The sequence below is a fragment of the Oncorhynchus gorbuscha genome, linkage group LG04, assembly GCF_021184085.1.
Source record: "Oncorhynchus gorbuscha isolate QuinsamMale2020 ecotype Even-year linkage group LG04, OgorEven_v1.0, whole genome shotgun sequence".
NCBI classification, from domain to species: domain Eukaryota; kingdom Metazoa; phylum Chordata; class Actinopteri; order Salmoniformes; family Salmonidae; genus Oncorhynchus; species Oncorhynchus gorbuscha.
This window is the reverse complement of record NC_060176.1, coordinates 45,419,807-45,483,381: the sequence shown is the minus strand read 5'-3', so window position 1 is coordinate 45,483,381 and position 63,575 is coordinate 45,419,807. Positions and strand designations below refer to the sequence as shown.

Here is a 63,575-nt window from a genome sequence, read left to right as displayed (position 1 = left end):
ATGTTTCCACTTGACAATTACAGCAGCTCTAGCATGAGAGAAATTTTACAAACTGACTTGTTAGAAAGGTGGAATCATAAGGCGGTGTCACGTTAAAAGTCACTGAGCTCTCCAGTTAGTCCATTCTACTGCCAATGTTTGTCAATGGAAATTGCATGGCTGTGTGCTCGATTTTATAAACCTGTCAGCAGTTTGAAGGGGTGTCCACATAAAAAAATAGAGGACTATATATGGAATAGGGTACCATTTGAGGAACCATGATCTGTTGTCAGCATGTTCATTTAGACTTGATTGTCTCAAGGTGATGGTCCCCTCACCCTTTAGAAGGTTCAAAGAACAATGGCAAACCTCCGGGAGGGTGAACAAAGCAGAGGAAATGTTGACATGTAAAGGTAACATGGCCCATGTATGGTAATTGTTTATAAATATCTCAGGGCACTGCTGCTGAGGCCACGGATGATTACTCTGCCCGAAGAGTGGTCACACTGTAACAATAGTCATTATATGAGCCTTTGACCATCGGCTCCTTGGGCCTCTTTTATTGTTTGGTAATCATTGCGAGAAATCAGATGGAATGGAACACTTGGAACCACAGAGAACACAACATTCCAATGGTTCCAACAGCGCTGTATGGTAATGAAAGCCAGAGGAGGAAAGAGTGGATATTTCAATTTTAGACTATATAATCTCAAGTGGTTTCGGAGGGGTAAACACAATCACTATTCCACCCCTTTTGGTTTGCGCAAGCCATTCATTTTCATTATTGTCTATCATGTTTCTTATGAACCACAAATGTATGACAATTGTTGAGAGAAAACAGAGTGAATACCGTGGTTTGCTTTGATCCATCTAAATCACACCGAGAAAGAGTAAGTGGACAGCTTAATTGAAAACGATGTCGCTAAGAGCTAGGTTAAAAAAACAAAGCAATTGAACAATTACACAACTTGTGCAATATATAAGTATTAGTTCAATTTAATTTAAAACCATGTCCTCAATCTCATGCTTCTGGTTGGCAATTAAAAAATAATTAAGGTCAATGATACATGTGTGCAATCATACGCTAGGATTACATAAACCAGGAGTATACTGTAAAGCAGTGGTTCCCAAACTTTTTATAGTTTCCGTACCCCTTCAAACATTCAACCTCCAGCTGCATACACCAGGGTCAGTGCACTCTCAAATGTTGTTTTTTTTGCCATCATTGTAAGCCTGCCACAAACACACTATACAATGCATTTATTAAACATAAGAATGAGTGTCACAACCCGGCTCGTGGGAAGTGGCAAAGAGCTCTTATAGGACAAGGGAACATATAATATTTAGCCATCTTACTTATAAAACCTTATTGGTTCATCAAAAATAGTGAATAACTCACCACAGGTTAATGAGAATGGTATGCTTGAAAGGATGCCCATAACCCTTCAATGTTGGGTTGTATTGGAGAGAGTCTCAGTCTTAAGTCATTTTCCACACACCGTCTGTCCCTGTATTTAGTTTTCATGCTATTGAGAGCCGATAATCCACTCTCACATAGGTACGTGGTTGCAAAGGGCATCAGTGTCTTAACAGTGCTAGGACCAGCCGGGGGAGTGGGTGGCATTCGTTCCCTGGGCCGAAATGGCACAGAACTCGCTCCGCCACTCCTCTACTAACCTCTCTCCCTTCCAGTGCATACTGGGGTACCAGCCGGTTCTGGCGCCTTGGCATCAGGGTCAGACCGAGATTCCTGCGGTGGACGACTGGTTCAGGAGCACGGAGGAGATATGGGAAGCCATCTGTGTCCACCTTCAGCAGGTCGTGACGCACCAAAATAGGAATGCAGATCGCCACCGCAGTGAGACCCCGGTGTTTGCACCAGGGGACCGGGTCTGGCTCTTGCCCCTCCGTCTGCCCTGCCGGAAGCTGGGTCCGCGGTTTGTGGGGCCATTTAAAGTCCTGAGGAGAGTGAACAAGGTTTGTTATAGGTTACAGCTTCCACCTGATTACCATATTAACCCCTTGTTCCATGTGTCTCTCCTCAGGCCGGTGATGGCTGGCCCACTCCAGGGGTCTGAGGTGCGGGAGGTTCCTCCGCCCCTTCTGGACATCGGGGGGGGGGGCCCTGGCGTACTCCGTTCGCTCCATACTGGATTCGAGGCGCTGCTGGATGTATCTCGTGGAGTGGGAGGGGTATGGCCCGGAGGAGAGGTGCTGGGTTCCGGTCGAGGACATGTTGGACCCATCGTCTTTGTCCGGATCGCCCTGCGCCTCGCCCTCCGGGTCGTCCCCGAGGTACTGTTAAGACTCCCACCGAAGTTGGTCCCTCTCCTTGTTCGGGCGGTGTTCGGCGGTCGAAGTCATCGACCTTCTAGCCATCGCTGATCCTCTTTTCATTTTCCTTTGGTTTTGTCTTGTCTTCCATCACTCCTGGTTCCAATCCCATCAATTACATGTTGTGTATTTAACCCTCTGTTCCCCCTCATGTCCTTGTCGGTGATTGTTTATTGTAAGTGCTTGTGCACATCTGTTCTGGTGTGCGTCGGGTTATGTACCCATTATTTGATTGTTCTGTTTTCCGGTGTTTTTTTTTGTTATTAACCTCTTGCGACGAGCAAACCTGTATCCGGGAGCGTAATCATAGCCTCAAACGCATTAGCATAACGCAGCGGACATAATTACCTCTAGAAACTTTCCTATTCATGAAAATCGCAAATGAAATTAAATAAATATATTCAAACACAAGCTTAGCCTTTTGTTATCAACACTGTCATCTCAGATTTTCAAAATATGCGTTACAGCCAAGGCTAGACAAGCATTTGTGTAAGTTTATCATGGCATAATGCTATGCTAGCTCTGCTGGCAGCAGGCAACATTTTCACGAAAATAAGAAAAGCAACCAAATTAAATAATTTACCTTTGAAGAACTTTGGATGCTTTCACTCAGGAGACTCCAAGTTAGATAGCAAATGTTCCTTTTTTCCAAAAAGATTATTTTTGTAGGTGAAATAGCTCCCGTTTCTTCATCATGCTTGGCTGAGAAATCGACCGGAAAATGCTGCAACTATAACGCCAAACGTTTTTCAAAATTTGCTCCATAATATCCACAGAAACACGGCAAACGTTGTTTAGGATCCATCCTCAAGGTGTTTTTAACATATATATATATATATTCGATAATATATCCGTCGAGGCAATATATGGTCCCTTACAGCCATTCTTCAATGGAAAGGGCCCCAAAAGACGTCACAATGCTGTAGAAACCTTGGGGAATACGTGGAAAACGTAAGCTCATTCGTAGCTCATTCACAGCCATATAAGGAGTCATTGGCATGAGGCGGTTTCAAAAAATGCGGCACTTCCTGGTTGGATTTGTATCTGGGTTTCGCCTGTAACATCAGTTCTGTGGCACTCACAGACAATATCTTTGCAGTTTTGGAAATGTCAGAGTGTTTTCTTTCAAAAGCTGTCAATTATATGCATAGTCGAGCATCTTTCCATGACAAAATATCTTGTTTAAATCGGGAACGTTTTTCATCCAACATTTTTAATAGCGCCCCCTAATGCATAACTAGTTAAACTGCGCCGTTTGGAAACACAGTTTTTGCTCTCCTGCGTCTGAACTCTCTTCTCTTCTGCGTCTGAATTCTCTTCTCTGCCGCCAGTACGCACCCCTTACAGAACCGCTTGTTGCAATTTCGATGAGGCTCACTTGTTCAGATATCGGTAAGTGGATAGAGAGAAAACATCACCCAGATAGGCCAGTCGTGTGAGACACTCGTCATCATGCAAGCGGTCAGACAAGTGAAAATTATGGTCAGTAAAGAAAACTTTAACCTCTCAATTAATCTCTCAATTAAAAACAAATTGCCCCTTGATAACCAGCGCACACCTGTATGTTGTAAAAGTGTTACATGGTCGCTGTCCACATCATTGCATAATGTAGAAAATACACAAGAGTTTAGGGGCCTTGCTTTAACAAAGTTAACCAGGTCTTGTGCTCTCCCTAGATGCTGAGAAAGCATTTGATCGTGTGGAGTGGTCTTACCTATTCTTTGCTCTAAATAAATTTGGTCTCGGGGACAACTTTATCAAATGGATGAAAGTTGTATATGATGATACTCAGGCTGTTTTCCTTACTAATGGGCTAAGGTCGAATAGCTTCTCTATACACAGAGGTACCAGACAGGGCTGTCCTTTGTCCCCTCTCCTATTTGCACTCGTTAGGGAACCGCTGGCCGAGGCTGCTATACAGGGGCTGCTCATTGGTGATGTTCACCATAAAATAAGCTTGTATGCTGATGATGTCCTGATATTCATCTCTAGTCCCGAGATTACATCTCTTATTAATGTTATTGAATTATTCAGCAAATTCTCAGGCTACAAGATTAACTTAACTAAATCAGAGGCTTTGCCACCTGGTAAAATACACTCTGTACCTAATACTTCTCCCCCTTCCCTTTTAAATGGTTTCCCTCAGGTTTCATGTATCTGGGTATATTTGTAACTCCTAAATTCCAGTAAATGTACAAAGCCAATTTTGTTCCCTTGTTTGATACAATAAGACAGGAGCACTGGAACTCTCTCCCGATTTCTTGGTTGGATAGAATATCCCTCTTGAAAATGAACATTTTACCTAGACCACTTTACCCAATCCAAATGATCCCAGTATTACTCTCCAATAAGGTAATAAAGGATGTAAATGGATGGCTAAGTTCCTTTATATGGAGTAAACGCAAGCCAAGACTTAAGATGTCAATATTGCAGCTGCCAAGTTCTATGGGCAGCTTGGACTTGCCCAATATCAGGTTCTGTCATGCAGGTGAAAGAGGACCCAAAAGCGACTTAACAGAAACAGAGTTTATTTAAGTCCAAACAGGGAATAACAGAAATCCTCTAGTCTGTAGAGGGGAATAACTGGAGAAGCGGCCACAGACTGCAGGTCGCTTCGGGTAGGCGCAGGCCGTAGTTGACAGAGACACCTGCTCACACGCAGCATCTGATGAAGGCAAAAAACACGACAGGACAGGGCGATACACAATCACAGCAAAAACACGACAGGACAGGGCGAAACGCAATCACAGCATGGTGAATACTAAACAAGGAACCGACGGGACAGGAACGGAACACAAAGGAATAAATAGGGACTCTAATCAGGGGAAAGGATCGGGAACAGGTGTGGGAAGACTAAATGATGATTAGGGGAATAGGAACAGCTGGGAGCAGGAACGGAACGATAGAGAGAAGAGAGAGCGAGAGAGTGAGAGGGGGGGGGGAGAGAGAGGGATAGAAAGAGGGAAAGAACCCAATAAGACCAGCAGAGGGAAACGAACAGAATGGGGAGCACAGGGACAAGACATGATAATAAATGACAAACATGACAGTACCCCCCACTCACCGAGCGCCTCCTGGCGCACTCGAGGAGGAATCCTGGCGGCAACGGAGGAAATCATCGATGAGTGAACGGTCCAGCACGTCCCGAGACGGAACCCAACTCCTCTCCTCAGGACCGTAACCCTCCCAATCCACTAAGTATTGGTGACCCCGTCCCGAGAACGCATGTCCATGATCTTATGTACCTTGTAAATAGGTGCGCTCTCGACAAGGACGGGAGGGGGAGGGAAGACGAACGGGGTGCGAAGAAAGGGCTTAACACAGGAGACATGGAAGACAGGATGGACGCGACGAAGATGTCGCGGAAGAAGCAGTCGCACAGCGACAGGATTGACGACCTGGGAGACACGGAACGGACCAATGAACCGCGGAGTCAACTTACGAGAAGCTGTCGTAAGAGGAAGGTTGCGAGTGGAAAGCCACACTCTCTGGCCGCAACAATACCTTGGACTCTTAATCCTGCGTTTATTGGCGGCTCTCACAGTCTTCCCCGCAGACAAAGGCAGACCGGTAGTGAAGCCTAAGGCGATGTGAGACCATGGTCGAGAAGGAATGGGGAGCGGTCTGAGACGACCGGCAGGAGGAGAGTTACCCGACTTAGTCTGCGCGCAGTCCGAACAAGCAGCCACGAAACGGCGCGTGTCACGCTCCTGAGTCGGCCACCAAAAGCGCTGGCGAATAGACGCAAGAGTGCCTCGAACACCGGGATGACCAGCTAACTTGGCAGAGTGAGCCCACTGAAGAACAGCCAGACGAGTGGAAACAGGAACGAAAAGGAGGTTACTAGGACAAGCGCGCGGCGACGCAGTGTGCGTGAGTGCTTGCTTAACCTGTCTTTCAATTCCCCAGACTGTTAACCCGACAACACGCCCATAAGGAAGAATCCCCTCGGGATCAGTAGAAGCCACAGAAGAACTAAACAGACGGGATAAGGCATCAGGCTTGGTGTTCTTGCTACCCGGACGGTAAGAAATCACAAACTCGAAACGAGCGAAAAACAACGCCCAACGAGCTTGACGGGCATTAAGTCGTTTGGCAGAACGGATGTACTCAAGGTTCTTATGGTCTGTCCAAACGACAAAAGGAACGGTCGCCCCTCCAACCACTGTCGCCATTCGCCTAGGGCTAAGCGGATGGCGAGCAGTTCACGGTTACCCACATCATAGTTGCGCTCAGATGGCGACAGGCGATGAGAAAAATAAGCGCAAGGATGAACCTTATCGTCAGACTGGAAGCGCTGGGATAGAATGGCTCCCACGCCTACCTCTGAAGCGTCAACCTCGACAATGAATTGTCTAGTGACGTCAGGAGTAACGAGGATAGGAGCGGACGTAAAACGTTCTTTTAGAAGATCAAAAGCTCCCTGGGCGGAACCGGACCACTTAAAACACGTCTTGACAGAAGTAAGAGCTGTGAGAGGAGCAGCACCTTGACCGAAATTACGAATGAAACGCCGATAGAAATTAGCGAAACCTAAAAAGCGCTGCAACTCGACACGTGACCTTGGAACGGGCCAATCACTGACAGCTTGGACCTTAGCGGAATCCATCTGAATGCCTTCAGCGGAAATAACGGAACCGAGAAAAGTAACGGAGGAGACATGAAAAGAGCACTTCTCAGCCTTTACGTAGAGACAATTCTCTAAAAGGCGCTGTAGAACACGTCGAACGTGCTGAACATGAATCTCGAGTGACGGAGAAAAAATCAGGATATCGTCAAGATAGACAAAAACAAAGATGTTCAGCATGTCTCTCAGAACATCATTAACTAATGCCTGAAAAACAGCTGGCGCATTGGCGAGACCGAACGGCAGAACCCGGTACTCAAAATGCCCTAACGGAGTGTTAAACGCCGTTTTCCACTCGTCCCCCTCTCTGATGCGCACAAGATGGTAAGCGTTACGAAGGTCCAACTTAGTAAAGCACCTGGCTCCCTGCAGAATCTCGAAGGCTGATGACATAAGGGGAAGCGGATAACGATTCTTAACCGTTATGTCATTCAGCCCTCGATAATCCACGCAGGGGCGCAGAGTACCGTCCTTCTTCTTAACAAAAAGAACCCCGCCCCGGCCGGAGAAGAAGAAGGCACTATGGTACCGGCGTCAAGAGACACAGACAAATAATCCTCGAGAGCCTTACGTTCGGGAGCCGACAGAGAGTATAGTCTACCTCGAGGAGGAGTGGTCCCCGGAAGGAGATCAATACTACAATCATACGACCGGTGAGGAGGAAGGGAGTTGGCTCGGGACCGACTGAAGACCGTGCGCAGATCATGATATTCCTCCGGCACTCCTGTCAAATCGCCAGGTTCCTCCTGAGAAGTAGGGACAGAAGAAACGGGAGGGATGGCAGACATTAAACACTTCACATGACAAGAAACGTTCCAGGATAGGATAGAATTACTAGACCAATTAATAGAAGGATTATGACATACTAGCCAGGGATGACCCAAAACAACAGGTGTAAACGGTGAACGGAAAATCAAAAAAGAAATAGTCTCACTGTGGTTACCAGATACTGTGAGAGTTAAAGGTAGTGTCTCAAATTTGATACTGGGAAGATGACTACCATCTAAGGCAAACATGGGCGTAGGCTTGTCTAACGGTCTGAAAGGAATGTTATGTTTCCGAACCCATGCTTCGTCCATGAAACAACCCTCAGCCCCAGAGTCAATCAAGGCACTGCATGTAGCACCCGAACCGGTCCAGCGTAGATGGACCGACATAGTAGTACAAGATCTAGATGAAGAGACCTGAGTAGTAGCGCTCACCAGTAGCCCTCCGCTTACTGATGGGCTCTGGCCTCTTACTGGACATGAATTAACAAAATGTCCAGCAACTCCGCAATAGAGGCACAGGCGGTTGGTGATCCTCCGTTCCCTCTCCTTAGTCGAGATGCGAATCCCTCCCAGCTGCATGGGCTCAGTCTCAAAGCCAGAGGAGGGAGATGGTTGCGATGCGGAGCAGGGAAACACCGTTGATGCGAGCTCTCTTCCACGAGCCCGGTGACGAAGATCTACCCGTCGTTCTATGCGGATGGCGAGAGCAATCAAAGAGTCCACATCTGAAGGAACCTCCCGGGAGAGAATCTCATCCTTAACCACTGCGTGGAGTCCCTCCAGAAAACGAGCGAGCAGCGCCGGCTCGTTCCACTCACTAGAGGCAGCAAGAGTGCGAAACTCAATAGAATAATCCGTTATGGACCGTTCACCTTGGCATAAGGAAGCCAGGGCCCTAGAAGCCTCCCTACCAAAAACTGAACGGTCAAAAACCCGAATCATCTCCTCTTTAAAGTTCTGGAACTTGTTAGAGCAATCAGCCCTTGCCTCCCAGATAGCTGTGCCCCATTCTCGAGCCCGGCCAGTAAGGAGTGAAATGACGTAAGCAACCCGAGCTCTCTCTCTAGAGTATGTGTTGGGTTGGAGAGAGAACACAATCTCACACTGCGTGAGAAAGGAGCGGCACTCAGTGGGCTGCCCGGAGTAGCAAGGTGGGTTATTAACCCTAGGTTCTGGAGGCTCGGCAGGCCAGGAAGTAACAGGTGGCACGAGACGTAGACTCTGGAACTGTCCAGAGAGGTCGGAAACCTGAGCGGCCAGGTTCTCCACGGCATGGCGAGCAGCAGACAATTCCTGCTCGTGTCTGCCGAGCATGGCTCCTTGGATCTTGACGGCAGTGTAACGAGCGTCTGAAGTCGCTGGGTCCATTCCTTGGTCGGTTCCTTCTGTCATGCAGGTGAAAGAGGACCCAAAAGCGACTTAACAGAAACAGAGTTTATTTAAGTCCAAACAGGGAATAACAGAAATCCTCTAGTCTGTAGAGGGGAATAACTGGAGAAGCGGCCACAGACTGCAGGTCGCCGGGTAGGCGCAGGCCGTAGTTGACAGAGACACCTGCTCACACGCAGCATCTGATGAAGGCAAAAAACACGACAGGACAGAGCGATACACAATCACAGCAAAAACACGACAGGACAGGGCGAAACGCAATCACAGCATGGTGAATACTAAACAAGGAACCGACGGGACAGGAACGGAACACAAAGGAATAAATAGGGACTCTAATCAGGGGAAAGGATCGGGAACAGGTGTGGGAAGACTAAATGATGATTAGGGGAATAGGAACAGCTGGGAGCAGGAACGGAACGATAGAGAGAAGAGAGAGCGAGAGAGTGAGAGGGGGAGGGGGAGAGAGAGGGATAGAAAGAGGGAAAGAACCCAATAAGACCAGCAGAGGGAAACGAACAGAATGGGGAGCACAGGGACAAGACATGATAATAAATGACAAACATGACAGGTTCAGTGGTGTGCCCACCTATGTTATATTTCTGACTGGATCACAAATGATGACTCCTATATTTGGTTAGACATTGAGACTTCACTTTCAAAATACCCCTTACAGGATCTTTTATTTTTCAGAAGTTTCAAGTCTGTAGAAGATCACTGCAATAATCCCATTACACGTAACAAACTTCCTGGGAAGCTCCAATCTAACCTCTGCTCTTACCCCAATTTTTAACAACCCAGATTTTAGTCCAGGATTGCTGGATGCTGGCTTTAACTTTTGGCTTAATAAGGGCATACGCAGACTAAATGACTTATTTGCTGATAAGATTTTATTGTCATTTGAGCAGATGGTCGAGAAATATCGACTCCCAAAGCAGGACTTTTTCCGCTTCCTACAAGTAGGACATTATATTCTGAAGAGCACCACCTGAATTGGTAACCCTGATATGTCTGTCATTGAAATAATGCTTTTTTTCCCACAAAGGAAAATGTCTGTAAATCTGTTTTATGATGCTTTAAGGTCCTTTTCTGCTGTCAACACACAGAGGGTGAAACAAGTGTGGGAGAAAGAATTGTCGGTTACTATTGACGAAGAGATGTGGGAGGACATTTGGAGATATGCAAAAACAATATCTATATGTAATCATACTAGAGCAATCCAATTAAGAATAATACACAAATTGCATATATCCCCAAATCGCAGACATGTTTTCAGCCCCACTTCCTCTTCTCCTCAGTGTCTTAAATGCAAAACTGATACAGGCACCCTAACACATTGTTTATGGTCATGTACCAAAATACAAAGATACTGGTCTGGTGTTCTGCAAGGAATTGAAAATATCCTAGGGGTTGATCTAGAATTGGACCCAGTTTCTTTACTGTTGGGTCTCCCTAGTAGGCATGTTACTTCTGTGGGTAAGAGGAGGCTTTACAACATCCTTACCTTCGCAGCGAGGAAAAACATCCTTTTACAGTGGATTAGTGATAAGGTTCCTTCTATATAAGATACTATTTGAATGGGTGCTTCTGGGTGCTTCTGGAATATCTGACATGTACATTGCATTCTAAAACAGACCAGTTCTACAAAGTATGTTAACCTTATCTAAATTACCTAGAACCTGAGGTATCAGCTATTATGCTGCAAGGATTCTCTTAGAATGGTGGGGATCTATTTATTTCAGAACTACACTGTACGTTCCATGTGTGGAACCTAACCTTTTGGTTTAAACTGAGATTGTGTGTTTAATTTCTGTTTGTAAGTTTGTTAAAAAATGTATGTATTGAGAGATGCAATGATGGGGATGGAGTGAGAGAAGCACCGAGCGGGAAGAGGAAAACGATGTACGTATGTATGGGTGTGTATATGTGTGTATGTATATATATATATATATATATATATATACAGTGCCTTGCGAAAGTATTCAGCCTCCTTGTACTTTGTGACCTTTTGCCACATTTCAGGCTTCAAACTTTAAAGATATAAAACTGTATTTTTTTGTGAAGAATCAACAACAAGTGGAACACAATCATGAAGTGGAACGACATTTATTGGATATTTCTAACTTTTTTAACAAATCAAAAACTGAAAAATTGGGCGTGCAAAATGATTCAGCCCCCTTAACTTAATACTTTGTAGCGCCACCTTTTGCTGCGATTACAGCTGTAAGTCGCTTGGGGTATGTCTCTATCAGTTTTGCACATCGAGAGACTGAATTTTTTTCCCATTCCTCCTTGCAAAACAGATCGAGCTCAGTGAGGTTGGATGGAGAGCATTTGTGAACTGCAGTTTTCAGTTCTTTCCACAGATTCTCGATTGGATTCAGGTCTGGACTTTCACTTGGCCATTCTAACACCTGGATATGTTTATTTTTGAACCATTCCATTGTAGATTTTGCTTTATGTTTTGGATCATTGTCTTGTTGGAAGACAAATCTCCGTCCCAGTCTCAGGTCTTTTGCAGACTCCATCAGGTTTTCTTCCAGAATGGTCCTGTATTTGGCTCCATCCATCTTCCCATCAATTTTAACCATCTTCCCTGTCCCTGCTGAAGAAAAGCAGGCCTGAAACATGATGCTGCCACCACCATGTTTGACAGTGGGGAGGGTGTGTTCAGGGTGTTGCTTTTACGCCAAACATAACGTTTTGCATTGTTGCCAAAAAGTTCAATTTTGGTTTCATCTGACCAGAGCACCTTCTTCCACATGTTTGGTGTGTCTCCCAGGTGGCTTGTGGCAAACTTTAAACGACACTTTTTATGGATATCTTTAAGAAATGGCTTTCTTCTTGCCACTCTTCCATAAAGGCCAGATTTGTGCAATATACGACTGATTGTTGTCCTATGGACAGAGTCTCCCACCTCAGCTGTAGATCTCTGCAGTTCATCCAGAGTGATCATGGGCCTCTTAGCTGCATCTCTGATCAGTCTTCTCCTTGTATGAGCTGAAAGTTTAGAGGGACGGCCAGGTCTTGGTAGATTTGCAGTGGTCTGATACTCCTTCCATTTCAATATTATCGCTTGCACAGTGCTCCTTGGGATGTTTAAAGCTTGGGAAATCTTTTTGTATCCAAATCCGGCTTTAAACTTCTTCGCAACAGTATCTCGGACCTGCCTGGTGTGTTCCTTGTTCTTCCTGATGCTCTCTGCGCTTTTAACGGAACTCTGAGACTATCACAGTGCAGGTGCATTTATACAGAGACTTGATTACACACAGGTGGATTGTATTTATCATCATTAGTCATTTAGGTCAACATTGGATCATTCAGAGATCCTCACTGAACTTCTGGAGAGAGTTTGCTGCACTGAAAGTAAAGGGGCTGAATAATTTTGCACGCCCAATTTTTCAGTTTTTGATTTGTTAAAAAAGTTTGAAATATCCAATAAATGTCGTTCCACTTCATGATTGTGTCCCACTTGTTGTTGATTCTTCACAAAAACATGCAGTTTTATATCTTTTTGTTTGAAGCTTGAAATGTGGCAAAAGGTTGCAAAGTTCAAGGGGGCCGAATACTTTCGCAAGGCACTGTATATACGCAGGTATGTGTAAGTGAGTGCTGTTTTTTCTTTTCTTTTTTCTTTGTCTCTGTTGTTGTATCTCTTAATATGGGTGAAAATTGTGAAATTCCAATAAAAAAATACTGTTACAAAAAAACAAAGTTATCCATTTTCACTTTGGTGTCCAAAACGTCTTTCAAGCTGTCAGGCATTCCCTTGGCAGCAATAGCCTCCCAGTGGATGCTGCAGTGTACCCAAGTGGTGTCTGGAGCAACAGCTTGCACGAGCGTTACCACGCCACTATGTCTCCCTGTCACGGCTTTTGCGCCATCAGTACAGATACCAACACATCTTGACCACCAAAGTCCATTTGATGTCACAAAGCTGTCCAGTACTTTTAAAATATCCTCTCATGTTGTCCTGGTTTCCAGTGGTTTGCAGAAGAGGATGTCTTCCTTAATTGACCCCCCACTAACGTAACGGACATATACCAGGAGCTGTGCCAGGCCCTTCACGTCTGTTGACTCATCCAGCTGTAATGCGTATAATTCACTGGTTTGTATGCGAAGCAGTAATTGTTTCAAAACATCTTCTGCCATGTCACTGAAAACATGTCACTGTGAGACTTGATGAAGTCATTGTCTGTATATATTTTTTTGCCTTTCCCCCAGCATTGTTTCACCATATCCCAGCTATTTCAAGCATACTAGTGGCTGCATTATGGTATGGGTACACTTGACATCGGCAAAGAGTGGGTCGTTTTTCAGGATAAAAAGAAACAGGATGGAGCTAAGCACAGGCAAAATCCTAGAGGAAAACCTGCTTCAGTCTGCTTTACACCAGACACTGGGAGAGGAATTCACCTTCCAGCAGGACAATAACTTACAACACAAGGCCAAATCTACAATGATGTTGCTTATCAAGAAGACGGTGAAAGTTTTTGAGTGGCCAAGTTAGTTTTGACTTAAAACTGCTTTAAAATCTATTGCAAGATTAGACAATTGGTGGCTAGTCATGATCCCCAACACCTTGTCCCAAGAAGACTCACAGCTCTAATTGCTGCCAAAGGTGTGTCTAGCATGTACTGACTCAGGAGGTGAATACTTATCAAGCTATTAGTGTTTTATTTTTCATTCATCTCTGAAATATTTCAGATTTTTTTTTACAGAACAGTATTTTATGTAGAAATCCAAGGGGGTGAATGCTTTTGAAAGGCACTGTAGGTCATAGGCACTCACACATGGTGCAATTAAACTCTCGATATAACGGGATGTTTAACACCTCTCAGACTGCTGAGCAAAATGAGAAGTAATCTGATTCCCCAATCCCAGACAAAACATGCAATCTATGAGGGCAACACATATTAACTTCAATAATTAATGGTAAGCATTTGTGACAATGCAGGCTAGGTGTCACGCCCTGACCATAGAGATCTTTTTTATTCTCTGTTTGGTTGGTCAGGGTGTGACTTGGGTGGGAAACTCTATGTTCTGTGTTTCTATGTTTTGGCCGGGTATGGTTCTCAATCAGGGACAGCTGTCTATCGTTGTCTCGGATTGGGAATCATACTTAGGCAGCCTTTTTTCCTTTTGTATTTGGTGGGTAGTTGTCTTTGTTAGTGGCCTGTATAGCCCTAGTAAGCTTCACATTCGTTCTTGTTTCTTGTTTTTTTTGGCGACATTCATAAAGAAAAATGTACGTTCACCACGATGCACCTTGGTCCGGTCATTTCCACAAAGACGGCGGTCGTGACACTAGGGCTATATATACACATTTCAATATTTGTACCAAAAACACTCCAATAATCAATATTGGTGTTAGGGTATTGTTAAAAAAAACATAGCTAATTATTTTCTCTTGCGAACCCTAAAACAATGTTGTCAATTGTTTTAGGGTTCGTAAGATAAACAGTATAATGCCTGACTGTTCATTAAGATCTAGCCTATGTAATCAATCAATTATGCCAGACCAAAACTAGGGTAGAGATATTTTGTATTGATGCAACCCACTAGGCACACCACGTCATTTCAACGTGGATAATTGGGTAGTATTTGGTTGAGATGTTGATCAATAAGATTACAACCTATATTCACCCACTCAAAAAGAAAGCAAAAGTTAGGAAATTCAACTGTGTTATCACAATGCTTTGAACCATCTTAAAGCACAACCAAACTCCAATGGAAAAATAAGATGTTTTTGTTTAATTGTCATCCAAATGTAATATATCACTGCACTTTCAACCACTTAAAAGCGCAGCAAAGTTAAAACGGGAATACAATGTCAGATATTTTGTTTATTTATGCAAGAGATGTGTAATCACTGTGCGTCATCTTATAGCAAAACCAAGCGACCTGGATTACATTATTAAAAGTACATGGAGCAAGGGATCAATGCCTTTCAAGATTCTGCACAGATTATTACCGACCCGCAATGACCTATGCATGCCATCTTAAACATGCACACTTTATAGGATTATATAAGAATAAATGTATAGTTACAGTAACCTCAAAATGCAGCCATGGAGGTGTTACTAGTTTTAAGGTTGATGCTACATTATTTTGTAAGATATCCTTAATTTTAGGCTATTTACTGTGTTACAAAAGTCATTTTGAATAGTGTTTGACAACACAACCAAATATCAACATTTCAAAGGGGATGCATCTACTGCTTGGATAGATCCATCTGAGCCATAAGCAAAAATCTAATTATTTTTTGGCTGAGTTGGAGACATAAATCAAACATCTAATTTGTTAATTAACGTGTGGATCAAATATCAACATTTCAGGTCTCCATCTAGAACAAAAAAATCTAAGTTAAAGAATAGGACTAAATCAAATCAAAATGCATGGGACGGTCGTCATAGTGAGGAGACCAAGGCGCAGCGTGATGAGAATACAGTCTTTTACTAAAACGAAGAACACTAAACTAACGTGACACTATGAACAACGTGTGCTGACACAGACAACTATACATAGACAATAACCCACAAAATACCCAAGGAATATGGCTACCTAAATATGGTCCCCAATCAGAGACAATGATAAACAGCTACCTCTGATTGGGAACCAATCTAGGCAACCATAGACATATAAACACCTAGATATACAACAACCCATAGACATACAAAACCCCTAGACAATAAAAACTACACAAACCACCGTCGTCACACCCTGACCTAACCAAAATAATATAGAAAACATAGATAACTAAGGTCAGGGGAGTGACAATACACTTTAAATGAAGTTTGATTTGATTTAGTCCTATTCTTTAAATTCGATTTTTGGTTCAGATGGAGACCAACATATAATTTATTAATTTGTAGACAAACTGGAGTTAAAAGCCAGACTAAGTCACTGGCACAGATGGAACTATCCAAGCAGAAAATACATCTTCTTTAAATGTTGATATTTGGTTGCATTGACAACCAAACACAATTCAATATCACTGCATATCATTACATTTTAAATCAACCAGTGTTTGAAACCCTAGGCCTATTGTATTGTCTATTTTTAGTTGAATTATGGTTTGAATTGAAACAATAGCTGTTGACGACGTTGCAAATGCTTTATAGGCCTAAATACACTATATATACAAAAGTATGTGGACGCCCCTTCAAATGAGTGGATTCAGATATTTCAGCCACACCTGTTGCTGACAGGTGTATTAAATCGAGCAAGCAGCCATGTAATCTCCATAGACAAACATGGGCAGTTAAATGGCCTTAAGAAGAGCTCAGTGACTTTCAATGTGGCACCATCATAAGATGCCACCTTTCCAAAAAAATCAGTTTGTCAAATTTCTGTTCTGCTAGATCTGCCTTAGTCAACTGTATGTCTTGTTATTGTGAAGTTTAAATGTCTAGGAGCAACATTGGCTCAGCTGAGAAGTGGTAGGCCATTACAAGCTCACAGAATGGGACCACCGAGTGCTGAAGCTTGTAGAGCATAAAAATCGCCTGTCCTTGGTTGCAACACTCACTGCCGAGTTCCAAACTGCCTCTGGAAGCAACATCAGCACAATAACTATTCGTCAGGAGCTTCATAAAATGGGTTTACATGGCAGATTAGCTGCACACAAGCCTAAGATCACCATGCGCAATGCTAGGCATCGGCTGGGGTGGTGTAAAGCTCGCTGCCATTGGACTCAATGGAAACACGTTCTCTAGAGCGATGAATCACGCTTCACCATCTGGCAGTCCCATGGACAAATCTGGGTTTGGCGGTTGCCAGGAGGGCGCTACCTGCCCCAATGCAAAGTGCCAACTATAAAGTTTGGTGGAGGAATAATGGTCTGGGGCTGTTTTTCATGATTTGGGCTAGGCCCCTTAGTTTCAGTAAAGGGAAATCTTAACGCTACAGCATACAATTACATTATAGACGATTCTGTGCTTCCAACTTTGTGGCAACAGTTTGGGGAAGACCTTTCCTGTTTCAGCATGACAATGTCCCCATACACAAAGCGAGGTCTATACAGAAATGGTTTGTCGAGATCGGTGTCGAAGAACTTGACTGGCCTACACAGAGCCCTGACTTCAACCCCATTGAACACCTTTGGGATGAATTGGAACGCCGACTGCGGACCAGGCCTAATCGCCCAACATCAGTGCCCGACCTCACTAATGCTCTTGTGGCTGAATGGAAGCAAGTCCCCATAGCAATGTTCCAACATCTAATGGAAAGCCTTCCCAGAAGAGTGGAGGATGTTATATCAGCAAAGAGGGGAGCAACTCCATATTAATGTCCATGATTTTGGAATGAGATGTTAGACAAGTAGGTGTCCACATCCTTTTGGTAATGTAGTGTAGCATGATTAATGATATTTGAGTAAAGTATCATTTCATTTGCTCTGCTAAACCTACCCTTTGAAATGACTTCGATAGCAACAGTAAATCTATTTCGTTTTTAAGTGGAGATCTCTTAACAATCACTCTCATGATAGCACATTGGTAATACTCAGTGACAAATATCATAGCTAAGTTGGGCTTGGTTAAAACCTTTAATGGGAGACGAAAGGTTAGCTGTAGATAGATCAATTCTCCAGGTGCTGGCCAGCCTATTCTTTTTTTTGGAAAGTGGATATAACTTTGAAGATTTGACTTTGTTTTAAAAGTACAAATAAAACATAGTTCATATAAGTTTTGTCTATGTAGAAATGTGGTTGCCACGATGACATAATCCTGTGGTTGAAATGATACCCTCAGTTGATGACTTAAAAAAAGAAAATACAGTGTATTTTCCACGTAGATTCCACGTCATAATACGTTGACAAATAACGTTGAAATAATGTCGATTCAACCAGTTTGTGCCCAGTGGGATTGGTCATCTTTGTCTCTGTAAAAGGTCTGCCGTTAGAGGCACAGTTTAGACACAGCAATATCTGAGTGTGTCTAAAAAGGAGGGGAGAGAGCGGGATGGGGGAAGGAATTAGTACTTACGAGAAAATGTGACTTAACCAAGGGACTGAAATGCACCAAACTGATAAAAGACACTCTAAACAGGATATTAAACAGCTAATAAACATTTGGAGCCATATAATGTTTCCCCTTAAATGCCTGCGAGGCAGGTTGAAGAGAGTGATGGTTTAAATTTTCATAGGGTGTTGAATGAAAACTGCTGACCACATATGATGTAGTAAATCATGAGGAGTCGAGATAATAATTACACCACGTCATTATGTCGGTAATTTGGGGTAGGCCAGGGGATTCCTGGGGTGGCACGCTTCACTTTCAATTAAACCTCCGGCGTCTGTGATTACGTGAGTGGGAAATAATGATTTGAAGTTCAAAGGTCTCAAAAATACAAAGAATTCATTCATAAATTCCAGAAGGCTTAAGGATGCTGTTGAATTTCATGGAGTTTTCCAACACGAATACCAGTAGAAACTCTTCTCATTATAAAAGCCCCTTGTTTTATAATGGTTGTCCACTTTGCCTCAAACAAACGAATGAAATAAGAATACTAAAGCAAACAAAGAAACGCTATTGCCACGTGCTCCAATTTGGCACGAAATGCACTATGCTATTCCATCTTGGCTTTCACAGGAAGTGCACAGGAAAGCTGTTGGTGGCAGAGAGGACATTAAGGGACATTAGCTAAGCACAAGGATCTCAGATTAGCAGCGTATATTAGAGGTTCTACATTTACTCTAGGAAAAAAATGGAAATCTGTTCCAGTTGTGTGTCTTCACTTATTAGTCTCATGGCTGTAAATCTGAGTTTAAAAGGAACCAGCTTGCATCCCTCCTCATGGGTTGCAGGATCTCAAGTCAAAGCCAAAGGGTGGCCTCTGCCTTACGAAATGATAATAACTCCAAGCAGTCCAAGTGGGCCCATTTCACGCTTGTCTCCTAGAGAATCATGCTGGTAGAGTGCACACAAAATGACTGGCAGTGTGCACAGACTGAATATGCGCCCCCAAATGGCACCCTATTTCCTATTTAGGGCACTACTTTGGACCAGAGCCTATTTATATAGGGAATAGGGTTCCATTTGACTAAGTGGATGGATAACTGGGGCCCTCAAGACAACCTCCATTTATACTCCATTCAGCATCAGTCTTGTTTCGTCATGGATTATATCAATCTATACTGTTTTTGATTTTTTTGTTCATTTGAGCATGTAATGATGGAATAGTTCTGTGGATGGTGAAGGCATTCAAGGGGATCTGCTTTTTCTTGTTCTACTGTATGCTGAAGTGATGATCTCTGTTTCCCTAACATCCCTTTCTTACAGTACTTAGGCCCTTTGCTCCTTTGGGGGCATCGGCCTTCGATGACTACCCTCCATCTCACTCTGTTCTGGGATGCCTTCTCCAGCTTGTTCCACCCCATGCCAGATTTCCGTATATCTGTTTTTCTTGAGGGATGTCATCTGAGTTCAGACATGATATGTGTTTACAATAGCTGACACATAGACCTACTCCAAAATGAGTAATATACACAACCCTTTGTTATAGCCTCATGCTATCTATCATACATAGGCCCCTTCAGTTGTAAATGAATGTAATTAATATATTTCCTACATCATTAGATTTAGGGAACCCTTAACTGTCAAAGACAGTTAACATGCAATATAGTATGTTATGGGTAAACTATAATTGTGTAACCTAACCGTTGCAATTACTGTCCCGCTTGAGGGCATTTCTCCCTGATGAACCGTGACATATTTACATGGCAGTTACTGCCATCCTTGGCTCCTGAAAGGAACTGCATCTCATTTCCAGTTACATACACTCAGCTGATCAAAGAGGCATAACCTATAGCTCAGGCAGAACACAGACAAAACAAGGAGTTATTACTTTTGAATCATTTGCTTTCCCATGCAATGACAAAAATCAGGAACAAATGTCCTATAATTAACTTTCATCAGCTTTCAAACATCTTACTAGGTACAGGCCCAACAACCCTTAATACTATTTTAACACATTACTACCTTAATTATTGCTAAACCAGTGGCTATAAGTATTAGAAGTTAATATAATATCAGAATAATCACTTGGGATCACTAGGATCCCAAGAATAGTCCAGAACTCTTGATTATGGCTGATGATACACAGTGGTAAAGGGTATTAGCACTAGGCTACAGTAAGTAAAAGTTTTGGCCAAGTTCAGAGCGTTTCACAGCCCAGGATAATATGGTGTTCACTTGGCTGATCTGTGTGACTCGCCAGGGAGGAATGTGTTTTCACAGCCATCCCTCCCATGCATCACAAGGGCTGGGATTTAGCCCATAGGGTCAAAAGTAGTGCACTATAAAGGGAATGGGTGGAATTTGGGACAGAAATAGAGTGGCTTTCAGTCCAGGGGTAATTAGAGTGGATCTGTATAAATGTAAAAATCCCTCTATTGCTCCTCTGCAGGGTTTGTTTGTCTGGCAATGGGGCAGGCAGCAGGCCTTTAAAGCCCTAGCTCTCTACCCTCTGTGATGGCCAGAGTCTGAGAGAGGAGGAGAGCCCACTAATGAGCACCATTTGTGCCCTTCGTTTACAACGCATGCTGGTTAATAGCCCACTACCAGGGTTTTACTGCTGCTCAGTCCGCTCATGCTGAAGTGGGGGTCTAATGGAAACACTATTCATCCTTTTCACACACAGGCTGACCATTGCAGGGCAGGGATTTGGGAATTATATGGGTTAACTGCAGCTGGATTGCTCAGTAAAAGTCACTTCTAGAATTACTATTTACTTGGACATGGGCTTTTGTGTTAATTTTAGTGATGGATAGTGAACATAGATTTTAAAAAAAAGATAGTCCTAGAAAGAAACTCACAGCCTGGTAAAGGGTGCAATAAAATGTGTAATGGTGGGGTTAGGTAATGTTAAGGCAATATTTTTCACACCTTCACATGGTTGTATTGGCACAAAAAGCTGTAACACTAATCCACCATGAAAATTCTTCATGCCTATCAGATAAAATGTTTTACTTGCTAATGACTAGAATGAGTCCTCAATTTTCTCATCATAGACTAAAAACCCCATGCTCCTAATCTCTCAAATTAGATTGTGTCTATTAGATTAGAGTTGAGAGACATCTCTATTTGGTTATACAGACAAATAGCACAGCGTTTTTTTACTGTCTACATTCGTTTTTTAACATTTTTTGTTTTACAGACGTCTACTGGGCAGTGCCAATATGGGCGACCGATGGCTTCAAACCCTCTCAATGACCAAGAATGAGCATCAAGATCAGGGTTTAGGCCTATATACAACGTTGGTTTGAGAGTAGCTCTGGTGTAGGGCGTAGTTCGCGATGCCATGGACCAGAGCTAGTTGGAAAAGTAGTTGTACCCCCTAGCTCGATTGTCCATTGTTTGTAATCTATGTATGCTTGTGTTCCCTCATGTGCTTTATGTATTGATTTGTTGTTAATAAAAATAAAAATAAAAAAAATTACAAAAAAATTGTTGGAAAAGTAGAAAATTAACTCAACATCTGTTTCATTTATCCAATAATGGGCACTGTATATATAAGATTAATAAACTCTATCTATAAGTGTGATAGCAAATTATATATTTTTTGTTCGTTATTCCTACAGAGTGCATTGCAGTTTGCTGCTACGGAACCTCGTGAATTGGACAACTTGTATCCGGACACATTAGTTGCTGTACTCAGTTTAGAGCTAGCGGAAGGTAAACAGAGAGCTGTCAACATGGCTGAGGTAAGGGATTTTGTGATCAGTTTTAATCGTAAATACCCCCTAGCAGTTTGTAACAATACACTTTCGTCATATAGTTACACATTTGCTAATTCAAATGGATATCGTCTTTACCCCTGACTAACTGTTAACTAGCTTGTTAGCTAACTCGGCTAAGTTAGTAGTTAACGTTAGCTAGCAAGCCTGTCGATAATAGCTAACATTATACAGCTAAAGAATGGTGGCTTGTTTGTCTTTGATATGATTAAACTTAGCATTGTAATTGTATTAAATTATATTAGCCAACTCGTGTTTGGTGTTATTTTTCTAACGAATGTGTGAAGCAGATTGAGAAACGTCGTTTTGCTTCTGAGTTAACGTTAGCTAGATAATGCCATTGCTAGTGCTTCTTTACAGTGGAACTGACAGCGTTTAACTACTTTGTACAAACCAATTGTATAAGATGTTTAAAAAATAGGTTATATTTGACAAAATTTCATGACGTACAGTAAGGCATTGTTGGCAGAATAGCAGAATAGATTGATGCAATTCAATGGATGATTCACGTAATTCACCAATTCATTTCTTGGTAGTCCAAAAAATATTGCTATCAGGTTTTAAATCACAGCTGGCCTGTTACATTGTTTGCTGCCTACACCCATTCGGGATGCACTGTTTCAATAAAAAATGTACTCAATATTTTTAGTAACAAAAACGGTCCAATGTCACTAAGGCTAGTAATGGCAATACAATCAAACTAGCAAGAGCAATGATCACAAGTCAGTCATAACGTGGCTAATAGTCTAGCACATGTGTCAAACACAAGGCCAACCGGCCGAATAGGACCCTTAAGCGACACACAACCTGCTACAAATCACCGTGTAAAGGAGAAACGTGTAGACCTATCACATTTACATTTAAGTCATTTAGCAGACGCTCTTATCCAGAGCGATTTGAGCGGTAGCCTAGGCTGGCTATTTAACTACAATACATTTTGAGTGCACAATACAGCAAAGATGCATTCAACCGCACAGGTGAACATATTTTAAGTGTAAGTGTTACAATAACCTATAGCTCGTTTTTTATTTTTGTATTTAAAGTTATTAAATCCTTTTTGATTAGGGTCGCAGCATAGTATGCACATTGCAAGCAAAGCAGCAAGCGAAGGCTGGACAAATATTTTGTTTTAATATGTTAAGGACTTGCAGTCCTTCTGTAGCTCAGTTGGTAGAGCATGGCGCTTGTAACGCCAGGGTAGTGGGTTCGATTCCCGGGACCACCCATACGTAGAATGTATGCACACATGACTGTAAGTCGCTTTGGATAAAAGCGTCTGCTAAATGGCATTTATTATTATTATATTATTATAAAATGCTATACACAGCTTCTTATGTACATAAGTGGACATTATAAATGGACATATTTTTTCTACTAAAACAATGGCCAGTTTAGGTTGCATGTTTAAAAAACAACAAGTAGGCTATATATGGCCAGTGTGCTGATTGAGTTTGACACTTCTGAGCTAGCGTGTCTACTCATGTGGCTAGTTATTTATTTAGCAAGTTAGAAACACGTTAGCTAGCTATCAGCTGGGAGCATGTCATTGGAGGAGTGGGTGAGTGACTGACCCTTTCCCCTCGTCGTTTTTTGGTGGCTACAGCTAGAGATGCAGGTGTCGTTTGGTTAGCTAGCAAGACATGTGAATTTAATTGCTTTGCTAGCTAGCTATGCTGAACTTGAACAACTGTTATCCACAGTTAGCATGTCTCTTAGTTGTAAAGCAAATGTATTTGTCATTTATCAAATGAGCGGACAGGCAGGCAATTTCCTATTCAGTTGTGAAAACGTGCGTTGGAGCAGGCTACTATTCGTTTATCATTGCAATTTTGACGGCCAACTGAAAAAGTTTGAAAGGGTTTATCTAATGTTCCCTTGTTCGATTTTTAGCTCATCTTGCTCTTGCTAGAATGAGTTGTTGATCTTGTTGTTGATGTGCGTAGGCAACTGAGGGGTAGAGAGCCTTGTTCACGGTTGTTTGATCAATAGGACTGTGAAGTTCCCAAATCCAAGAGGACTCTCGTGGTATATACATATTTGCAGAAATCCATTCAGGTGTATTTTGTGGCTTTTGACGAATGAGTTCTAGTTATTTAAAGTCACACTATTGCTACTGCCTGTGAACACACAGTCCAGTTCAATGTGAATGATGGCAGGGCCGTGTGGCAAATGGTATACTTGCATATAAACCTACTTTAGCTCTGATTGGGTATGGCTCACCGGTCTGCATAGACTTCAACCCTTGACAAGACGGATGGTTTTTATTACGTTTTATTTACTGCAGTGTCTATTAATTGTCCAAATGCACTGCCGCTTTCCCACTGTGTATTGCTATAGAATTTTCACAAATGCCTTACTATACGTTATTCTGAAACATTCTATGAAAATGTGAAAATGACCATATCTAAGTACTCGCTTGTCAGATAATGTAACAAAAATACCAAATAATTAATATTCTTCCTGGGGGTATATATGAACAGATTTAATAAAAATGTATTGTTGCTAAAACATTGTCAGTTCCACTTTTAAATCAGATCCAACAATAACACATTCCCTCATTCCAGTCTTTTTTATCTGGAAGTTGAATAAGTTTCCCCCTCATAACTATTATAACTAATGGCTAATATTATAACTCTTAATGTAATATAACTAACGCTATTCACTTATTACAATGCAATGGCAGTAATTTATTGGCCCACGTGTAGATGGTTGTAGGGTAGACAAGTCAGCATATGAGAGTAAAAATGTAATTGTGGATTTGATTGTGTTCACTTACGTTAGCTTAGCTATCAAAACTCTAAGAAGGAGTTATTAAATGTCCCTTATCTGTCTGTGTACTTCACAATAACACTATTCAGATAGCTATGCTAGCTAATTAGTTACGTATTTCATGAGAGTGAGACTGTTTTCAGAATGCAATGTTGAAAAAAACAAAAAAGAAACATCTAAGCTATTGGTGTTGGTCATTTAAAATGTTAGGAGAGAGAGAGAGCACGAGAGAGAGAGGGATGGACCGACCGACCGACCGACCATGGGACTATTAGCCAATAGGTGTAACTATTTACATTTTTAGTCATTTAGCAGACGATCTTATCCAGAGCGACTTGCAGTAGTGAGTGCATACATTCTTTTACTCTTCTCTGGCATGTTATGTGAATAGATTTTTCCTTCAGACAAAAATAACCCTGAAATGGCTATAGCTCCTATACTCTCCCACCAATTAGAACATCATTGCTTAGATAAATTCCGATAACCTAGCTAGATAAACATGTCAGATTAGAGTTGATGATATCTTTTAGTGTTGTCTGGGAAGCAGCCAGAGACCACTGTTAAAACAGCTTGGCGTAATGATGGATTATGCATCTAATAGCTGTAAAATATTAAACATGGTGACCAAGTTTTTTAAAATTAGTTTAGTCATTTTTTGTTGGAGTGTGACAGGTACAACATTCATACCAATTCATATATTCAGTTCATATAACATGCTCCTGTGTGCTGCCACTCAAAAGAAAAATAAAAGTAAAAAAGAATACAGAGAAATTATCATATTGATCACAGGATTTGTGATAATAAACTTGGTGTGTAAAGAAAAATAAACAAAAAGGGCCTCCACCCCCAGCTCCCCCCAGAAACCATGTTTTTCACCCCTTCCCCCCCACCTAGCAAAACAGGTTGGTTGTCTTGTCACTCCCTACTCCCCCATATATATCTGCCCCCCCCACTTAGATTCCACATCCAAGGTTGCTTGCCAACCCCCCCAGTGACTGCAGAAAACCCAACCCATACCACCCCTTCCCCGTGGGCCTGAATGCAAAGAAAGTACAAAATATATAAATGGATATGCATACTTTTTCTTTCCACTGTTTATATGTATGTATGTGAACCCTTTGGAATGACCTGGTTTTCTTCATAAATTTGTCATCAAATTTGATCTGATCTTCATCTAAGTCACAACAATAGACAAACATAGTGTGCTTAAACTAATAACACACAAATTGTTGTATTTTTCTAGTCTATATTGAATAAATCAATTAAACATCCACAGTGAAGGTTGGAAAAAGTATGTGAACCCCTAGGCTAATGACTTTTACAAAAGCTAATTGGAGTCGAATCAATGAGACGAGATTGGAAATGTTGGCTAGAGCTGCTTTGCCCTATAAAAAACACTCACAAAATGTGAGTTTGCTATTCACAAGAAGCATTGCCTGATGTGAACCATGCCTTGAACAAAACATATGTCAGAATGTATGACCTAAGATTAAGAATTGTTGACTTGCATAAAGCTGTAAAAGTTTACAAAAGTATCTCTAAAAGCCTTGATGTTCATCAGTCCACGGTAAGACAAATTGTCTATAAATGGACAAAGTTCAGCACTGTTGCTACTCTCCCTAGGAGTGGCCATCTTGCAAAGAGTACTGCAAGAGCACAGAGCAGAATGCTCAATGAGGTTAAGAATCCTAGAGTGTCAGCTAAAGATTTACAGAAATCTCTGGAACATGCTAACATCTCTGTTGACGAGTCTACGATACGTGAAACAATAAACAAGAATGGTGTTCATGGGAGAACACCACGGAAGAAGCCCCTGCTGTCCAAGAAAAACATTGCAGCACGTCTGAAGTGCAAAAGTGCACCTGGATGTTCCGCAGCGCTACTGGCAAAATATCCCGTGGACAGATTAAACTACAGTTGAGTTGTTTGGAAATAACACACAACACTATGTGTGGAGAGAAAGGCATAGCACACCAACATCAAAACCTCATCCCAACTGTAAAGTATGGTGGAGGGAGCATCATGGTTTGGAGCTGCCTCAGGGCCTGGACAGCTTTCTATCATCGTCGGAAAAATGAATTCCAAAGTTCATCAAGACATTTTTCAGGGGAATATTAGGCTATCTGACCTCCAATTGAAGCTCAACAGAAGTTTGGTGATGCAACAGGACAACGACACAAAACACAGAAGTAAATCAACAACAGAATGGCTTCAACAAAAGAATATACGCCTTCTGGAGTGGCCCAGTCAGTCCTGACCTCAACCCAATTTGAGATGCTGTGGAATGACCTTGAGAGAGCAGTTCACACCAGACATCTCAAAAATATTGCTGAACTGAAACGGTTTTGTAAATATGAATGGTCCAAAATTCAGTCAGCCAGTTATTAAATCCAAGGGTTCACATACTTTTCCCACCCTGCACTGTGACTGTTTACACAGGGTGTTCAATAAAAACATGAAAACGTATAATTGTTTGTGTTATTAGTTTAAGCAGACTGTGTTTGTCTATTGTTGTGACCTAGATGAAGATCAGATAACATTTTATGATCAATTTATGCAGAAATCCAGGTAATTCCAAAGGGTTCACAAACTTTTTCTTGCCACTGTACATACATACATGCATGCATGTATACAGTTCCAGTCAAATGTTTGGACACACCTACACATTACAGGGGTTTTATTTTATTTTTACTAGACATCATCAAAACTATGAAATAACACATATGGAATCATATCGTAACAAAAAAAGTGTTAAACAAATTAAAATATTTTACTTTTGAGATCATTCAAAGTAGCCACCCTTTGGCTTGTTAAAGTTAATTTGTGGAATTTCTTTACTTTGAGCCAATTCATTTGAGCCAATCAGTTGTGTTGTGATGACATGGTAAGGGTGGTATACAGAAGATAGCCCTAAGGCACAACTGTTAATTGACATGCATTCCAGGTGACTACCTCATGAAGCTGGCTGAGAGAATGCCAAGAGTGTACAAAGCTGTCAAGGCAAAGGGTGGCTATTGGAATAATCTCAAATATAAAGTATATTTAGATTTGTTTAACACTTGTTTTGGTTACTACATGAGTCCATATGTTATTTCATAGTTTTGACGTCTTCACTATTATTCTACAATGTAGAAAATAGTAAAAATTAAGAAAAACCCTTGAATGAGTAGGTGTTCTAAAAGTTTTGACCAGCAGTCTGATATATACAGTGGGGCAAAAAAGTATTAAGTCAGCCACCAAATGTGCAAGTTCTCCCACTTAAAAAGATGAGAGAGGCCTGTAATTTTCATCATAGGTACACTTCAACCATGACTGACAAAATGAGAGAAAAAAAATCCAGAAAATCACATTGTAGGATTTTTAATGAATTTATTTGCAAATTATGGTGGAAAATAAGTATTTGTTCACCTACAAACAAGCAAGATTTCTGGCTCTCACAGACCTCTAAGAGACTTACAGACTTACTTCTTCTTTAAGAGGCTCCTCTGTCCTCCACTCGTTAACTGTATTAATGGCACCTGTTTGAACTTGTTATCAGTATAAAAGACACCTGTCCACAACCTCAAACAGTCACACTCAACTCCACTATGGCCAAGACCAAAGAGCTGTCAAAGGACACCAGAAACAAAATTGTAGACCTGCACCAGGCTGGGAAGACTGAACCTGCAATAGGTAAGCAGCTTGGTTTGAAGAAATCAACTGTGGGAGCAATTATTAGGAAATGGAAGACATACAAGACCACCACTGATAATCTCCCTCGATCTGGGGCTCCATGCAAGATCTCAACCCGTGGGGTCAAAATGATCACAAGAACGGTGAGCAAAAATCCCAGAACCACACAGGGGGACCTAGTGAATGACCTGCAGAGAGTTGGGACCAAAGTAACAAAGCCGGTAGGTAACACACTACGCCATCAGGGACTCAAATCCTGCAGTGCCGGACGTGTCCCCCTGCTTAATACAGTACATGTCCAGGCCCGTCTGAAGTTTGCTAGAGAGCATTTGGATGATCCAGAAGAAGATTGGGAGAATGTCATATGGTCAGATGAAACCAAAATATACATTTTTGGTAAAAACTCAACTCGTCGTGTTTGGAGGACAAAGAATGCTGAGTTCCATCCAAAGAACACCATACCTACTGTGAAGCATGGGGGTGGAAACATCATGCTTTGGGGCTGTTTTCTGCAAAGGGACCACGATGACTGATCCGTGTAATGGAAAGAATGAATGGGGCCATGTATCGTGAGTTTGAGTGAAAACCTCCTTCCATCAGCAAGGGCATTGAAGATGAAACGTGGCTGGGTCTTTCAGCATGACAATGATCCCAAACACACCGCCCGGGCAATGAAGGAGTGGCTTCGTAAGAAGCATTACAAGGTCCTGGAGTGGCCTAGCCAGTCTCCAGATCTCAACCCCATAGAAAATCTTTGGAGGGAGTTGAAAGTCCGTGTTGCCCAGAAACAGCCCCAAAACATCACTGCTCTAGAGGAGATCTGCATGGAGGAATGGGCCAAAATACCAGCAACAGTGTGTGAAAACCTTGTGAAGACTTACAGAAAACGTTTGACTTCTTGTCATTGCCAACAAAGGGTATATAACAAAGTATTGAGCGAAACTTTTGTTATTGACCAAATACTTATTTTCCACCATAATTTGCAAATAAATGTATAAAAAATCCTACAATGTGATTTTCTGGATTTTTTTTCTCTCTCATTTTGTCAGTCATAGTTGATGTGTACATATGATGACAATTACAGGCCTCTCACCTTTTTAAGTGGGAGAACTTCCACAATTGGTGGCTGACTAAATACTTTTTTGCCCCACTGTATGTATATGTATATATATATACATACACACACACACACACACATATGTGTGTGTTTGTGTTTGGCTTTGTCTGAGATTATTCTTTACACAGTAAGTGTATTTGTCTAGGCCTCAATTGTTCCTTGACTTACTCCATTCATTATCGTTGTCGTTAATTCTGTTATGACTTCTAATAGTTACTGTATCCACTGGCGAATTGGGAGAGAGTGAACCAACATTTTTTTTTGCGGCAGTGCTGCCTGATAGCAGTAATCACCTCTGATTGAGGAAGCTGTCAGCGTTAAGTAATATTGTAGATGCAAAGCATTAAATATTTACATTCATACTCCTTAACATTTATTATGTAACTTTGTCCTAGCAGCATTTACCTGCAGGGCGCTCACACATCATATGAAGTATGTAATTTTGAGGACATTTCATCAGTACAAAACAAAGTTGTAGTGAGTGTAGGGCAATTCCACGTTAACAAATTGTCGCTCATACTCAGGTTTTTTACTTTAAAAGTATGCCAAACAAAACCATTGATTACAAAGTTAAACCATACAACCATATGCACAAGGACTACTTTTAACAAGTTCCACTGACAATTTCACAAAAACACATTCTAAGAACAATGCAGATATCAAGTTTGGTAACTAAATGACTGTAAATAACTCCCTCAGTTTGTTATGTGATCACATATTCCAAAAACGGTTAATTTATTAAATATTCAAATTATTTATATATTCAAATTAATTACTTAATTAATACTCATAATTAAGATTGAAAGATGTCTGCAGAAAGAATGGGGTGTCAGCTATTATATGACACCTTGAGTTTGAAACCTCTATTTTGTTTAATGGAACTACAGTAAATGAAGTGGATCAACACCTGGTAACAGAATGATGGTAACATCATGGGTCCCTGATCTGTACTATAGAGAAATGCATAATTATGAATGTCATTCTCTTCATAGTGATATATCCTGAATAGGTAGAAGAATGTAATATCCTCCTTTGCATGTTTGGTTGTTATTCCACACAATGGCTATTATTCTAATGAGCACTGCCCCAAACAAGACCAAATTTGATGGGACTGGACCAAATCTGTACCAATAATAGATGTCAGTATTTCACAAGTTTGGACATCACAGCAGAGTATAAGTTCAGTACAGTAAAATGCAGTGGAGTACAATACAATACAATAAATGATACTTTATTCTACTCTGTACAGCATAGTGTTGCACGGTATACCGAAACTTCTGTACTTTTTCGATACTAGAACCTAAAAAACAGTTCGGTACTTCTGTCAAATGTGTCTCACGTCATCTACTGATTGAAATAGGATCAAGTTTGTCTATCAGCGCAGCCGATGTCGCCTTGTAGCGCGAGACCACCGTGCTTGCTCCACTTACCTATTGCTAGCTCTAGCCTGTCCTGAGGAACCACTTCACTCACTGGGAGTCTGGGCTGCATCACACTTGAATAATGCAAAACAGCATATAGAAATGTTGCAACTGTTCATAACTGTTCACAAGACAATGTCCATTACAGGCTAGACCACTTTACAATGCAAGAAGATACCGGTTGCTTCCAGCTTTGTAGGCTAACTTTCCTTGCTAGCTTACAGCTGAAGCTAACATCAATTCAATACTCTAGTACTTTGTTAACACAAAATATTGCTCATTTCAAAATATTGCTGATTTCAAAGCTGATCGTCACCATAAACTTTATTTATTCACTTCTTCTTCCCACCTCATGTCTCTCCCAGTCAAGATCCTCTTTGCTCAATCCTCAAACAGAGAGAAATAGTAATGACGACTTTTTGTAGGCAATGACTGTGCTATGGTTCGTTGGTCAAAGCCTATAGGAAAATGAATGCCGTTTTTGCATGCACACACTCCTATTAAATATGCATTCACCATATATGCATTCATTGTGAATAGACCTAGGCTACATTTTGATTTACCCAGTTTATCAATAGACTAGAGATTTACCTTTTTAAATAAATTATTACCATTATGATATGTAGTTAGGTTGATAAAAAGCCTAAGTCAAATTGATTGTATGATTTGTACAATTGATTCATTCATGCATACATTCATAAATAAAAAAATGTCTAACAGAGTTATATTGAACTCAAAAGATCTGTCTGGATCAAGTGCCATTCTGTGAATTTAGCTAATACGCCTTATTTTTTTCCACGGTACTACATTTTGGTATTGAGTATCGTGATACTAAATATGGTATCGGTATCGAAGTCAAAATTCTGATACTGTGTCAACGCTAGTACTGTATTGTACTGACCTCTACTCAACTTTTCTTTACTGAACTGTGCTGTCCAAAGGTGTGAAACAGATGTTTATGGTTGGTTCAGATTTGGATTGGCCAAATTTCAACAACTTTTCAACGTCCGTGGACATCCGGCTTCAGTCGGTGCTCAGTGGGTGAGAGGGCTGTTACAGTAAATGGAAAGAGCGGGGACTCATGGAGAGGTGACATTAACTGGAGAGAAGAGAGACTGGGTGAGAGAGAGGGAGGGGTTGTGCAGACTGTTTTTATACTCCTGCTTTAACCACATCTTGATTGAAAGAGAAAGCAAACCGTTATGAGCTGAACATGACAGTATACAAGTGGAAGGGAGGACAGTAGCAGGTGACCCAACGGTGAATTGTCACTACTATGAATTCCCATTGTTGCCGATTCAGTTTCAGTCAAGTTGCAGTCATTCTGTTGCATCTTTTTGGGGGGTGGGGGTCATTCTGTTAGCGATTTGGTAACAGAATGATGTGTTTCAACCACTTAACAATCTGGTTTATGATTTATTATCAGTAAAAACCCTATTACTAATTGGTAGGCTACCTTAGTACTTCTGTGAACTTTCATTATCCTCCTCAAGATATGTGGGTTTTTGGTAACAGAATGACAAGACATTAGGCCATATTTCTTGAACTTACAGAAGGAACTTTTTTTCTGCAAAACAAAATAAAAATGTTGGCATGGTCTTTACTTCAACACACTATTGTGTCTTGATGTATTGCTAATACCTTTTAAAGCCCCTTTTCTGCTAGCCATTTGTTTTAAGCCCTATTTTTCATCTGTTTGAATAGAAATCAAAGCAGTTGCCATTTCTAATATTTAGGATGGAAAATGCTTGAGAAATATTTATATGCCTCTATCTAAAAAAATATGGACTTTTAGCTTTCATTTGACACAATCTGACGCGTTCCTATGAACTTCACATGTTACTGGTCAAGTTTTTAAAACTTTTTATTTTTTTACATAGAAATGCCTTTATGCTACAGTAGTCTGAGACACTACTGAAGCTACAGTGTGGTTTATGAAGGACCTCACAAAGTATATCATTTTAGCACGGCACACTGTAGGCTAATCATTATTCAGGCTTTGTCCCAAATGGCACCCCATTCCCTATGTAGTGCACTACTTTCTATCATGATCCATTGGGCTCTGGTCAAAAGCAGGCACTATAAAGGGAATAGGGTGCCAGTTGGAATGCAAGCCATCCCTCCCACTCCGCTGGGGGTCATTTAGGTTGATGGTCTCCCAGTCTGGTTGTGGTTTCCATTATGAAACATGTTAAAGTTATGAATGATTAACGTTAGCCGTCCTAATTCATTGCCTTCTTGTTGGATCAGATAATAGGGTGGTGTTCGATGTCATTTGTTTCCTTATACTGGGTGTTTAAGCATTGCCAAGTCTAATTTGTGATTAATAGGTTACACGTTTTGTTTTCAACAGTCCTCCATTTGTCAGCATTCATTATCTATCAGTATTCCTGTCTAATATAAAACAAGCTGCAGGGCAGCCATAGAGTCCACTCCCTACTGCAATCTGTTTTTCAGTAAAATGGCAGCCATTTTATATGATTTACAAATCAATCAAATTGTATTTGTCACATGAGTTAAAAAGTAAGGGGGAGGGGAAAGGTAAATAGTAACACAATAATAAAATAACAGTAATGAGGCTATATACAAGGAGTACTGGTACCAAGTCAATATGCAGGGGTACAAGGTAATTGAGGTAATATGGACATGTAGGTAGGGGTAAAAGTGACAGAATAGGGCTCTCGGTTAAACAAATGAATTATGCTTGTTGATATGGTAGTTTGTTCTAGCTACTTCATGCCAACAGATGTTGAATAGATTTGGCTAATAGGCAAAATATTTTTTTGTTGTCGTAGAAATTCAAATTGTCTGGTGTGCACATCTTGGCTATGTCATCTATGTATGCGATCTAGGCCTAAACATTAATACATTTTTTGTTAAATCCTCATTGAGCTCTTCAACTAGCCTAAAGCCCATTTTCCCTCTCCTTCCTTCCAGACTCACAGCTTGCAGGATATGAGGCAGCAGGCGGCTATCGCTGCCAAAGTGTTCATCCAGAGAGACTACACCAATGGCACTGTCTGCCAGTTTCAGACCAAGTTCCCTTCTGAACTGGAGACCAGGGTACGCTAAAGCACTCTGATAACACTGATCTGAGCATATATGCGTAGTGTCTCAGAGTAGGAGTGCAGATTTAGGATCTGTTTGTCCTTTTTTAGATAACAATGAATAAGATTGCATGGATAGGCAGGACCTGATCCTAAATCAGCACTCTCCCTTATCCGCAAAGCCTTCTTGCGAGATCTATTTGATAGATCAGACCGACATCAGGGCTCTACAGTGTGACAATTTTACTCGCATATGCACCAAAATAATTTGTTGTACTGATCTAATTTGCTGTGCTGATCTTGCACCAGTGCGCCTAGAAAAAGTAAGGATTTTATCTTCAATACCTCATTGTGCTCCAAATGTATTTGTGTGCGCCTACATTTTTCAATATAGGCGCATACGTGCACCTTGTAAAAACGGTCAGCGTAGAGCCCTGGAAATATAACATGATTCTTTCCCGTGTCCAGCTCCTGCAGATATACCGTGCATTTGGAAGGTATTCAGACCTCCTTGACTTTTTCTACATTTTGTTACATTACAGCCTTATTCTAAAATGTATTAAATTGTTTTTTTCCTCATCAATCTACACACAATACCCCATAATGACAAAGCAAATGTATTAAAAATAAAAAACTGCTATCACATTTACATAAGTATTGTCAGCAGCAATTACAGCCTCGAGTATTCTCTGGTATGACGCTACAAGGTTGGATGGGGAGAGTCACTGTAAAGATATTTTAGGTCTCTCCAGAGATGTTCATGTCCGGGCTTTGGCTCGGCCACTCAAGGACTTGTCCCAAAGCCACTCCTGCGTTGTCTTGGCTGTGTGCTTAGGGTCGTTGTCCTGTTGGAAAGTGAACCTTCCCCCTAGTCTGAGGTCCTTGTCTTGGCTGTGTGCTTAGGGTCGTTGTCCTGTTGGATAGTGAACCTTCCCCCTAGTCTGAGGTCCTGAGCGCTTTGGAGCAGGTTTTCATCAAGGATCTCGCTGTACTTTGCTCTGTTCATCTTTCCCTCAATTCTGACTAGTCTCCCAATCCCTGCCGCTGAAAAACATCTCCACAGCATGATGCTGCCACCACCATGCTTCACTGTAGGGATGGTGCCAGGTTTCCTCCAGAAGTGACACTTGGCATTCACGCCAAGGAATTCAATATTGTTTTCATCAGACCAGAGAATCTTGTTTCTCAAGGTCTGAGATTCCTTTAGGTGCTTTTTGGCAAGCTCCAAGCTGGCTATCATGTGCCTTTTACTGAAGAGTGGCTTCCGTCTGGTCACTCTACCATAAAGGCCTATTTGGGGAGTGCTGCAGAGATGGTTGTCCTTCTGGAAGGTTCTGTCAGAGTGACCATTGGGTTCTTGGTCACCTCCCTGACAAAGACCCTTCTCTCCTGATTGCTCAGTGGTGCCGGGCCGACAGCTCTAGGAGAGTCTCGGTGGTTCCAAACCACCGAGACTGGTTCTTCCATTTTAGAATGATGGAGGCCACTGTATTCTTGGGGATCTTCAATGCTGCAGAATTGTGTTGGTACCCTTCCCCAGATCTGTGCCTCGACAAAATTCCTTCGACTTCATGGCTTGGTTTTTGCTCTGACATGCACTGTAAATAGACAGGTGTTTGCCTTTCCAAGTTATGTCCAATTAATCGAATTTATCACAAGTGGACTCCAATCAAGTTGTAGAAACATGTCAAGGATGATCAATGGAAACAGGATGCACCTGAGCTTAATTTCTAATCTCATTGCAAAGGGTCTGAATGCTTTCTTATTTTTAATACATTTGTTAAAATTTTTAAAAACCTGTTTTTGCTTTGTCGTTATTGCGTGTTGTAGGGAAGATTGACGAGGGGGGAAAATGATGTAATCCATTTTAGAATAATGCTGAAAATGTGGAAAAAGTCAAGGGGTCTGAATTCTTTCAGAATCTCTCATCTCCTTTCAGTTAGAGCCGTGTGGGGTTAGCAGAAGTCTAGGAGCAGAAAACATCAAGTGCAGCTGATGACTCCAATACACTTTCACTGATCTAGTATTTACCCTTTATCCTGTTATGCTTGAGAGCAGTGACTGGTTTAAAAAACAGTGTTTGGTAATGATTCAGGGAATGGAATGAAGCAGGTCCATGAGGAAAACTGCCTCCACCTGTTCCATGCCCACATACAAAATGTGCTGCTAGCAAAATGGGGGGGTTGACATTCATGTGTCACATGAAAAGAGTAGTTTTACAACACAGCTTTTGGGTTTAATGGCACTTCCCTGTTGATTGGGTGGTCTCTCTTTGGTACACTTGTTTTCCTGTAGGATTCACTACACATACCACTGCTGAAGAAATACATCATGCTACTCCTCAGGGAGTCCATCCACAGCTACAGTGCCTCATCATAAAAAACCTTTCCAACATTTCTCCCATCCCCTTGCTAGAATAATATATCATAGACAACGTACTGCCAAACATTTTAAGTGAGCTTGTTCTTTTTTATACAGTCATATTTATTTCACCTTGTCAAGATTTTATTTTCTTTCTTTTTCAAATCTCAGGAGTGACAAAATACCTCGTTCATCAATTTAATAAAATACTTAATTTTATTCAACTTTGGATTCATGTTGCTCTTTAGCTGGAATAGATCATGGGGCAGCACATTGTGTTGATGATTTTGACCTCTATTTAAGGTTATTTAGTTGTTGTTATTATACATTTTTACATGTTCTTTTTCTATCTTAAGTTTAGCTAGAAGAAAATATCTGGAAAATTGTTCATTGTATTTGGCAGATAGCTAGCCAGACCTGCCAGGGACAGTGAAATAAATTGATAATGCTGTCAAATTTCCTCCACTTCCAATTTGCACATGTTTGACCTTTCCCTTTTTTCCCCCTTCTTCGAATTCACAGATCTACAGTAGATCGCTTGATGCAAAGTAGGCTAAATAAGTTGTTTAAGATGGTATCTGGGTCATTCCATCACAAAAAGCACAAGAAAGAGGATTTTGACACCCACCATCTCAAAATCTTCTGAAATCGTTTCTGTAGTTATTTTATTGAAATATAGTTTGATCTCTGATTACATTAAGCTAATTGATTGCACCCAAATCGGTCATTTTAACTTATAGGATTCACATAATATTAAATGATGGGCTCCCGAGTGGCGCAGTGGTCTAAGCCACTGCATCTCAGTGCTATAGGCGTCACTACAGACACCCTGGTTTGAATCCTGGCTGTATCACAACCGGCCGTGATTGGGAGTCCCATAGGGCTTTGGCTGGTGTAGGCCTTCATAGTTAAGAAGAAATTCTTATTTACAGACTTGCCTAGTTAAACAAAGGTTACATTTAAAAAAATATATGTATACAATATCATTACATTATGTTTGACAAGTAGTAAGAAGCAGCGGCTTGGAGGATTGTTTATTCATAATATGTAATGTATTCTCAGTGAATTTGAAGTAGCTTTCATTTCCCCCCAGAAAGTACCAGTACCAGTTTTGTCCCCCTTTAGATGCCGCTGTTCCTGCCATTGCCACACCGTTTTATCTACACTGATCAAAAATATAAACGCATCATGTTAAGCATTGGTCCCATGTTTGATGAGCTGAAATAAAAGATCCCAGAAATGTTCCATACGCACAAAAAGCTTATTTATCTAATTTTGTGCACTAGTTTGTTTACCTCTAACCACCACAAAAACATCCTATGGCTAGTTAACTTTTTCAAGCAGAAATTTGCTTCCTGCAACACAAACTCAAAAAAGTTCTGGGACACTGTAAAGTCCATGGAGAATAAGAACACCTCCCAGCTGCCCACTGCACTGAAGATAGGAAACACTGTTACCACCGATAAATCCACTATAATTGAGAATTTCAAGAAGCATTTTTCCACGGCTGGCAATGCTTTCCACCTGGCTACCTCTACCCCGGTCAACAGCACTGAACCCCCCCCCCCCACAGCAACTCGCTCATGCCTTCCCCATTTCTCCTTCTCCCAAATCCAGTCAGCTGATGTTCCGAAAGAGCTGCAAAATCTGGACCCCTACAAATCAGCCGGGCTAGACAATCTGGAACTTTTCTTTCTAAAATGATCTGCCGAAATTGTTGCCACTCCTATTACTAGCCTGTTCAACCTCTTTCGTGTCGTCTGAGATTCCCAAAGATTGGAAAGCAGCTGTGGTCATCCCCCTCTTCAAAGGGGAGACACTCTTGACCCCAACTGCTACAGACCTATATCTACCCTGCCTTTTCTAAAAGCCAACAAACAGATTACTGACCATTTCGAATCCCACCATACCTTCTCCGCTATGCAATCTGGTTTCAGAGCTGGTCATGGTTGCAAACGGCCAGCTCCTCAGTCTCAGTTGCTAATATATGCATATTTCTATTTGTATTGGATATAAAACACTCTAAAGTTTCCAAAACTGTAAAAATATTGTCTGTGAGTATAACAGAACTGATATTGCAGGCAAAACCCTGAGGAAAATCAAAACAGGAAGTGGCTTCTATTTTGAAAACTCCATGTTCCATAGCCTCCCTTTGCTGGATTTAAAGGGATATGAACCAGATTCCTTTTCATATCACTTCCTCAAGGTGTCAACAGTATTCAGCATAGTTTCAGGCTTTTATTTTGAAAAATGAGCCAGAACGATAACATCGCGTCAAGTGGTCACATGAGTTTGGATAGGTATTGCTTTTCCCTCTCCTACTGTGAAAGACATTTGCGGTTGATATATTATTGATTATATATTTTAAAAACAACCTGAGGATTGATTATAAGAAACTTTGACATGTTTCTGTGGACATTATGGAAACTTTGGAATTTTTGTCTGCATTGTCGTTCTGCATTGACCGCTCTTTCCTGTGGATTTCCTAACATAATGCGACAAACAAACGGAGGTATTTTGGATATAAAAACAATCTTTATAGAACAAAAGGAACATTTGTTGTGGAACAGTCTCGTGAGTGAAAACATCTGAAGATCATCAAAGGTAAACGATTAATTTGATCGCTTTTCTGATTTTCGTGACCAAGCTTCCTGATGCTAAGTGTACTTAATGTTTTGTCGTGCGATCGCTAAATCTACACAACCGCTTGGATTGCTTTCGATGTAAAGCATAATTTAAAAATCTGACACGGCAGGTGGATTAACAAAAGGCTAAGCTGTGTTTTCCTATATTGCACTTGTGATTTCATGAATATAAATATTTGTAATAATATTTATTAAATGTAGCGCTATGCTATTCAGCGGTTGTTGATGACACTTATCCCGTTAGTGGGATTGCAGCCATAACAAGTTTTAACAACCCTCCAGGCGAGCTTCAATGCCATACAACTCTCCTTCCGTGGCCTCCAATTGCTCTTAAATACAAGTCAAACTAAATGCATGCTCTTCAACCGATCGCTTCCTGCACCTGCCCGCCCGTCCAGCATCACTACTCTGGATGGTTCTGACTTAGAATATGTGGACAACTACAAATACCTAGGTGTCTGGTTAGACTGTAAACTCTCCTTCCAGACTCACATCAAACATCTCCAATCCTAAGTTAAATCTAGAATTGGCTTCCTATTTCGCAACAAAGCATCCTTCACTCATGCTGCAAACATACCCTTGTAAAACTGACAATCCTACCGCTCATCAACTTTGGCGATGTCATTTACAAAATAGCCTCCAATACCCTACTCAATAAATTGGATGCAGTCTATCACAGTGCCATCCGTTTTGTCACCAAAGCCCCATATACTACCCACCACTGCGACCTTTATGCTCTCTTTGGCTGGCCCTCGCTTCATACTCGTCGCCAAACCCACTGGCTCCAGGTCATCTACAAGACCCTGCTAGGTAAAGTCCCCCCTTATCTCAGCTCGCTGGTCACCATAGCAGCACCCACCTGTAGCACGCACTCCAGCAGGTATATCTCTCTGGTCACCCCCAAAACTAATTCTTAATTTGGCCGCCTCTCCTTCCAGTTCTCTGCTGCCAATGACTGGAACGAACTACAAAAATCTCTGAAACTGGAAACACTTATCTTCCTCACTAGCTTTAAGCACCAGCTGTCAGAGCAGCTCACAGATTACTGCACCTGTACATAGCCCATCTATAATTTAGCCCAAACAACTACCTCTCCCCCTACTGTATTTATTTATTTTGCTCCTTTGCACCCCATTTCTTTCTATCTCTACCTTGCACATTCTTCCACTGCAAATCTACCATTCCAGTGTTTTACTTGCTATAGTGTATTTACTTTGCCACCATGACCTTGTTTTGCCTTTTCGTCCCTTATCTCACCTCATTTGCTCACATTGTATATAGACTTATTTTTCTACTGTATTATTGACTGTATGTGTGTTTTACTTCATGTGTAACTCTGTGTTGTTGTATGTGTCAAACTGCTTTGGCCAGGTAGCAATTGTAAATGAGAACTTGTTCTCAACTTGCCTACCTGGTTAAATAAAGGTGAAATATAAAAAAATATAAAAACCTCTATGTTAGTGAGCATTTCTCCTTTGCCAAAATAATCAAGCCACCTGACAGGTGTGGAATATCAAGAAGCTGATTAAACAACATGCACCTTGTGCTGGGGACAAGTTTTGAGGGAGTGTGCAATTGGCATGCTGACTGCAGGAATGTAAACCAGAGCTGTTGCCAGATAATTTAATGTTAATTTCTCTACCATAAGCCACTATAAGTGTTGTTTTAGAGAATTTGGCAGTACATCCAACTGGCCTCACATCCTCAGACCAACTGTAACCACGCTAGCCCAGGACCTCCACATCCAGCTTCTTCACCTGTGGGATCTTCTGAGACCAAACACCAGGACAGCTAATGAAACTGTGGGTTTGCACAACCGAATAACTTCTGCACAACTATCAGAAACCATCGAAGCTCATCTGCGTGCTCCTCATCCTCACCAGGGTCTTTACCTGACTGCAGTTCGGCACCATAACCGACTTCAGTGGGCAAATGCTCACCTCCAATGGCCTCTGGCACGCTGGAGAAGTTTGCTCTTTACGGATTAATCTTGGTTTCAACTGTACCGAGCAGATGGAAGACAGAGTGTATTGTCTTGTATGGAAGAGCGGTTTGCTGATGTCAACAGAGTGCCCCATGGTGGGGTTATGTTATGGGCAGGCATAAGCTACGGACAACAAACACAATTGCATTTTATCGATGGCAATTTGAATGCACAGAGATACGGTGATGTGATCCTGAGGCCCATTATTGTGCAATTCATCCCCTGCCGGCCCCAATGTCCCAGTTCTTCCATGGCCTGCATACTCACCGGACATGTCACCAATTGAGCATGTTTGGTATGCTCTGGATCAACCTGTACGATAGCATGTTCCAGTTCCCACAAATAGGTATCTGTGACCAGCAGATGCATATCTGTATCCCCAGTCGTTCACAACATTAGGGCCTAATGAATTTATTTCAATTGACTGATTTTCCTTTATATGAGCTGTAACTCAGGAAAATCTTTTGAAATTGTTGCATGTTGTGTTTATACTTTTGTTATATTTTTCTGCTCTCTTTTATTAAATGAATCACAATTTTCTTTGTAACTTTGGGTAAAAAACCAATAGTTTCTGTTCATGATGGAAATAAATTGTGTGGTTATCCTCACAATTCAAGGTAGTCAACAATTAAAATAATTCACTTTATTCTTCTCTTAGGCTAAATCTGTGTCCAGGAAATGGCCCCTGTATGTGTGGTTTATTCCCCTTTGAAAAAGTTTGGGATTAGTAAGACCAGGGATGGGCAACTGGCGGCCCGTGGACCAATTGTTGAGCGTTTAGGTGCAATTTAGAAATTTGGTTGTGCATCCAACAGTTTTTCTCTTATGTCAGTCACTGACAGTCACTCAATCAACCCATGTCAACAATTTATTTTTTTAGATTGGTAAATTAGTCTGACGGCCAGTTATCTAAACTTCTAGTAATCATGGTCGAATTACGGATTGGGTGGGTGTTCCATTGACTAACAATTGACTATCTCACTCATATCATATTAAAATCTCAACAATATGGCCAAAATGTTGAATTGTAGGAAATTAGCTGTAAAACTGCAGGCCTTCATGACAAGTTCCAATCTTTTGTGTCCCCTCTCAAAGTTGCGCTTCCCTGAGTTAGACCATTCCTGGTGAGCAAGCAAACCATTAGACTACAGCAGTTCGAATGGTTTCGATGGGTCTTCAATTGTAAAAGTCACAAACACACACTGTATAGTGTTTTAATGGTATTGGGTTGGGTCTAATGTTAAATGTCACTTATCACACAACATGTATTAAAAAAAACACAAGACTACCATGAAATGGTTTCTAATTGTATTTTTGTATTAGGGTAGTCACAATATTTAGTAACTGCCCATTTCTCCAGGAAATATTTGGCCTTATATGAGAATTGCACCATATGGAAAGCCCTTTCAGAGAGCTGCCACTTGTTTAACTATTCAAGGAGAGCTGGATTAAAGCATTAGGTTGCTAAGAGAAGGACAAACTAAATTGCTTTCATGGAAGACTGACTTGACTTAACCACATAATATATTTTCATCATGAGCAAAAGCTATTGTTTTTCAACCCAAATTTGCAAAGAAAATGTTGTGATCCATTTGATAAACACAAGAAACCAACAAAAAGGATAAAAGTGTGTGGCAGTAGCAGGAACAGCGAGATCTTGTGGTCAAAGCCTGGTACTTTCACACTAATCTTTGAGGAAAAATGCAATGGCAAATTTCAATGGCTACTTCAATTGCTAATTTCTTTAAACAGGGGGTGACATCAACACATTTACTGAGAATATATTATATAGTCTCAATAAACAATACTCCAAGCCATAGCTTCATACTACTTGTCAAACAGAGAAATTATACTGGCTATTGGGGTGGGTTTTGGGTGGCTTTTTATGATTTATTTGGATTCCTTGAATCTTAATCATTGTTAAGAGGTTTGTTCGAATCGAATGTTGGGTACTATACTATTTATTGAACTTATTTAGAAACATTCCTGCAATATTATTTTAACTACAGAAACCATTTCAGATCAATCTGAGATGGTGGGTGACATGGCACGATTAATCTATCGTCTAATACTACTACCATAGCACATACTTCCTAAAGTGCACATCTACACTTTTAAAATCACAGCATCTAACGTAATGGAAAAATTCTCAGACGAAGGAGAAATGTGGTTTGAATCCCAGCCTTCAGATGGGGAAATTAGAGGGATAACAAAGACTCCTCACGGCGGGCACCAAACATGCCTAAGACCACTGATCTGTTGGAGCTTGTTGTTACATTCCTTGGGCACATGGGAGCATAACTTGGAGGCTGTTCAGAGGCACAGAAGGCCTGGCTGCTCCCTTCATCTGGTCTGGTCTGCAGTCCGCTCTTCTCAGGTTGTGTCCCAAATGGTACCCTATTCCCTATAAAGTGCACTACTTTTGACTAGAGCTCAATGGGCCCTGGTCAAAAGTAGTACTCCTATATAAGGTGCCATTTGGGATGCAGTCTCACTCCATTAGGCCTGCTGAGGAGACCAGAGTGGAGACTCACGCCAACACTCAGTCAAAACACCCTTCACTACTTCCAGTGGTCCAACGGCCCTTGGCCTCTCCTCAGTGGAGCAGGCCTGACCTGACGTGATGAGTGAATGGTAGTGTTAGCCAGCCCTTAGTTCCACTCTGTCCGGAATTATTATATGTAATGGCTTCAACTCTGTTAGAACCACATTGCATCTCTCATATCGGCAACACTAGAGCTAACATCACCAGATTGATGGAAACACTGGGAAAGTTGTTTTTTTAACTAGCTAGTCTGCCAGTAGATAAGGAGAGACAGTCAGATTCCTCACTAGAGGTTTTGGTGTCTCCTGCTGCGGTATAAAGTGAAAACATGCGGTGAGCACACGGCCAAGCCTTCCTAATTATTTTGCCAAAAGTGGAGAGAGATGCAACATGCTCTGATTAAAAACACGATTCGAATCAAACCACTCATCATTTATACCGAGGATGAAAAGGATGAAAAGAATGTATAATTAACTTTCCATTTGTTAGCTATCTAACACTCCATTTGATCATCTAAAATAGTAACTATGTGATGTGTTTTTCTATCTTGATTGCCTTTCTTTAGATCTCACCATGTGTATCATCCTCAGAAGCAGTTTTTGATTTTACTTGGGTTGCTTTCCAAATGGCGCCCCTATTCCCTCTATAAAGTACACAACTTTTGACCAGAGCCTTATGAGCCCTGTTCAAAAGTATCACACTATATTGGAAATAGGGTGCTATTTGAGACACAACTTGATTGGTCCCGTGTTTCAGATTGACAAGCAGCAGTTTGAGGAGACTGTGAGGACGCTGAACAACCTGTATGCTGAGGCAGAGAAGCTGGGAGGCTCGTCGTATCTGGAGGGCTGTCTGGCCTGTCTCACAGCTTACACGATCTTCCTCTGTATGGAGACACACTACGAGAAGGTGAGAGACCTTCACTAATCAACACAACTAGGGTTGCAAAATTCTGTTAACTTTCTCAATATTCCCAGGTTTTCCAAAAATCCTAGTTGGAAGATTCCCGGAATCAGAGGAGAATAAGCAGCAAATGCAGAATACTCCAAGCAGGATTTCTGGGAATTTGGGGAAACATACTGGAATTTTGTAACTCTATGTTAGTGTACTCTTAATGTGTGCTGACTACAAAGCTAGTGCTGACTAGGTAAAGCCAAAGTGCACCCAAGTAATGCTTTGGAATTCTCTGAATTATATTGTGGACCAACACTCTAGAATAGATTGTAAACCAGTCAGCAGCCATTTTCTGGAGTCCGAAAGAAATGCCCCCTCAGAAATGGCATGATATTATAAGTGCGTTTTGATCCCATATTGAAGGCCTCTATTACGGTCATGTAATCCATCAAGATATTTGGTCAATGGGTTTAGCTTTCATGTTGCAAGTTAGTGATTTAGAATTAGTAAGGGGGAACACAAACTAGTACAGTGATCACATTTCATGGAAGTTGAAATGAGATGTGAGGTATTGATATTAATATGATTAATGGCAGAGAGCAGTACAGCTCTAACAATAGCGCCCATACAAGCAGATATATACATAATCTAAAATGTGATTTTAACATTTAGAGTGAGTATACTGTTACTACACACAAGCATTTTTTCAGATCCAGCTCTACCGGTTGGCACATACAGTGGTTGCTCAACTAAATGTTTTGTGATTATGCTGAGGTACTTAGAGGTAATTTGTGGTTTAGGACGGTACCCTGCGTCACCACTTCATTGCTCCAGACCAGCGCAAGGGGGAGTTGGAGCACTAATTATGCTTTTGGGTCCTTCTGTGTCTCTGACAATGAATGGGCGACATAAACTTAAATAGAAACTGATAATTGTGCATGACTTAAGTATTACTTACTAAAACTGTTGTTGCACTACGGTCTAAGGCAGTGCCAGCTGTCTTGCTACAGATGCTGGTTCAATACCCATGCCGGCCTCGACTGGGAGACCGATGAGATGACTGTAGGTTTTTGGTTTCTCCCCCTCTAAAAACAGAAATAAATCATTCTAAATAACAAACTGGCTTTATTTACAAATTAGTAGCAATGTCTCACCCCATGTTCAAGAATGGCCTTTTTCTCGTTCATTTTACGTTATTTGAAAATGAAATAATCTCCAAAATACCATTTAAAAAAACAAAACAAATTGATTGTTAATTTAGAATGATATAAAAGCCCCTTGGATATTCTCACAGATATATTATTAACCCTGTTATTGGCAGGACAATATATATCTGTCATGGCTCCCGAGGGCACACAATGGGATTGCCTTGCAGTTCTCCAGCTGTATCCACTGAAAATGCACGAGGTTCAAGGCACGAGGGCAGGGGGCATGGGATGGGCTGCAGAGCACAGAAGACAGACTGCCCATGGGGAACAGAGGAGGAGGAGGAGGGAGGGTGGGTGGGTGGTCCCCCATCCCGCCATACTTGGTAGCACAGAGCAACACTTTAAGGGGCAATGCATTAATAATGGCGTTGACTAGGGAAACGTTCCCGCTATTCAAACAGGTAACTGGACAATGGACTTGCCTAGATGGAGGGTAGGGGGAGAATTCTATCGTCAACTGTATTTCTAAGTTACGTTCCAAGTTAAGTAGCATTATTATTATGTATCACATATGACCGTGATTGGGAGTCCCATAGGGCGGTGCACAATTGGCCCAGCGTTTCTCTCCCTCTAAATATATAAATACATGTTTTGGCCTTTACAAATATTATTTTGGCCTTTATTCAGATTACAATTGCTCACTTTCGAAATAACCTCCAAAATATCATTATATATTATCAAGTTGATGGCCGGCACCTACATAAAGCTGATTGACTCACTCATTCATGGCTTTGGATCAAAATAAATAGTTTAGTTTATTAATTCGACCATTTAAAAAAACAAGCTCACATAAAACTTGAAAAAGCCATAAATGCACATGAATAAAATCATTGAGGATAACACACAATAGAGTCTGGGACTTATTTCCATTGTGGTCCTCTTGAGACAAGATGGCTAGACATGATCAAACACAGTTAAACACAGTATGGCAGTGAAATAATAAAACAAAAACAGAGAGGAAGAACATATATCTCACCATTACATTAAGTACCAACATTCTTTCTGATAGTCTTTAACCTGTTAAGCTTACCCCCTACTTTTTCGAACATTCTGTTAAAAATCTCGCAACATTTCAGCCCTGCTACTCATGCCAGGAATATAGTATATGCATATGATTAGTATGTGTGGATAGAAAACACTCAGACGTTTATAAAACTGGTTAAATCACGGCTGTGGCTTTAACATAACGTGCGTTTCATTGAAAAGTGCAGGAAAATCTGATCACTGAAAGTGAAAAAATATATCCATCCGCCGCTTCAACCCATTGTTATGGGCGAAAGACATTAAATATGGCTGAGGTTGCAGTACCTACAGCTTCCACACGATGTCAACAGTCTTGTCATTTGCCTAGGATTTGTTTCTTGGTCAAACGAACAAGAGACAGCCCATTTCTTCCGGTCTCCGACCGGATATTTTGGTTGAGAAATACGGACAGTATTTCAAGATGGATCCCTATAGAAAACACTTCGTCTCGTGATTAATTTGATCGCTTATTAACGTTTACTAATACCTAAAGTTGCATTACAAAAGTATTTCGAAGTGTTTTGTGAAAGTTTATCGTCGACTTTTTGAATTTAAAAAAATGACGTTACGTAACGCTATTTTTTTTTCATTTATCACACAGTCTACATAGAACGATATCTAGGCTATATATGGACCGATTTAATCGAAAAAAAGACCCAATAGTGATTATGGGACATCTAGGAGTGCCAACAAAGAAGATGGTCAAAGGTAATGGATGTTTTATATTTTATTGTGCGGTTTGTGTAGCGCCGAATATGCAAATTATTTTAAGTCCCCTGCGGGTCTTTTGTGGTGTTACATGCTTTCGCCGAAAAGCATTTTAAAAATCTGACTTGTTGCCTGGATTCACAGCGAGTGTAGCTTTAATTCAATACCCTGCATGTGTATTTTAATGAATGTTTGAGTTTTAACTAATACTATTAGCATTTAGCGTAGCGCATTTGCATTTCCAGAGCTCTAGATGGGACGCCTGCGTGCCAGGTAGAAGCAAGAGGTTAATAAAGAAATGTTTTGGTTATCCTGACCTGGACACAGTGTACAGTATTATAATAGCCCATTATTAGAATCCTCAAATGTATGTGTAATTATTGGCGGAGAGTCACGTCATATTTTTCGATATAGTGTAGGTCTGCCATTGGCGACATGAGTCTCACTAGTGTTGAGTCATGTGCTGTTAAAAGTGGTGTAGGTGTTATTTAGTTAGACAAAAATTATGGTGTAGAAATGTTATGCTCTTAGTGTAACCTTTATTTAACTAGGCAAGTCTGTTATAAACCCATTCTTATTTACAAGGACAGCCTACTCCTTCCTCCCCATCGTGGTATTGAACCCTGGCCTCCCACAAGCCCGCGCACGACACAGGGATTCTTTAGCTAAATAGCCCGGGACTGTGTAGCCTACTCCCGACCGTCACGTTGTACAGCGCCATGTTTTCCGTTTCATCCTAACGGAAACCCAGAGGGTTTTTAGTTTTCCTTGAATATAAGCACCATAATATTAAGCAAATTAATTAAGCAAGTACCAGTCAAAAGTTTGGACACACCTACTCATTCTAGGTTTTTATTTTATTTCTACATTGTAGAATAATAGTGAATACATCACAACTATGAAATAACACATATGGAATCAGTTAAGAACAAATTCGTATTTAGAAGGACAGCCTACTTCCTCCCTGTCGGGGAATTGAACCCCGGTCTCCCGCGTGCCCGCACGACACAGGGATTCTTTAGCTAAGTAGCCCAGCACTGTAGCCTACTCCTGATTGTCACTTTGTACAGCACCATATTTTCCATATCATCCTTAGGGAAACAAAGAGGTTTTTCTTGGAATAGAAACACCATAATATTAATCAAATGAATTAAGCAACATTTCTTAAAATCAGTCCCATTGTAGTATGTTCTTACAAAAAAAGGTTTTAAATTCTCTACTACAGCCACTATTGAAGGCTATAAAATGCTTCTCAAAGATGCCCTCTGGTGGTCAAACTAGCAATAACATTAATGGCACCAGTGGTTGGCACTTAAATAACGTTCCATAGAATCTGCGGCACCACGCAAGCTGTGCTGCACTACGCTGCAGTTTTTACAGGACGAACCACTGCACAACCATATAGGAATTTATTTATTCCTGTGATGCATTGACTTAGGCTCCTCGTGGGAGTCATATGAAATCAAATGTATTTATAAAGCCCTTTTTACATCAGCTGATGTCACAAACTGCTTATACAGAAACCCAGTCTAAAACCCCAAACAGCAAGCAATGCAGATGTAGAAGCACGTTGGCTAGGAAAAACTCCCTAGAAAGGCAGGAACCTAGAAAGGCAGGAACCTAGGAAGAAACCTAGAGAGGAACCAGGCTCTGAGGAGTGGCCAGTCTTCATCTGGCTGTGCTGGGTGGAAATTATAAGAGTACATGGCCATTTACACCAGATCGTTCTTCAAGATGTTCAAATGTTCATAGATGACCAGCAGGGTCAAATAATAGTCACAGTGGTTGTAGAGGGTACAACAGGTGAGCACCTCAGGAGTAAATGTCAGTTGGCTTTTCATAGCCGAGCATTCAGAGGTCGACACCGCAGGTGCAGTAGGGTGAGAGAAGGAGGGAGAAAGAAGAGAGAGTCGAAAACAGCAGTTCCGGGACAAGGTAGCACGTCCGGCTAACAGGTCAGGGTTCCATAGCCGCATGCAGAACAGTTGAAACTGGAGCAGCAGCACGACAAGGTAGCACGTTAGCACATCTGGTGAACAGGTCAGGGTTCCATAGCCACAGGCAAAACAGCAGAAACTGGATCGGCATAGAGAGAAGAGAGCGTGCATACTTAAGTTCACACAGGACAACAGATAAGGCCGTAGAGTTTCACCAGATAGGACAGACTGACCCTAGCCCCCCCAGCACATAGACTATTGCAGCATAGATACTGGGGGCTGAGACCGGAGGGGTGAGGGGACACTGTGGCCCCGTCCGACGATACCCCGTAGAGGGCCAACCAGGCAGGATATAACCCCACCAACTTTACCAAAGTACAGCCCCCCCACCACTAGAGGGATATCAACAGACCACCAATGTACTACCCTGAGACCAGGCTGAGTATAGCCCACGAATATCTTCTTGACCGCACGAGCACGAGGGAGAACATAACCGGACAGGAAGATCACGTCAGTGACTAAACCCACTCAAGTCGAGTGTAACGGAAAAAAGCTTGGTACGACGTGATGCACCCCTCCTAGGAACAGCATGAAAGAGCACTAGTAAGCCAGTGATTCAGCCCACGTAATAGGGTCAGCGGCAGAGAATCACAGGGGAAAGAGGGGAGCCGGCCAGGTGGAGGCAGCAAGGGTGGTTCGTCACTCCAGTGCCTTGCCCTGCACCCCAATAAGAAATACGTGTTATGTCTCATTAATATCTCCTTCCTCCTGATTTGTGCCAGTGTTAATTACATCAACACTTTTTTAGGATGAAAAATACGTCAACCACCTATTTTTCCTTATTAAAACTATAATGATGAAGAGACGAGATGCCCCGGAAAAAACAAAGTATTGCAAATTACTTTTCATTTTAGTCAACGAAAATGTGACGACATGTGAATTCCACGTCAGACTAATGGCCATTAATTTGACATGACGCTCCTTTTTCTCCTTTCATTTGTTTTGTCCAATCATAAGCATGCATGAAGTATATTTCATGTCAATTCTGGCAATGAGAGGATTGCATCTTTCAGTTGTGCGGTCTGATTGAGCTGATCTGCCCAGCTCTCCCACACAGATCCCAGGCGGTCACTTCCGTCACTTGTCAATCTTTTGAACTGATGCAAAGCCAGGATACCTCAACTAGAGACCATGTTTGCTCTCTTACTTTCATGTAGGCTATTTTTGCTTTAATCACATTAGAAGCTCTGTTTCCCATGTGCGCTGTTATTCATTCATCTATGTTGCCGCTTTTTCGTCGTGGTCCGCAAATACGAGCTGCAGTTGCTTTTTTCCTGTGGCAAAAACAAATTAGTTAAATATTACGAGTATAAGGTGAATGCACCAATTTGTAAGTCGCTCTGGATAAGAGCGTCTGCTAAATGACTTAAATGTAATGTAAATGTAATACTTCTGCCATTTTTGCAAAGCTCAAATTCTCTTCTGTTCAAGGAAACCACTGTTATTTACCCCCTTGATTATGATGGGGAGAAAATCTGAGCTGTAAATTGTTTCCAAGATGGCGTAGCAGTTAGACGTCTTTGTCCTGTCGTGTCCCGTATATATATATATATATATATATATATATATTTTTATATTTTTCTTCGCATATCGTTTTTAAATATTTTCCTAAAACTCAACTTCTAAATATTCTCCTGCAACCCGCCTCACCCAATGTGGAGTGGATCTGTTTTCTTCCTAAAGTATTTCTATTTACTTCAGATCTGGAATCCCTCAACTGAAGCTAGCCAGCTAACTAGCTACCAGCTATCAGTCAGCAAACCACTGCTAGCGATTATCAGCTAACCTTTAACTTGGAAAGCTCTCGACAATTCGTACAATGTGATTCAAACCAGAGCATAATGGACCTATTTTTCTCTCCATATCCCCGGATTCCTACAGCAAACTCTGAACCTTTTCATCTGGATCTTCGTAACTAGCTAACTGCAATCCCTGGTGACTACTCCTGGCTAGCGTTTCCATACCGGAGCAAGCACCAATTAGCCTGAAGCTAGCCCGGTTGGGCTGCTGGGCTACCACCTATGCCCACTCCTGGGCTACAATATATGGACCCCTTCTACTGCCGGTACTGGGCACGGAACCCCGCCGATCCTCTACGACTGGAATACCGACATAATCTGCAAGAGGATTCCAACAGGCCCCTCAGGTGTGACGTCCGCTAAAGGCCCATTCTGCTAACCGTGGCCTGCTAGCTATCTAGAGCTACTTGGAACCCTAGTAATCCACGACTGGTCTATCAATGTCACCGCACGAGGAGGCAAAAACAGACTTGCCTCCATCGCGACGTCCCCCAAAGGCCCTTCTGCTAACTTGCTAGCCCCAGTCTGCTAGCTTGTTAGCCCCGGCCTGCTAACTGTCTGAATCGCTGTGTCCCCAGCCAGCCCAACCACTCAGTGGACCCATATGATCACTTGGCTACGCATGCCTCTCTCTAATATCAATATGCCTCGTCCATTACTGTCCTGGTTAGTGATTACTGTCTTATTTCACTTTAGAGCCTCTAGCCCTGCTCAGTATGCCTTAACCAACCATGTTGTTCCACCTCCTACATATTTTTTATTTTAATTTTATTTCACCTTTATTTAACCAGGTAGGCTAGTTGAGAACAAGTTCTCATTTGCAACTGCGACCTGGCCAAGATAAAGCATAGCAGTGTGAACAGACAACACAGAGTTACACATGGAGTATACAATTAACAAGTCAATAACACAGTAGAAAAAAGTCTATATACATTGTGTGCAAAAGGCATGAGGAGGTAGGCGAATAATTACAATTTTGCAGATTAACACTGGAGTGATAAATGATCAGATGGTCATGTGCAGGTAGAGATATTGGTGTGCAAAAGTGCAGAAAAGTAAATAAATAAAAACAGTATGGGGATGAGGTAGGTAAAAATGGGTGGGCTATTTACCGATAGACTATGTACAGCTGCAGCGATCGGTTAGCTGCTCAGATAGCAGATGTTTGAAGTTGGTGAGGGAGATAAGTCTCCAACTTCAGCGATTTTTGCAATTCGTTCCAGTCACAGGCAGCAGAGAACTGGAACGAAAGGCGGCCAAATGAGGTGTTGGCTTTAGGGATGATCAGTGAGATACACCTGCTGGAGCGCGTGCTACGGGTGGGTGTTGCCATCGTGACCAGTGAACTGAGATAAGGCGGAGCTTTACCTAGCATGGACTTGTAGATGACCTGGAGCCAGTGGGTCTGGCGACGAATATGTAGCGAGGGCCAGCCGACTAGAGCATATAGGTCGCAGTGGTGGGTGGTATAAGGTGCTTTAGTGACAAAACGGATGGCACTGTGATAAACTGCATCCAGTTTGCTGAGTAGAGTGTTGGAAGCAATTTTGTAGATGACATCGCCAAAGTCCAGGATCGGTAGGATAGTCAGTTTTACTAGGGTAAGTTTGGCGGCGTGAGTGAAGGAGGCTTTGTTGCGGAATAGAAAGCCGTCTCTAGATTTGATTTTGGATTGGAGATGTTTGATATGAGTCTGGAAGGAGAGTTTACAGTCTAGCCAGACACCTAGGTACTTATAGATGTCCACATATTCAAGGTCGGAACCATCCAGGGTGGTGATGACATCACCTGGTTTAAACGTCTCTAGAGACTATATCTCTCTCTTCATTACTCAATACCTAGGTTTACCTCCAATGTATTCTCTTCCTACCATACCTTTGTCTGTACACTATACCTTGAATCTATGCTATCGTGCCCAGGGACCTGCTCCTTTTACTCTCTGTTCCGAACGTGCTAGACGGCCAGTTCGTATAGCCTTTATCCTTACCCTTATCCTACTTTTCTTCTGTTCCTCTGATGATGTAGAGGTTAATCCAGGACCTGCAGTGTCTAGCTCCACTTCTACTCCCCCGATGCTCTCATTTGTTGACTTATGTAACCGTAAAAGCCTTGGTTTCATGCATGTTAACATTCGAAGCCTACTCCCTAAGTTTATTTTATTCACTGCTTTAGCACACTCTGCCAACCCGGATGTCTTAGCCGTGTCTGAATGCTGGCTTAGGAAAACCACCAAAAACCCTGAAATCAAATCAAATCAAATGTATTTATATAGCCCTTCGTACATCAGCTGATATCTCAAAGTGCTGTACAGAAACCCAGCCTAAAACCCCAAACAGCAAGCAATGCAGGTGTAGAAGCACGGTGGCTATGAAAAACTCCCTAGAAAGGCAAAACCTAGGAAGAAACCTAGAGAGGAACCAGGCTATGTGGGGTGGCCAGTCCTCTTCTGGCTGTGCCGGGTGGAGATTATAACAGAACATGGCCAAGATGTTCAAATGTTCATAAATGACCAGCATGGTCGAATAATAACAAGGCAGAACAGTTGAAACTGGAGCAGCAGCACAGTCAGGTGGACCGGGGACAGCAAGGAGTCATCATGTCAGGTAGTCCTGGGGCACGGTCCTAGGGCTCAGGTCCTCCGAGAGAGAGAAAGAAAGAGAGAATTAGAGAGAGCATATGTGGGGTGGCCGTCCTCTTCTGGCTGTGCCGGGTGGAGATTATAACAGAACATGGCCAAGATGTTCAAATGTTCAGAAATGACCAGCATGGTCGAATAATAGTAAGGCAAAACAGTTGAAACTGGAGCAGCAGCATGGCCAGGTGGACTGGGGACAGCAAGGAGTCATCATGTCAGGTAGTCCTGGGGCATGGTCCTAGGGCTCAGGTCCTCCGAGAGAGAGAAAGAAAGAAGGAGAGAATTAGAGAACGCACACTTAGATTCACACAGGACACCGAATAGGACAGGAGAAGTAATCCAGATATAACAAACTGACCCTAGCCCCCCGACACAAACTACTGCAGCATAAATACTGGAGGCTGAAATCTCCATCTTTAACTATAACATTTTCCGCCAAGAAAGAACTGCCAAAGGGGGCGGTGTTGCAATCTACTGCAGAGAGAGCCTGCTGAGTTCTGTCTTACTATCCAGGTCTGTCCCCAAACAATTCAAGCTTCTACTTCTAAAAATTCACATTTCCAGAAACAAGTATCTCTGTTGACGCTTGCTATAGACCACCCTCTGCCCCCAGCTGTGCCCTTGACACCATATGTGAATTGATTGCCCCCATCTATATTCTGAGCTCGTGCTACTAGGTGACCTAAACTGGGACATGCTTAACACCCCGCCCATCCTACATTCTAAGCTTGATGCCCTCAATCTCACACAAATGATCAATGAACCTACCAGGTACAACCCCAAATCTGCAAACACAGGCACCCTCCTAGATATCATCCTAACTAACTCGCTAAGTAGAGGATGCCTGGTTATTCTTTAAAAGTGCCTTCCTCACCATCTTAAGTAAGCTTGCTCCATTCAAAACAAATTTAGCCAGGAATAGAGCCTCTTACTGAGGAGCTGCTTCCGTCTGGCCGCTACCTTAAAGGCCTGATTGATGGATTGCTATAGATAGATGGTTGTCCTTCTGGAAGGTTCTCCGATCTCCACAGAGGAACTCAGGAGCTCTGTCAGAGTGACCATCGGGTACTTGGTCACCTTCCTGACCAAGGCCCTTCTCCCCCGATTGCTCAGTTTGGACGGGCAGCCTGCTCTATGTAGAATCTCGGTGGTTCCGAACTTCAATGCTGCAGACATTTTTTTGGTACCCTTTTGTGCCTCGACACAATCCTGTCTTTGAGCTCTACGGAAAATTCCTTTGACCTCATGGCTTGTTTTTCGCTCTGACATGCACAGTTAACTGTGGGACCTTATATAGACGGGTGTGTGCCTTTCCAAATCACGTCGAATCAATTGAATTTACCACAGGTGGACTCCAATCAAGTTGTAGAAACATCTCAAGGATGATCAATGGAAACAGGATGCACCTTACCTCAATTTTGAGTCTCATAGCAAAGGGTCTGAATACTTATGTAAATAAATTTTTTATAAATGTGCAAAAAGGTTGCTTTGTCATTGTGTTATTGTGTAGATTGAGGAAAAAATGTTAATTAATCCATTTTAGAATAAGGCTGTAAGAACAAGAAAGTGCTAAAATTTCTACAAACCTATTTTTGCTTTTGTCATTATGGTGTATTGTGTGTAGATGTATTTTTCTTGAAACCTATTTATTTAACTTGGCAAGTCAGTTAAGAACAAATTCTTATTTACAATGACGCCCTAACCCGGACGACACTGGGCTAATTGTGCTCCGCCCTATGGGACTCCCAATCATGGCCAGTTGTGATACAGCCCAGGATTGAACCAGGGTCTGTAGTGATGCCTCTAGCACTGAGATGCAGTGCCTTAGACCACTGTGCCACTCGGGATGAAAGAAGAAAACAATTTAATCAATTTTAGAATAAGGCTGTAACGTAACAAAATGTGGAAAAAGTCAAGGGGTCTGAATACCTTCCAAAGGCACTGTATGAATTAATGTTTGTAAAATGTAAAAAAATAAAATAAAATAATGTGTTTAAAACAAATTATAATAATAAGTAAACGTTGAGAGATGACAGTCTACCAGTAGGCTACCCCTTGTTTGGTGAAAGCAAATGTTCTAGGTTAAAAGTACATTTGATGTAATAAATTCTAATAATGTAATCTTCTATCATGTAACTCTTCAAATCAAATTGATTTATATAGCCCTTCGTACATCAGCTGATATCTCAAAGTGCTGTACAGAAACCCAGCCTAAATCCCCAAACAGCAAGCAATGCAGGTGTAGAAGCACGGTGGCTAGGAAAAACTCCCTAGAAAGTCCCAAACCTAGGAAGAAACCTAGAGAGGAACCAAACTACGTATATTCAACCAAAACTATGTATGACAAGGTAAGTTGGAAAACTGAGAGTTTTTCTTCTTATTGTCTCTTTTCAGGTTTTGAAGAAGATTGCTAAGTTCATCCAGGAGCAGAATGATAAGATCTATGCTCCACGAGGTCTGCTCCTCACTGACCCTATTGAGAGAGGCCTCAGAGTTGTATCCTTCTTCAGAAAGCAGTGTGATAGCCATTAAAGCAACGTGTCTAGAAAGGTAACTCAGACTTCCATCCAAAATGGCACCCTTTGAAGGGCACTACTTTGTAAAGTAGTGCACTATATATTGGGAATAGTGTGCCTTTGGAATGCTACGTTCACGGGATAAACAAGGTACTATATTTAGAATTTGAAGATGTTGTGCTTTTTTTCAGTGATATTTCCTTTATGCGTTTCTTAGGTTTCGTCATGCAGGCTGATGTATATTTAAGTCAGGGCTGGACTAGCTCCATGTTGATATGTGCTGTGTAGTACTAGTTAGAACAATGAAGTTTCACATTGACCTGCTGCTGGTGTGTGACCGAGTTGGTATTTGGTGTTTCCACATGTGCATCCCAAATGACACCCTATTCCCATTACAGTGCGCTGCTTTTGACCAGAACCCCATAGGGATTAGGGTGCTATTTGGGACGCGTTACCCAGGGCTCTGTGTGGTGTGCTCCCCTCTCGAACCCCTGCCTGTAAATGGAAACCAGGAGTCTGGGCAGCTCACAGTGGTACCCTGTAATAATACCAGATAAAAGTTATATTTAATCAATTTCATCTGCTCAAAATCAGAGGGTGCAGAAATGGTCTACGTTCTCCAAGTGTATGGGGTGCAGCCTGAGTGACTGACTCAACATCCAAAATGAATTGTACTGAGGGCTGGAGCAGGCAGTGAAATATGACTGAAATCGTTTACAGCTGAGGACCTCCTGTATGATTTCATTGTCTGCATCCCAAATGGCACCGTATATGGGGCTTTGGTTAAAAGTAGTGCACTATTTAGGGAATAGGGTGTCATTTGGAAAGCAGACCTTGGTTTTATGGCGACCTCCTGGATTATTTCTCCAGCACTGCAGAGCTGCTGATTTTGGCCTGGGAGCGGCTGTGATAGCAGAGTGGAGATTGACAGGAATGTCACACCTGCCCTGTTTCCCCCCCCATGTCTTCTCAATGCACCTGAACAAGTAATGTCTGCATTTTTTTGAGTGTCTGATTTGATGTTTTGACTATTGCTGCCCAAGTGCTTTACTCACAGCAGTATGCGTCTGTAGATGTCATATTTTAGAGGAATTCTGCATTGCCTTTAACTAAACATGATCAAGGTTGAAGTAACCATCTTTGAAGACAGGAGCCTGGGCAGATAAAATCTACAGTACTATGGTGAGTTTCAAGACACGGTCATGTCACACAGGATGTGTACAACAGATCGCATATGCCTCATGTATTCATGGCCGTTCTGTATTACTTTCCAAATTACTCTGGAGCAATCTTGAGGAAGAATACTCTCAAGAAACTGCTCAAAGGGTGAAATCTATAAGTATTTGAGTAGTGAGTGCGTGAGAGCAAATTCTTTAATCTAATGATGGATAGATGTGGCATGTTATTGAATTGAAATATGGCTGCTCTTGCTTTCCAAGACTGAAATTTATATTCTTCTTGGTTTCACCCCATGCTGTTACGAAAATCATTGAGACCAAGTCATTGTCCCACAGCAATTTGTATTCACTCTCATGCTGTGCAGTTCCCATCTACCATGCTCTCTACAGTATCACGCCTCTCCGTTATGGGTTTCGAACATCGGAGAGTTAATTAAAATGTACTGGCAGACAGCACGGGGTTTTTCTCCCAATGTATTTCAAGAGGACTACATGTGTCATGAAACTATTCGCCTCAATCAAGCACATCTGTCCGCCTTGTGTAGGTTATTGCATATGACAAAGAACATAATTTCCCCCATTTAAGATCGCGACTATTTTCAACAACAAGTGTCACGCTGCGAAACTGTTTGCGAACTCTTAATGACAATGTCTCAACCTGGTGGGTTTTTTTTTTTTTGACATTTCAGTCACGCCAAACCCAAACTGTCTCTGATAATGTTCTACATGAAGAGAGTGCAACAATTCTTTAATGGATCTGCTGAAGAACATGGCCCTAGTTGTTCATCAAGTGCTGGTTCAGCTCTGGCCTGGTGGAACAAAGTGCATACAGGGGTTATTATTTTCATTAGAAATTCCTGACGGGCACCTCTATACATGTATTTGTGAGGAATGTAAACTGCTCTTTTATAAGTAGCTGTTGAGAGAAGTCCGTTGGACTGTTGCCATGGTCTTTTAGGCAATCTGTCCGTGCAGCAGGCCCACTGGAAAGGCCCAATGTGAAGTGTTGCGATAGCATTGTCCCGCTACTCTGCTGCATGCTCTTCCTTACATAGCAGAGCAGAAGGCCCCTATTGCGGACCTCAGTGGACCTGTTGTGGAATTTCACTGTTCGGGGTGAAGTGTGTGATGAATGGTCCTCTGGTGTAATTGCACTTGACCGCAGTGTAGGAAAACAGGCGTTCAGCAGTTAATGGTTTCAAAATGAGTCATTAACAGATGGCGGTGCCAAGTCTATCTCCCTATGCTCCTCCACCACAGTGCTCACTATTCGGGAGCAGGACCAATGCACTGTGTGTTGTACTGGTTCTTCCGGGTGCCAACCTGCCAGCACACTGACTGGCACTGCTTAAGAGAGCGGCCACCTGGACTATCTTGACCTTCAAATCATTAATCTTTGGAGAGAATAAATGCTATCAATTGTGAATATGTGAAAGGGTTTATGATATTTAAAATATAGATACATGTTTTCTCTGAAGAACAACTTTGAAATGACCGAATAGCTTTGATATAACAGAAGTTGATGATGCAGTCAGGTAGTAACTAGTGCACATTGTTGAGCACGGTGATGTATGATGGTGGGTGTTTAGAGCCAGAGATGAGTAGCTAGCTAACTGTGACATTTCTTTGGCAGTTCCCAAAAAATAAACTATGGCTTCACTAAAAACGTCACTAAAGTTTATCTGCATCATACTGGCTGCTGTTTTGTCTTAAAGAAAAAAAAAATCCTGCTGTTTAAGGGTGTTTTTTCTCACTGACCTTCTCACTTTTGGCAGATCCCAGACTGACTGGACAAAAGCTCTTGAGGGGCTGGTTCTATCTGGTTCTGGCTCTGCTCAGCATCACCTGGGGCCTCATTTATCAAAGGTGCGTTCACACGAAAAATAGTCTGAACCTTGCGTATGCCAGTTTTCCCTCAAATGTTGGTATTTATCCATTTTGAACTTGAAGGGAAAGTGTGCTTATCTCCACGGAAATCTCAGACCAGCCGTACGCACAACTTCTAGTGGTAGATCAACATGTATCGCAAGCAAATATTGTTATTTTGATAAAAAAATGTAGGTGTTTGATGCACAAGAATTATAATAATGGTAGGCTAATAAAAACATAAAGGCCTAATGATAGAACAGATGCATTTGCCATTGGTAAGGAGATCACATAGCAGCACGTAGCCTAATGCATCTATTTAAAATTGACAGTGTGTAGGATACAGTATTGCCACATCATAGCCTATTTCAATGCAGAGCCTATACCAAGGCAGGAGATAGAAACACAATCATCTACTTCAAAATATTGAACAGGAATGAGTATTTTCCATAGAAGTGTGCTGTAGCATTTACTTTTGAGCTGTTCGAATAGGGAATCAAACTTTCAGAATGTGCTACCAGTGTTTGGCACTCTCTCTATAGGCGGCATGCATTTTTTGTTTGTAAAAGGTAAGTATTCTGCCCTCAGCTCTACATAAAAGTGATAAAATTGGCCATTGCACTTTTCTTTTAGAAACTGTCATGGCCCAGTTCCAACATCTCCAAATCATACATCAAATGAGGGTGTTTTTTTATTACCATAAAAGGCAACAAAAACGTTCGTATATGTTGTGTGCAGTAGTTTGATGAATCCCAATAATTTAGTTGTGAATGCAAATCCTAGCATCCCCACGTACGGCAGAATTTAGTGAGATGTACGCACGGTTGATAAATGAGGCCCCTGGTCCTGGGTAGGTGGGACCACCACCGCACCTTCAGACTGAGGACCACCTGAAACTTCAGCCTGCAGAACATCATACCAGCCCTACTGGCTCCCATCCAGGATCCACATCTACTTTCTGACTACTGCGTCTCTACAATCTCCCCTGTACTCGACTCCCTCACACTGTTCTATACTCCACTCAACTAACGCATGTACAGTATATGATGCTGGGGCTGTATTACACATTAAAATCCTAAAGGCCCCTCTAAAGTGAAATAAGATACGATTTGACAGTTAGGTTGTTTTCTGTAATACATCCCCAGACTCCTAATCTTCTAAAAATGTATTTCCTATCTCTGTATTTCTAACCGTTTGCTTACTGCATCTTAAGTCTGTTTACTTTTGCCTGTACAGAGATCGCTTGCTTTACAAAACCAAATGGCCCAAATTATGCTTGCATTCTTCTTGCATGTTGCGTCAATGCTCCGATGGTCCTTTTGTAAAACGTAAATGTGCCGTGCACAGTGTTTGTTTGGTGACTACTGTTCATTTTGCCGTGTGTTGATTGACTTGTTTGTATGTGTGTGGGTAGGCTATGTCTAGCTATGTAAGCACATTTGATTGCCTTCAAGTGAAGCGTTAGGCCGAGAAGTGCTCTTGTTTGTCTCCAGTGCCTGTAGTTTATGTGAATATTGCCTCTGTCAGCTCAGTGGGTTCAGGTCAAGTGTATCTTAGCATACTATTTTAGCAGCCATCTTATTTAGCTTATCCTAACTTTTGCTCGCTTCATTTTCGGCAGCAAGCATGTTAAAAATCGAAGACGATTCCTAAACAACCTCAACTTATTGATTTCTTTGTTTTTGTATCGATCAATTGTATGAATGAAGGACATTAGATTGTTAACTTTTGGTGATGATATAGATATACATTGACAATACGTGGGTTAAATACAATGATTAATATAAACCCTGGAATGCTGATGTATTGGTGTATTGGCCAATGAAAGGCTTTGAAGCCAAAGGTCGGCCATAGTGGCACTCCTCAGAAGAAGCAGTTTTCAATTAAATGTATCGAAGACAAAATTACATGTATTTAAGTATTTTTTTATTGTAGTGGGGACGGTAGCATTAGAAAAAATATATGTACTTTGACAAATGTTTTTATATATACAGTACCAGTCAAAAGTTTGGAGACACCTACTCAAGGGTTTTTCATTATTTGTTACTATTTTCTACATTGTAGAATAATAGTGAATACATCAAAACCTTGAAATAACACATATGGAATTATGTAAATCAAAATATATTTTATATTTGAGATTCTCAAAGTAGCCACCTTGATGGCAGCTTTGCATACTCTCAACCAGCTTCACCTGGAATGCTTTTCCAACAATCTTGAAGGAGTTCCCACATATGCTGAGCACTTGTTGGTTGCTTTTCCTTCACTCTGTGGTCCAACTCATCCCAAACCATCTCATTTGGGTTGTGGTCAGGTGATTGTGGAGGTCAGGTCATCTGATGCATCACTTTCCTTCTTGGTCAAATAGCTCTTACACAGCCTGGAGGTGTGTTGTCCTATTGAAAAACAAATGATAGTCCCACTAAGTGCAAACCAGATGGGTTGGTGTATCGCTGCTTTAATTCTAAATTTAATTCTAAATCAATCACTGACAGTGTCACCAGAAAAGCACCATCACACCTCCTCCCCCATTCCTCATGGTGGGATCCACACATACGGAGATCATCCGTTCACCTACTCTGCGTCTCACAAAGAAGGCAGTTGGAACCAAAAATCTCAAATTTGGACTCATCAGACCAAAGAACAGATTTCCACTGGTCTAATATCCATTGCTCATGTTTCTTGGGCCAAGCAAGTCTCTTCTTATTATTGGTTTCCTTTAGTAGTGGTTTCTTTGCAGCAATTTGACCATGAAGGCCTGATTCACAGAGTCTCCTCTGAACAGTTAATGTTGACATGTCTGTTACTTGAACTCAGTGAAGCATTTATTTGGGATGCAATTTCTGAGGCTGGTAACTCTAATGAACTTATCCTCTGCAGCAGAGTTGACTCTGGGTCTTCCCTTCCTTTGGAGGTCCTCATGGGAGCCAGTTCCATTATAGCGCATGGTGGTTTTTACGACTGCACTTTAAAGACATTGTCAAAGATCTTGAAATTTTCCAAATTGACTACTTTGTGTGTGGCTACTTTGAAATCTAAAATATATTTTGATTTGTTTAACACTTTTTTTGGTTACTGCCATATGTGTTATTTCATAGTTTTGATGTCTTCACTATTATTCTACAATGTAGAAAATAGTAAAAATAAAGAAACCCTTGAATGTGTAGGTGTGTCCAAACTTTTCTCTGGTACTGTATATATTTGTATGTTTCATAATTATTTTTTATATTTAGCTTACATAATGTAATTTTAAAGTATGCTTTACGGAGTCTGTAATGGAATAAATGTGGCTCAAACTAATTTGGACTTTTCTACAGCTTCCAAAATATTTTTTTACCATGGTTGGGGTGTCAAGAAGGAGGTGTGGTGGCTTCAAAACAACTCCTTGTCAGTCATCTAGTTTAAGTAATTGGTTAAATTTGACATTGCTCCATGGAATTACATCCATTTCATAATGTGTTTTGAATGTTAAATGCTGAGTTTCTTCTGTCTGACTGAAATCTGTTAGTGCTATATTACAGATAATCTAACACTACAGAAATGTCCAACTATAGATTTTCTGGAACATTTTGAGGTAGGTTATAATGAAAGTCAGATTACTTATTCTCATATATTGTAAATATTATTTCAATGTATTCTGAAAATGGCAATGTTGAGCAAAATGAAAATGTATTTAATTTGGCCTTTTTAACATTAAACTCATTAATTTGATAAATGAGTATACCTTTTTATATGTCATTTTTTAAGTTCAAATGCAAACTGTTTCTTAACTTGTGAATTGTATCATAATAAATCAAACGTATACTTCTTCTACACTTCTGGATGATGCAGAAAATCATTTGGATGTTTTAGCTTAAAGGGGCAATTCCACAGTTGAAACAATAACAAAGTGTTTCTCCCCACCACTGTTTTGGTAAAAAGCTCAAATTCATAGACCGAGCTATAGTGGTTAGAGCATTGGGCCAGTAACTGAAAGGTTGCTAAATTGAATCCCAGAGCTGACAAGGTGAACATCTATCATTCTGCCCCTGAACAAGGCAGTTAACCCACTGTTCCTTGGCCGTCATTGTAAATAAGGATTTGTTCTTAACTGACTTTCCTAGTTAAATAAAGGTTGAATAAATAAATAAAAAATCTTAAAGGATTGACAATCCATAACATCAAAAGTATAGTTTTAAACATGTTTTGAAGCTATGCAGTGTTTACATTTACAAACTTGGAGTAAAAGCTTATATTTTGGGTTCTGATGGGGTATGACAGGGTATGACTAAGTTCACGAGATATTTATTAGTTATACTCTTCAAGAATCAATGGGTACATATTATGAATTAATACGTCCAGAAATGGATGTTGCA

At 41.4% G+C, this 63,575-nt stretch overlaps 1 protein-coding gene across 2 annotated transcripts; it reads left to right on the top strand.

Annotated features, from left to right (window-relative positions):
* Positions 1–21,688: 21,688 nt before the first annotated feature.
* LOC124034140 (golgin subfamily A member 7-like) lies at positions 21,689–61,293 on the top strand. Of its 2 annotated transcripts, none has more exons than XM_046346908.1 (6): positions 21,689–21,802; positions 33,752–33,877; positions 44,153–44,305; positions 56,055–56,156; positions 57,301–57,358; positions 59,130–61,293. In XM_046346908.1, exons 1-5 carry the CDS (start codon positions 21,794–21,796, stop codon positions 57,340–57,342), a joined length of 432 nt encoding a protein of 143 aa, XP_046202864.1. In that variant the 5' UTR covers positions 21,689–21,793; the 3' UTR covers positions 57,343–57,358; positions 59,130–61,293. The 2 variants fall into 2 exon arrangements, with proteins under 2 accessions (XP_046202864.1, XP_046202863.1); XM_046346907.1 differs by lacking the exon at positions 21,689–21,802 and adding an exon at positions 23,288–23,393.
* Positions 61,294–63,575: the final 2,282 nt, after the last annotated feature.

What these genes read in the sequence shown, in the direction of transcription:
- LOC124034140 (XM_046346907.1), top strand. An exon ending in CTTCTGAACTGGAGACCAGG is followed by an intron (nt 33,878 to 44,152) that starts GTACGCTAAAGC and finishes CCCGTGTTTCAG; the next exon opens with ATTGACAAGCAGCAGTTTGA. An exon ending in TGGAGACACACTACGAGAAG is followed by an intron (nt 44,306 to 56,054) that starts GTGAGAGACCTT and finishes GTCTCTTTTCAG; the next exon opens with GTTTTGAAGAAGATTGCTAA.